Source organism: Daucus carota, chromosome 6 (genome assembly GCF_001625215.2).
Source record: "Daucus carota subsp. sativus chromosome 6, DH1 v3.0, whole genome shotgun sequence".
In the NCBI taxonomy this organism is placed as follows: Eukaryota; Viridiplantae; Streptophyta; class Magnoliopsida; order Apiales; family Apiaceae; genus Daucus; species Daucus carota.
The window spans coordinates 599,640-669,710 of NC_030386.2; the positions used below are offsets into that span (position 1 = coordinate 599,640).

Sequence of the window (70,071 nt, forward strand, 5' to 3'; positions counted from 1 at the left end):
TGGAGTTGGCAGCTAGGGCTAAGCCGGTGTGGAATGGTGGTCACAAATATCATGTCACCATGACAGATGGAGGACACCAAATAGTGGTTGATTTGAAGAATTCGACGTGTGCCTGCAGAAAATGGCAGTTAACAGGCATACCGTGTTTTCATGCAGTGGCCTGCATATTTTTTCAAAAAGAAGATCCAATGAATTATGTTCATGAATGCCATCAGAAAGCATGGTATTTGAAGGTCTATAGTCACTACTTGGAACCAATCAGCGGAGAGGAGTTTTGGGAGGAACCAAATAACACTCCAATTTTGCCTCCCAAGGTGAGAGCGCCTCCAGGCAGACCAAAAAAGAACAGAGATAAAAGGAGTGATGTCATAGAAACAAGAGAATCCGATCCAACTATGTTGAAGAGATATCAGACATCATTGAATTGCACTTACTGTAAAGAAAAGGGACATAATACAAGGACTTGCAAAGCAAAGGTGAGTACTTTGTCTTGTTTTATTTCACATTTATCTGCATTTTTTCTAATTTGCTTACATTTTTACATATTGACAGATGGTGGATGATGCAAACAAGGGAGAGCAAGGAGGTGCAAGTTCGAAAGAACCCAAAAAATGTGGTATATGTAAAGGCACTGGACACAATGCCAGAAGTTGCAAACAAAAGGTATCTCATGTCAACAAACGCTTAAATGTGTAGTCTAAGTAGATGGTGATTTGTGCTTTAATGATTTAATTTGTTACAGAATGTTGAAGTGAAAAAGGGCCAAGATGATACCTCTACCAGGCCAAATCCTGAAAATGCTACAGCTCCAAATGATGCTCCACAGCAGCAGGCAGAGGGGGGTATCACAGCTCCAACAGAATTGCCAGATACTACACATGGAGGCATCCGCAAGCCCTACAAGCCCCCCTCTAGAAATGTTTTAGGTGTTCATTCAGTCCCTGGACAGCCATTTACTACTTCAAGAAATTTAGAGGCTGCAAGGAGGAGGATGGAGAAGAACGTCGGTAAGAAGGCTTCTTGATGCTGCAAAGGGGTGAAATCTTTTGTTTGGAGATAGGAGGTAGATGGTGATTTATTTTGTGGTAGTTGCAGACATTAATATTGGTGGTTGTATGGTTGTATTTGCAAAAGCCGTGGGTTTCTATTTTGCACAGACAATTTAGACATGTGCTGCTTTTGTGGCTTTGATTATGCTGGTTATGTGGCTTTGAATATTAAACTGCCATGATGCCCTTCATGCTGGTTATGTAATCTGTTTATGTGTTGCTTTTGTTATCTCATTTGCATTTGTGCTTGAAATTATATGAATAGTACATACATATTCTCATCTGCAGCTGGGATAAATAGTGGACATAACTATCCCTGCATTCACGTTTGTTAACGGTGCTGTTTGACGGAAGTGAGATTTTGAGTGCAAATCGAGGCGGCAAAAAAGATAGGGGATGTCAACTGCAAGAAATAATAGAAGGGGACTGGTCTGCAAAAAACCCCAAACATAGTGGTGGCAAACTGCCATTTACTCAAAAATTATTTTCCAAGGCAAACAAACAAAAAGCTACCCGGTTTCAATCATGACATATCTCTTACTTAGTAAAATTTTCCAAGGCAAAAAGCAAAAGCTACCCCGGTTCAATTTTGAGAACCCGAGTACCCCGGTTCAATCATGAGCTATCTTACTTGGAAAAATTTTTCTAAGGCAAACAAACAAAAAGCTACCCCGGTCCAGTTATGACATATCTCTTACTTGGAAAAATTATTTTCCAAGGCAAACAAACAAAAAGCTACCCGGGTTCAATCATGATCTATCTCTTACTTGGAAAAATTTTCCAAGGCAAAAAGCAAAAGCTACCCCGGTTCAATTTTGAGAACCCGAGTACCCCGGTTCAATCATGAGCTATCTTACTTGGAAAATTTTTTCCAAGGCAAACAAACAAAAAGCTACCCCGGTCCAGTTATGACCTATCTCTTACTTAGAAAAATTTTTCGAAAAATTTTTGAAGGCAAAAAAGCAAAAGCTACCCCGGTCCAGTTATGACCTATCTCTTACTTCGAAAAATTTTTCGAAAAATTTTTGAAGGCAAAAAAAAAAGCTACCCCGGTCCAGTTATGACCTATCTCTTACTTAGAAAAATTTTCTAAGGTAAAAAAGCAAAAGCTACCCCGGTTCAATTTTGAGAACCCTGGTTCAATCATGAGCTATCTTACTTGGAAAAATTTTTCTAAGGCAAACAAAAAAAAAAGCAATCACCCGGACTCATGTCAAGCAATCCCGTCCGGACACATGTCGAGCAATCCCGTCCGGACTCATGCCGAGCAATCTCGTCCAGACTCACCTCTTGTCCGGATCAACCCAGGCCGAGGGATAAAAAGCAAAATCTCACATCCTACCCTGATCAACCCAGACGGGGGGCAAAAAGCAGAATCCCACCACTTCGTCCAGATCGGTCCGGACAGGGGGGCAAAAGCAAAATTTCACACCATGTCTGGATCCACCTGGATAGGTGAGCAAGATTTCACACCTAGTCCGGGTCAACCCGGGCAGAGGAGCAAAAGCAGGATTCTTTGCCTAATACCGGATTAACCGGGATAGAGGCGCAAAAGCAAAAATTCCACCTTGTCCAGGTTAGCCCGGACAGGGGGGCAAATGAAAAACTCCACCTTCTCCGCAATCAGCCCGGACTGGACAATACACTCAACTCCCTCACACAGAAAATCTGTATAAGGGAGTGGGGGGCAAATGATAGGGTATAACCCGGATTGGCTTAATCTGGACCCTGGATTGGCTTAATCCGGACCCTAGCACGATATGACCCGGAGATGATCCCGGACCCAGGAGACTATCCCGGACCCAGGAGATGGTCCCGGACCCAAACACAACCTATCCACTCTTCTCCCGGACCGGGACACAAGAGTCCAAGCCGACACCTGAACAAGCCACATTCTAACATGAAAAGGATTGGCTTAACCCGGACTCTGGATTGGCTTAATCCGGACCCGAGCACGATATGACCCGGATATGGTCCCGGACCCAGGAGATGATCTCAGAACCAGGAGACGATCCCGGACCTTGGAGATGATCTCGGACCCCGGAGATGATCCCGGACCCAGACGCAACCTATCCATCTTTCCCCCGGACCGGGACACAAGAGTCCAAGCCGACACCTGAACAAGTTGCAGTCTGACATGACAAGGACAATACCCAATGCCAGCTACTGACACTATGAAGACAAACCTCATAACACTCCAAAATACTATTCCTTAGCTGACACCTGGACAGGTGTTAAGCATCCAAGCCCTACAGATGGACAGCAGGATCCAAGGTACACATCCTTAAACCCTAATCCTTGGCCTATAAATAGACCAAGGATGAGAGGCTTAAGGATCTTCTTCTCCACACTCTCATATTTCTCACACACTCTCATATTTCTCACACACTCTAAGCCATCATACACAGCAGCCATACACCTTCACCCATCACACATAGATAGCTCATTTCCCGTCTATATATTTTCCGACGCCTGTACTCATTCTTACGCCGGAGGCGCCGCGGGGCTTAAACCCCCCTCCGGTGTTGTTTTGCAGACACCCGTCCAGCAGCTACACCGCAAGACACCGGTACACGGCGGAGGAAGCACCAGAACGGGATTTGGCGTTATCATCTATTATGATCTGAGAATGTGTTTAATTTCGACTAGGAGCGAGTCACTTCAGTAGCTCTCAAGCTGAATAAAAGGGTTGTTATGAAGCGCGAATAAAAGGGGTTGTTTCTAGAGCTCCATATAATCGGCAAGAAGGTCCACGACTTCTATCGAAAGATATGAACAGGAAACAAAAAACTTCTTGCATGGCAGATACCTAGATACCTATTAGAACACAAAATAGCATCCTAATTTTTAGAAACATGATCTCTAGCGCTGATTTAAGAATAATAACGAGGAATTGATGATAAACTTGAAAAATAAATGCTAATGCATTAGGGATTCCGAGGTTCTCAGTCCCACCTTTACAAAGGACTCTACACTACAAGAAAAATGGGTAAAAGCTACCGCTGAAATTTGATAGCTTTTACGTAAAAGCGTTCGTATATGGTCTTTTTTATTTAAAAGCGACCGCACATAGTTGGTAGTTTTGAAGAGTGTCGTTTATACTGATTTCGGTGGCTTCTATATAAAAACCATCGCTTTGGTGGTCGCTTTTGTTAAAATTTAAATTTCTCTCTCTGTCACTTAAATTTTTTTGTCAGATTTTGAATTTCCCGCCCTTACAAATGAAAAGCGACCCTTTATTTTGCAATTATACAAGAAATAAAGAATAATTTAGAAAAATTAATTATGAGAAATGATTTACTTGCTTTGAAATTAGTAGATAACATCAAATATTTAGCATGTCATTTTAACATAATCATGTAATTTACAATTATACAAGAAATATATAATAAATTAGATAGCAAATAATATTTAGCATGTCATTTTAACATAATAAGGTAATTTGTAATTGTACAAGAAATAAATAACAAATTATGAGAAATGATGCTTGCTTTGAAATTAGTATATGGGTGAGCTTGAAGGAAGGAGAGAAAATGGTGGAATATGTGGGAGAGTTGATGGGAACAGAAGTGGACACAAACTCACGTGAGTGAGTAAGAAATATTTTGAACAAAAGCAATCGCACTAAAGGTGGTCCGGTCACTTTTATATTTCACCGAACCCGGTCGTTTTCGTTCAAAATTTTCCACCTCCCTCGTTGGGAATTTTTCCGCCCTGTAAATTAAAAATAGAAAAGCGACCGTAACATATTGTTGATCGCTTTTGTATTTAAAAGCAACCAAATAAAAGCCACCACATGTCAAAACTATCAATTAAAAGCGATCGCTATTAAAAACCACCGTTAACAGTCGCTTTTATTAGTCAGAAAATCAAAATTTGAACTTATATTAAAAGCTACCTGTTAAGGTGGCTTTTAATCGTGGTCGCTCTTAGTAAATTTTCTTGTAGTGTCAGAAGCACCCAAACACTATGAAATTAGTGTTTCGATTGGAGTTATGTCCTGGAGATCTTCTTTTGAGGATACAAAATTATAAGGAAACATGATTTAGAGGATAAGTCATAAAAGTTTCATAAGATAGAACTACATTGAGCTTGATCCCCTCTATAAAAGAGTATGCATGCATTTTATGGAAGAAGGGATCATTCTTGTGAAGTCGAGAACATCTTACACTTGAGGGATACGTATTTGAATTAGAGTGGTTGTGTAGAGAATTGCATTGCTCTATTGACCGGAATCCATCAAATAGAACTCTTACCGTTTGTTAAATACAACTCGTATTTTATTTTAGAGTGGGATAGTAGTGAACCTCATTTTGGATAGCTATTTTGTTCATATGTTTTCATATATTCAGTTGAGGTGTTGTACCATTTCGCAATCTTTCAATAATATTTAATTATAAATTTGATCTCAACATATAATATAACTAAACTAGTATATTTAACTTTGGTTAACAAATTAACAAAACCCAACAAATTGATATATCATCATTATTATTGTATCGAGAGTAAATTTATTACTATTTTTCTAGTATTGATACCAAATTTTTTATTAATTTATAAAAATTATTAATTTAACAAATGCAGTATTTTAAAATTCCTGATTTAACCGATCAATACCATACAATATGCCCGGATAATTCGATTTTTGAAATACGATTAATCCTTATAATCTATTCTGAATCGAAGTATAAATAATAATTTATAAGAATTAAAATAATACAGCATATTAAAAATGAGCAGTGGTAAAATTTATGATATAATAAATATATATTTGTTAATAAATAACTAATATAATATACCTAAATATCAATTTTTTGATATTTAAATATATCTGATTTTCAGTTCGATTAATTCTTCTAATTAATTATTGAGTTCTGATTAATCTGATTCGTGACTTCTATAACCATGAAAAAATGTCTTAAAAAATTTCGATTCATTAAAAAGATTTCGGTTAATTTTCAAAAAAAAAGTTAAACTAAATATTTTCAGTTCAATGAGTATCTACTCCCGATTTAGCCACCATGTTTTTTCATCCTTAACTGAGTTTCACTCGTCCTCGAGCATCTCAGTTTTAATGTCTAAAAAGACCTTTTAGGGCCAAGACAAGCTCCAAAACCAAAATTCCCAACAGGATAACATATTACTGGCCGAAAAGAGCGGGAATTAGCATGCATTTTCTCAGAATTTCTTCACACCCCTCCATCCCATCACCACACCCCAAAGCCGTTCGAGCAAGTGCCTCAGAGACAGACCCCCCACCGAAACCCAAAGAAATCAGGGTCTGTGTCAACAGAATCTGCCGTCGAAAAGGCTCCATGGAAACCCTCCAAGTGCTCACTGATCTTGCACCTCCTGATATAACAATCAAGTCATGTGGGTGTCTTGGCAAATGTGGCATTGGGCCCAATGCTGTAATGCTGCCTGGTGCTGTTTTTGTAAGTCATTTGGGTACTCCTGCCAGGGCTGCTGCCCTTTTATCGAGTACGTGTGGCGGTGAGTTGGGGTCGTGGAGGAAGAGCTTGGAAGCGCTCGCGTTGAAGAAGAGAGCTGAGGGGGAAATGGAGGTGGCGAATTTTTCGCAGGCTGAAGTTCTGTTGTCACAGGTATAACTTGTGTTGATCAAGTTATGCTTAAGTCTTACTACCTTTAATTTTTGTTGTTATTGTTTGCTTAACATGGAATCAGACCATTAAGGTTTTGATATGACTATTATAATAACATTGCATCAGACTAGCGGACTTTGTTCGATTGAATTTAACAAAATACCAGTCAAGTAACAACTTGTATCTATGTTAATTCACGATTTTTCATGTATTTGGCCCTAATAATATGGAGGTTTTTTTATGTGGAGGAAGGAACTGGAATATTCATATGTATTTTCCTTATGTTATGTACTTATTTTTTGTTAAAGGTGCTGACAAAGCCATATTTTCTGTGTTGTTTCAGGCAATAGAAATTCAACCACAAGGAGGTATACATGTTCTTTATAAGGACAGGTTTGTAGGAATTAATTGATTAAGTTCATGTGTCAACAATTAGCAAGAAAAAAAGGGAGTTCGTACAACTTCCTATAAAAAAAGTCAGACAGCCTAATATGCAGGTTCATGGAAGTGGTGTATTGTCATGTTATTAAACGTAGTAATTTATGTATTACCATGTGATCCATTTTGTTGTATCTGGGACTTCCATTAAGGGGCTTGTGCTCTGTGAATCTGACATTAATATTGTTATGTGCTATACCCTACTTGTTTATTTGGGCGATGTTCTAGCATAAACAATAGTTAACAATACCCAAATTACATTCAGGGCTATTGCAAGGATTGCAATAGGTAATGTAAGTGATGCTATTGAAGATGTTAAAGAGGCTTTGACTTTGGCTCCCAAGTACCCCGAGGTAAGCTATAGGCAAATATTTCAAAACCACCAAATCTTGTTTATACAAGGTTGCCTTCTCATCTACAAATTTTTATTTAGGTATAGAAAATCTTCTCATTGCTTATGAAGTTAGGTTGAAAATTATATAAGTTTTTTCTAGTCCACTTCTTAAATTATATTGTGTTTGTATGCCAAGATCATGTCTTGCTAACCCCTGTCATTGCTTGATAATTTGTTTTGTTCAGAATTGAATTGATCATCTGAATTTAAATTTACAATCTTTATGTATGTAACAAGTAAGATAATATCATTATTTAAATAAACAGGCATATCTCATCCAAGGTGATGCTTTCTTGGCCATTGAGCAGTTTGATGGTGCCGAGGAGTCCTATTCCAAGGCTCTAGAACTTGATCCTTCCATTCGGCGTTCCAAATCATTCAAGGTAACATTAATTACCTTTTAAGGTTCTCAGTAGTACTCTGAGAATTCACATGAATTATCTAAATCCACCACATGATGACTCGAAGTTCATTGCTTTCTGGATTTAATAATAAAATTGAGCTCCATAATTAGCACATATATCTTTGACAATAAGCCCCGACATACTTTGACCTACATGTTATGGGGGACTGGTGTCGCTATATATATGCTTTCTTTCAATTGGTGTACTTTGAGTTTTGTATAGTATATGAAGAAGACAATGATAAATCAATACTGAATATAGTGTGAGTACATTTTTTTGGTGGGGTCTCTTATATAAAAGTGTCCACCGTTCTCGCCAAAAACTATCAAGTGACTACCCGATCTCAACAGGGATTCTTTTTAACTACTAGAATCACTATATATATCACTATGTTAAATCTTGAAAAATAAATAACTGAAAACTTAATGGAATCCCAATCATCAGATAATGTGTGAGCCACATGAATTACAAAGGAAAACAAGAACCGAAGAGTACAAAGAAATATAAAAAAATTGTAGCAAATACATCATATGTTTGTCAACTTTTTCATTAGTACTTTTTCAAGATTTAACTGAGTGATATATATAGTGATTATAGTGGCTTAAATGAGTCCACCTGAAAATCGGATAGTCGTTTCATAGTTTTTATTTATGAGAGTAGTGGCCGGTGGGGGCTTTGATATAATACCCTCTTTGGCGACTAGTTGAACTACACTCCAATTTGTATATACAGATGTTGAACTCTTAAAGGTAAACATTTTTTTTTTCTTGTGAAAAGATTAAAGATGTTAACATGCCAACTAAGAGCATCTCCAGTAGAGGTTGTCAAAATAGTTGCCAACCTCTACCACATCATCTAATATATTATTATTTTATATCATCTCTCGTCCATCTCACTATTGACAACTTTTGTTTAAAAAATCTACTCCAGTAGTTGACAACTTTAAAAATTGCCAATATGATCCCATTTATAAGTGATAACAATATGTAAAATACAAAAATGGGTAGAGATGTATACACTTTTGAGAAAATATATGTGTTTTACTATATGAGGAAGTTGCCAACTTTTGGCAACTTGTTGGCAATCATACAACTCCAATAGGTTGGCAACCAAGATTGCCATGCCATGTAGGAGTTGGCAACCTCTTGACAACCCCTATTGGAGTTGCTCTAAAGAATAACTACTTTATATTCCTCTTAGTATAATGAGGATGGTCTCGGCATTTAAATGCTGTGGAGAAAGGATTATATCGGTGTACTTTATTAAACACATAAATATATGTAGCTGGAGTACAGTTTTCTGATCAAATCGAAATCCAATTGGACAAGGTTGAAGACATCCTTGTGAAACCTTTCACTTCCTCTGCTCTTACACTTCACCTCATTCCTTATGGATAAGTACAACACGCGATCATTTAAAATTTTATATTAATGCAGGATCGCATTGCAAAGCTTCAAGAGAAATTCATTATTACTCAGTGAGTAGGCCGTCTGATTGAAGTGCTTTGTGAGCGAATAGTTGCAAACAAGGTGCTTCTTTTCATCCCAGATTTAAGTGTACTGCTAATCTTTTTAAAAGCAGTAGATTAACTATATTTTCACCAATGCCACTGTTGCATGTAGATATAGGGTCCTGGTCCTGGCTGTTGATTGCCAGGGACCTGTTAAGTAACATACAGATTCCAGGATTATAGCTTCTTCTTTTTTTAACACGTCCAACGCTTTTTAACTGCTGGACGGGTACTCATCCAACGCTTTTTAAGACGGGGTCATTTTACCCGTCCAGCAGTTAAAATCGCTAGATATATTAAAAATTTGTTATAATCCTGGCTGAGTGTTGGATATTCCAACAGCTCAAACTCTGTATGTTATTTAACAGGTGGCAATCAACTGCCAGGGACCAGGACCTGTCGATATATGCATATCTAGTTTCTGCATCAAATTGAATAACACATTATACATGTCTTTGCATTTTTAATAGAAAGGAGAGCTCGTATCTCTTTCACTTTACAAAGTATTAGTTGCCTGTTCATGAACATGCATATACACTAGTAGACAATATGTGCATATCGACATTGATCCATTTCTAGAAAAAATGTGCATCATGATTCCCACATTTTTGCTATGTGTGCCTAGGAACTAAGATCTGTTTTTCTACATCATCTTTTTCTTTCTGCAGGATACTTAAGGTGTGTATCCAGGATGGTTGTTTTTCCTCCAAACCAAATTGATGATTTGTCATGAGAATATCCAGTTGTACAAGTTGACTAAGTTAAGGCGGAGGCAAGGTAATATCTACAAAATAATTTTCACTGCCCCCCACCCCCCCACCCCACCCCACCCCCACACACACACACACTCTCATTATAAGCTAGTGGTGCATTGAGTTGTGTGAATATAGTTCTGCCAGTGCATGACAATTGTGTATCCATTTGTAAATTTGTGTCAAATATAGTGTAGTTCAATAAGGATCATCTGTTTTAGGAGACAAAGAAACAAGATTAATACTGACATAATGTATTCGATGTCAAAGTTTGTTGTAATTTTATCAAATGTGATGGTTTTAGCCACTCTTTCTGTCATGTTGAAGTCCATAGATTAGCCTTGCCCCTAAGAGCATCAACAATGCTGTGAACCCATTTTGAATATTTTAAACTTACTTTATGTCTAGGAAGCATAGGTGCGGGTGCGGGTGCGGGGATACGCGGTGCGGGGATACGTAAATTCGTGAATTTTGAATATATGGGGATACGGGTGCGGCGGGAGACGGTAAATAAAATAATATTTTAATTTATATATGTATTATATGTAATATTTTGTTAATTAATAAGAACTTTCATTTAAAATACTGTATTTTTAATTTGAACATATATTATTTAAATTTGCTCGGGTAACATTATTTTTACAAGGTCCTTAGGGTGGTTGTTTATTAGTAGTACTTCTTCTTTAGTGGCAATCATTCAGCTTTTAATAATAATATTTTAACTGGGGCTGCCCATGTGACTGAATCGCCTACAGTACTACTCATTCAGCTTTTAATAATAATATTTTAACTGGGGCTGCCCATGTGACTGAATCGCCTACAGTACTACTCTATTACTTTTGCTTCTTCCTAGACATTGAGATACGTAAAGTCTAACACTCATTTAATTCACATTCACATATATTACTTTACATTATTCATCTCCCCCGTCCTCCTCGTCAATCTCTCCCTCCCTCCCTCTCTTTCTTTCTCTTTTTCTCCTTTCTTTCTTCTTTTCTCTTTCTCTCCCTGCGATCTCTCTCCTTCTCTATCTCGGGCGACGCTTCGGCTCCGGAGAGTGTCGTCGGCGCCGTCGTGTCCATGTATCCAGCACAACATAGACTACGATCTGCAAATCTGTATATAAGAATGGAGATGACAGAAGAAGAAAGCTGGCTGATGGTGGTGAGTCGGCGACGGAGACCAGAAAATTTACCAAAAGTACCCCTCCCGCACCCCCTATTCCGCACCTCCACGAATCCCGTTAAAAGAAATACGGCGACACGCCAGGTGGCGCACTCCGTGTGTATGCTGCCGCACCGCCGGGCCCCGCTGCACCGGGTGCGCAGTGCACCATCCTGAACTGGGCAGTCCCACTACGATGGTCAAGCCCATTTGCTTGCTCTTTGATTTTTTATCAATATCTTTATGGGGTTTTATATCAAATTGGCCACCAGTTACATCAAAATATCTCACTTGACCCATTCATCTCATCGGCGACTCATTTAAGCCACTACAAACCAAATATATATCATTTTACCCACATTACTATTCATACCTCCTTACTTAATCATTTATCAAAAATTAACCGTTTAACTTTTTACTGCAAAACCACTTCGAGTGCTTTCATAATTGTCTCTAGTATTTATCAAGATAATTTGGGATTTTCTAAAATAACATAACTACGTAGTTAAAAATATATATAGTTATAAATATGTATTTAAGTGATCACTCTAGTTATGTTGCTTTATAAATTTTCAAATTATTTTGATAAATACTAGATGCAATTATGAAGGTACTTGAAGTGGTTTTGCAGTAAAAAGTTAAAAGGTTAATTTTTGATAAATAATTAAGTAAAGAGGTATAAATAGTGATGTGGGTAAAATGATATATATTTGGTTTATAGTGACTCAAATGAGCTACCGATGAGATGGGTGAGTCAACTGAGATATTTTAACGTAACCGGTGGCTAGTTTGATATAAAACTCTATCTTTATGTAACTACAGAGACAACATATGAGTTGCGTCTTCAAATTCAAATGTTATAATACTAATAAGGTGGGTCTATTGCATGTGGAAAGTGGCTCAGTATTGTGCACATTTTATCTACAACCCAGTTTTTGATTAGTTGGCATAAAGTAAGTTTAAAATATTCAAAATGGGTTCACAGCATTGTTGATGCTCTATGGAAATGAGCTTTATGTGAACATTATGTGTCTATCATCACAACAAAAACTGATATTAAGTTTACGAGACTTCACAATAAAGATTCATATCCAGTTTATGTAATTTCATTTTGCCAGCTTCATTCTGCTGCACTGTAGCATTAGGGAGATCCAAGTTACCATATATCCGTAAAATAAATAAACTTGCTAATTATTTGTCAATATATCTGCAAACATGGTTTACATAATACGGCTATGAAACTTGAGTAACACAGTTCTTGTCATATCTCAGAATCATGCCATTAGCAAGTATGAAAAAGCATAGCATTATAGTAAATATATATATATTAGCAGCATATTTATATTTAACAATATACCAGTTAGCACTATTGCACTGCAGCAAAACATAATAGAACATTCTTCGCCTTGATATGTCAGAACTGCCCCCGTATTTTGCAGTCTAATAGGTGTCGTTTTGCTTAGCAATTAAGGATTGTTGTAGTGTGAACAACACTTGAGCATATCAAAGTTTTTCACCTTCTTCCACAGCTTAGAAACCTTCTTGGGGCTCTGTGAATAACGCTTCATTAGCACAATGGTATTGCGCTTCGCCTTCATAATCTTGTTTTTACTCTGATTTTGCTTTACCAGCTGGTCATAATACTCTTTGTTCCGCTTCTCCAAGACATAAATTTGCGCCTGAAGATCCTCAACCTTGCTGCTAAACATGTTTGCCTTGTAATCGTCCCTCAACTTTAACACGCACCGTGCAAGCTCACTAGCCTTCGTCTTCATGAAATATGACTCTTCCCCCAGTGCTTTGTTCTCATCCACCAATGTCTCTACTCTATGCTCCAACCTTGCATTCTCATTCAACAATACTAACCTCTCTGTCTCCAAAACCTCCAACAAGCTCTTCTGCAACTCTATCTTCCTCGAAGACTCATTCCATTGCTTCTCCTCTTCATTCATCTCATCAATCACAATCTCATACTCAACATTCTTAATCACGACTTCAGCAACAATGCTATCAGCATCATTCATTACCACATGTGGCTTAACAGGAGCTTGGAATGAAATCGAGCTCTCAGCATCCGACACCTCATTGCTGCACACTTCGTCATCTGAACTCTGATGAACTGAGACCGGGGTCATACTAGGAGAGTGATGTTGCTTAGCCAATGCTCGGCAATAACGGTCAGCCAGTGTGAGATACCCATTGTAGAGGTCTTGAAGCAGGGACAGTAGCTGAGGGCGTTTCTGATAGTATGTTTCAGCTTGTTCTGCAAAACTGTCAGCCTTCTGTTCTTTGATGCTATTCGAACACACCATCTTCATTCTCTTGTCCATATCTTCAATCCCAAATTGTAAAAATTAAACCACATTTTAAACTTAAAATTAATCTATCAATATTAAATCCCAATATTTTGTCTTTATGATCAAGGAAATACTCCTACACTGCAGTCTGCAAATGTTAAAGCACTAGGTAATACGGAAACAGGGGCACGGGGCAATAATTTTTTCTTGCTTTTTAAATTCATTCAAATAAAAAATATGAAAATATTATTAAAAGCAATAAAATGTTACTCCCTCCGTCCCCCTGAGTTGTATATTTTGGGGGACGGGGACGCGGCATGGATTTTAATGCTCCTGTAAAATATAGTTCTACAATTTATTTTTAAGATTTTTTTTTTCTGAATAGAAGTTTGAATGTTATATTTTTATTCAGAAAAAAGAAAATTTTAAAAGTAAGTTATAGAACTATATTTTACAAGAGCACTGAAGTGTGTGTCGAGCAGTAAAAAAGAAACGTATAGAATTAAATGAGACAGAGGGAGTAACAGTTATTTCAATGTTGTAGATCACATTGATAAAATTGGATTCGGGTCATGTCCAAATCCTTTATGAAGCCCTTGGAGCGAAACTCTTTAGAGCATCTCCAATAGGCTCTTTATTTGAGCTCTTAAATTAAAAAATAAAGAGCCATGCCAAATTTTGAGCTCCAAGAGACTCTTACAAGCTCTTTAAAAGCTTAAGAGTCTCTTCTCTCTCCTCAATTGTAGGAGCCACTAGATAGCTCTTAACTAATATTTTATTATAAGTTTGTTCCACTTATTCTCTTTCTTTCCACTTTCTTTTGTCTTTTTATGAGTTCAATGTACTTTTAATAATATAAAAATAAATAAAGAAGGGATATGAAGAACATTGTTGGAGTACATGTACACTAAATTGCTAAGAGCTAATAATTTATATTATATTTAAGAGTGATTCTAAGAGTCTATTGGAGATGCTCTTAGAGTATTATGTCACCGTTGATTTATTTTTCAAATAAGGATGATTAGACCCAAGACCTGTCTGAATTCTGAAATTAAATCTGAAATGACTCTCCTACCATTAAAGTTTCACCTAGAAATCTTGTGCAGTTGTAAAATTTGTACTATTTGGCAAAGAATCAGAATCATAAAACTATAGTCACAAGATCAGAAAAGTCAAGCCCTGAAGAATCTGATATGAGGGTTGGCAGAGATTTCAAGAAAAGGGAATATATTATATCCTCTGCAACACGTTTTGGGATTTTGAATCTACTTCTCTGCATAAATTCAAATTTTAAACAGTGGAATTTTATCTTCTTTTCTGACACCAAAAACTCAAAAAGAGACTAATGAAAAGGATTTTCAAACAGGCTTTTCTGTTGAATTGGCTTTTCCTTCTGCAAACTTAAATCTTGCTCACAAAAATAGGATATCATTCCCTCTCATATCTCAGATTCATGATCATGCAAAATCATTTCATGTATTCAGAGAACAAAAAAATTATGCACCCATTTACAACATACATATGTGCGGAATCAAGATTATGAAATAATCGAGCTAAGATATATACGGAATCATCAAGATTCTGAAAAAGTCGGAGCAAAATAAATTTGTTATGATCATATGATATTAGTAATTAATTTAAAACTAATAGTGTAAAATTTGATTTAATAGAATACCCGGATAAAACAAACATCATGGTCCGGTAAACGTTTGTGCGGTGAGTATTTAAATTTTTCGCAAAAATTAATTTTAAAAAAATATATAATCCGAGTGTAAGCAGAGAGTAGGTGAGGTGGGGTCCAATACCTGCAATAGAAACAAGAAGCCAAGAAGGTCTAGAGGTTGGGAAGAAGCTGCGACTTGATTGATTTGATAAGTCGTGTAAAGAAGATGAAGAAAATACAGCTGCTGCAGAGCCTTTCTTGAGTACCATCTTTATGTTCTCTTGAATTCTTTAATGTCTTCAACAACTACAACCCTTTGCTCTGCTCAAGTAAAAATGGAACAAGATGAAGTTTTTGTACAAGTGTTTAGTGCCGGCAAGCTGTGGACAAACTGATTTATATATTTGCATGTAGAGACAAGTAGTAAAAACGGTATCTTGAAGAGAAGAAGAGAGACAGAGAGTAAAACACATTTAAGTTGAATAAAACTGAAGGTTTGATGAATGAGTGCATGTATGGTTGTGGATTTGGAGATTGCATTTTTAAAATGGCTTGCGAAAATCTTCTTGAGCCACCTGCTTAAATCTCTCTCCCTCTCCCCGTCTCTTCTTGAATCTCTCTCCCTCTCTCTGTCTCTTCTTAAATCTCTCTCTCCCTCACTCTCTCTCTGTCTCTTCTTAAATCTCTCTCTCATTCCTCTCTCTGTCTCTTCTTAAACCTCTCTCATCTCTCTCCCTCTCTCTGTCTCTTCTTAAATCTCTCTCTCATCCCTCTCTCTGTCTCTTCTCAAATCTCTCTCCTTCCCACTCTCTCCGGTAAAGGAGAGTTATTTGGTGTTACAACTTACAACATTCATGCATGATGCAAAAGACATACCTTAGTTTGTGTAGAGAAGCAGAGGGCAGGAAGCATCCGATCCACAAGAGGGCAGTCAAGTGTTGTGAAGCAGAGCTCGAGAAAAGATGAGAGAGTAATAAATACAGAGTATCTGTGTATGCATTGTCTGCCACGTAGTCGTACAGTCTCTACATAACTGGGCTTTAAGAAAAGAGAGGGGCTTAAAAAGGATGTAAAATTTTAAAAAAATTAACTAATTTCATAATCAATTGTAATAATAAAATCAAGAACTAGAGTACTGGACAAAGATAAAATGTCAAATATAATTCAAAAATGATGAAATGGTACATAAAATTTTAGCGCAAGAATTATAAAAACCTCTTGTTGTCTCAATTATTATATCACAACCTGATAATGTCACGATTGTAATCGGAATATAATTTTAGCGCGAGAATTTATAATGATCTCATTCCCATTAATCGAGTTTGAAATATCATGATCTAAAGTTTTAAATCATAACGGGTGTTTGGGAACCCCGACTTCTCACTTCTAGAAGTTAACCTCATCTTATTTGACAATGTTTGGTTACAGTAGTCAGAAGTACTTTTTCAGGGTTTTTGGAGTCAGAAGTTGGAACTTGGAAGTTAGAAATGCTAGTTTTTTGAACTTGTTTTAGTGATTTGTATTTTTTTATGTAGTTTTTAAATTTTTAACACGTAATAAATTTAATTTATTAATAAAGTTTCTTGTATTTTTATAATCTGATTTTTTTTTAAAATTTTTTAATTTAAATTACCAAACACTCAATTGATTTATAAATTAATACAAACACTTTTAATAACTTATAAGTTAAGTTCACTTCACACTTATAATTCTCTTCTTTATTTTAAACTAGAGGCCGTTTGGGTGAGCTTAAAATAAGTGCTTATTGCTTAAAGTAAAAAAGTGAAGTAGAAGTTAGAAGCAAGTTAAGACTTATAAGTGATAAAAGTGTTTGGGAAATAAGTAGAAGGCTAGAAGCCGTGAGATAAAAGCTAGTAATCGTAGCTTTTTTTAAGTACTTCTTGACTTCTTACACAAACGGTACAAATAAATGCTTCTAACTTATAATTCAGAAGCCGGGCTTATAAGCCCGTGCCAAACACCCACTATATAAGTAGCTTCTTTTAAGCTAAGCCAAACGGTCCCATAATCTAAATAAAACTCCATTCGTCCTACGGAGATCTTTAGGGTGGGGACGGAGAGCTCGACGCCGTAAAGTATAGTTGTATAATTTATTTTTAAAATTTTCTCTTTTTAAAAAAAATTGAATATTTAAATTTTAATTTTAAAAAAAGATTTTAAAAATAAATTATATATAAATATTTAATGAGAGTCTAAAAATATATGTCGAGATTATATTTTAGGAGGTCGTCAAGAATTTTGTGGAGGTGGGGAGGGGAGTATGAGTATGTTGAGTTCTTGGTTAGTATCTGAGTTCCAAATGTATTTAAGAGTGCTGCAGAAGTGCAGAGCTGCAGTAAGTATCATTGAAAATGGGACAAGCCGGTCATTGGAGAATAGACATGTCTGCTGCTGGAAAAAGAAATATTTACTTATATTGCTCAAGAAGAAGGTACCAAATCTGTAAAAAAAATAAATGGCCAGGTCCCAAACATATTACTGTTGTCACGTTAAGCATGCGTAAATTCTTAGAATATTTCAAATTACGTTTTTTTAGATTTTAATAAATATTACTCCCTCCGTCTCACGATACATGTCTCTTTTAAGGAATAAATTTGTCTCATAATACTTGTTCACTTTTAGTTTTCAATGCCAATATATTGACATTATTCCAAATTTACCCTTCTTGAAAGTTGTATAATTAATAAAAGTTTAATAAGAGTCTACATGCATTTATTAAAGGTACAAGGGGAAAAATATTATCTAATTACATGCGTAATTTTTTTAAAAGAAACATGTATTGTGGGGTGGAGGGAATAGTTTCTCCGTCTCGTAATTTTCATGATCAAACGGTAAAAGAATATATAAGTCAAGAATGATGGAACGGAAGGAATAATTTTAGAGTATCTTTTTTCCTTGTGACAATCAATAATTTTTCTTTTAACTTTCTTCCTGTTTTGATCTCTTTTCCGGAGCAAAACATCTGTTTCATAAATTATCAGTAGAAGAGCAATTTGAACCAAATTTATTTGAAATTTGAATATATAAAACAGTGTCAACAAAAGGCTTGGGCTATGGTCCTATGGGTAAACTTTTGGTAGCTTGGTGAGCAGAGAAGCTCTATACTTGACAATATTTAAGCTTTCAGGAAAGGCAAAAAAGAAAAACACAAAACTTATGCCAGATTTTAAAATATTTGCTATCACTTTTGGCTTTTGCTATGTTTCTTTAAGATGTGTGCTTTTGTTTTAAATTCAAATGTATCACTGTAGTTTGAATTGCTTACACATTCTTTAAAGCGGATGATAAATAAAATACGAAGTATGTCGCACTCGAAAGCAGGGAAATAACCTCGAAACGAATAACTATAGTACTTAAAAATTTTGCATCAGAAAATAACAGAGGCAGTTTCTGCCTCTTCTTCAAGTTGAACTTTTGCATTTTTGTCTAGCATGATGTTAAATGGCCTTAAAATTAGATCACAAAACCACTAATTGTAATTTTATCAAAAAATTGAAACTATTTGGGAAAAAACACTAATCTTGATGAGAACCATATCTGCATTTAACTTGCTGCCCTTCTATAAGTTTCTGCACTGTGTCTGATGGAAGGCCAATCATTTCCATTGTCTTCTCCCACACATTGTAAGAGGTTTCAAGATTATGCGCTTCTTCAGAAGGATTTGTAGGACGACATTCGTGAGAAATGAAAGCACAAACTGGCCAGTCATCTGATTCCAGCTTCTTGCAGAATTCTGAAATTTGAGTGTCTGTGGCCGCGAACAAGGCACTTCTAGCACCTGCAGCCCAAAATAATAGTAATAACTTTCAGTAACGGTTTCTGAGTCGTTTTTTTGACACCAGTGACTTCTAATTAAGCAGAACGTATTAGGCAAATGCCGATGAACATATTAGGCAAGGGGAACATGTACAATTTAAAGTCACGTTTCAGAAGTCTTGCCTTCTTCAGGACTGAACTTATAATATGGAAACAGACGAGTCACGATTTGAACAATCTTGGAAAGATCCCTTGCCTGCCATGTAGTAAAATTTTTGACTACTCAGGCACTGAGGCATCACAAATTAAAATCCCAATTAGAAAATACATATGAAAAGAACAGATCTTCAAGAAACTTACGAAGTTGGTCTGAACTACTCCAGGAGATACGCATACTACGCTTATACCAGCCTTGGAAGGCAATTTCTTGTTGAGTATGCTACTGAACATCACCTGTAATCTCGTATGCAGACTAACATGCTTTACATAAAATCTTTAAATAGAAAATTTAGAACAACTTTGTTATAAAAAAGAAGGAGCAGGCAGTCAGAAGAACTAAACAGCTCGTAAATTAGTAAGAATTAACAACAAAACCTTATTGCCCTAGAGTTTTATTTAACCTGTGCTAGTTTGCTGCCTGAGTAACCCGCTAAATTTGTGTACTTTCTCTTTCCAGTCGAGACATTCATGTCTTCAGGATCAACAAAGCCAACATGGTGAATCTTCAGCAGAGGGAAAAGAACAATTAGAAATGTTACATAAGCGAAAGAACACAGACACATGATCATAACATTGAACTTACAGTTGAACTAACGTTGACAATCCGACTGGGAGAGCCTCTGATGAGAGATGGCAAAAGCAATATTGAAAGCAAGGCTGGCGCTAGATGATTCACTTGCATATGCTCTTCAAAACCGTCCTTTGAAATTTTTTGAGGTTCTAAACACGATTTGTAGAAAAAATTCATACAGACGTCCTTGAAAAAAATTAGAACAAGCTAACACAGTATCTAATATCTAATGATTTTTGACATTTCAGTAAAATTATTACAAAAAATGCAAGTCCTTTGAATATAATTAGCTTAACGCCAACCTCCAATAGAAAATATCCCGGCATTGTTGATGAGCACATGCAAAGGGACTGAGCGTGCATTCCATGCTTCAGCAAATCTCGCAACAGAATCCAATGAGAGGAGATTAAGCTCCATCACCTTGAATGTCAAATTTTGGTTGAGTTTGCTACTAAATGTTTTAAGAGTCTGTGCTCATAAGTAACTATCACATTACACATTAGTTCTATAATTTCATCGGCTAAGGGGAGAATCTCGGATTCTAAACGGTCCTGCTAAAAGAATTATTTTCCCAGAAATATCTATGCCAGTAAGTGTGTACCTCAATATTGAGAGGAAGGCTCATTTTAGACCAGTCGCACTGCCATTTCTCGATGAGAACATTAGCTCTTGTAGTATTCCGAACTGCCATTACAACGTGCGCCCCTGCTTCTGCTAACTGCCTGTCAGATGCAGCAAAACCACATATCAGCTAAGTACACCTGCAAAATTTGCGAGTTCAAAAAAATACTCCCATTGGTGTTCTTTATACCACGTTTTGACTTATGATACACACTTTTGGGTCTATTGACCGCACATGAAATTATTGTTTTAAACAAATTGATATTTTTAATAAAAATATGTGACCAACATATTAATTTACAAAATATACTCCCTCCGTTCCCCTTAATTGTTTACATTGGAGGACCGGGCTCGACATGTATTTTAATGTTCCTAAAAAACATAGTTTTATAAATTATTTTGAATGCTTTATTCTTCTGAATAAAAATTTGACGTTTAAACTTTTATACAGAAAAAGAAAATTTCAAATGCGTGCCAAATAGTGAAAGAAAATCGTAAAAAAAATCAGAGGGACGGAGGGAGTAGTATTATGGATCGTTTGGATGAGTTTAAAAGAAGTGACTTCTTAATTAAAATAAACAAATGGAGTGGAAGTGAGAAGTAATTTAAGACTTATAAGTTATTAAAATGTTTGGAAAATAAGTAGAAGACGTAAAACAAAAGTTAGCATTCTCAGCTTCTTATAAGTGCTTCTAGCTTTTTTACATTAACGGTACAAATAAATTGCTTCGGACTTATAGTCGAGAACCTGGGCTTTTAAGCCCCAGCCAAACACTCCCTTAATCTACTGAACAATTAACGCGCCTTAAGATCCATGTTAAAAGTAAAAGCATCTTATTATTAAAAAAAAAAACCCAGAGGGAGTAGAAAAAGCATTAAAATGGACAAAGAACCTCGCGATTTCGCGGCCAATTCCATTGGTGCAACCAGTGACAAGACAAGTGAAATCTGGATGGAGAGGAGGAAGAGGCATTGGATTGTGCAGATGTCTAGTCATGATCCTCTGGAACAACATGTCGTGCATCAAATGAAAGCATCCTCTTAACCATGCAATCCATCCCAACCCCTTCTTATTCCACATCTTGCTATAAGCTTCTTCATCTCTCATGCTCATTCTTTCTCAATCACTTGGGAAAAAAAATTGCTGTGTTTTTTACTTTGGTTGGTCGATGAGAAGTCTGGATTTTGAAAATCTCTTGCTGCATTTATTTGTCATATGGTGGCAGTTTCGGAAAGATTTTGGAGCTATTATTATATTTCAATATTATAAGATATCTGAATTTGGCCGCATTGGAATATTAAATTTTATCAGATGTAATCATGGAGCGGCTTGGTTTAACTTAAAAACAAGTGTCTAGAATAAAAAAATGATTTTTAATTTATATGTTTGGATCATTATTATATTTACTACTTATCCGGTTTCAAAATTATTAGTACAATAATAAAATATTATAAATTATCTTTTAAAGTGATTTTCTTTATTTTTGTAAAATCATATTGAAAATAAAAATAAATCACTAAAAATAACATTTTTAATTTCTTAGATTCGGATTTATAAATCGGAAGTTTAACGTTTTAGTAAAAAGTACACGTAAGTGACTTATAAATTCGAAAACTGGATTTTTAAGCTCAGTCAAATAACACATATATAAAACTTGATTCTAAGCTTTTCCGAGGATTTTAGGAACGTTGATTTTCTTTCGTAATGTATTTTGATAACGAGAAATTATAATTTTTCTCAAAAAATACACTCAATTTGTCTCCGGGCAATTTATCTTGAGAGACGAGGATGTGACAAGTATTTTAAGACTCCTGTAAGTTTTATAAATTATTTTAATATACTTCATCTAAACAAAAATTTAATTTAATATTTATAGAAAAAATTAAAAATAAGTAATGAAACTATGTTTTATATCCACTTTACATGTATGCCAAACAATATATAATAACGGTAAAATAATGAGAGTGACAAAGAAAATATATTATTTAGTATAAATTGAAGATTCGTACAAATTTGAATCTAGTATAAATATAAGTATATCTAATTTTTATTTATTTTGAACAAAGTATATCTCATTTTAAAATCATGCGACTGAATATATTTATACAAGTCATTACAAGGAAATCCGGACTACCAAAGGAATATTTTGTTGGTAAAAATGATATTCGGTTGGTAATTCAAAATTGCGACGGAATTATCAACAGAAAAAACTATTACAAATATCCTCGTTGGTAAAGTTTTCCCAACGGAATATGTATTTCTGATGGTAATTTTACGACCGATTAAGAAAGTGTTGACTTTGAGAGAAATTCAATATCTCCGGATTTTCCGTTGTTAAAGTGTCAACAGAGATAAAACCATTGGTATTTACCAACAGATTAACCTTCTGTTAATTTTACCAACAGATTTTTCGTTGTTAACAGAAAAATTGTAGGAATTATTACAACAGAAAAAAATTGTAATAAAATTGTTGGAATTATTACAACAGAATAAAATTGTTGGAATTATTACAACAGAAAAAATTGTTGGTAATAAAATTGTTGAAATTATTACGACAGAAAAAAATTCTGTTGGTAACTTTACCAACAGAATAATGAAATTCCGTTGCCAATTTTACCAAAGAATACCTATTAAAATTTAATAATTTATATTTCAGTTATGTTGGTAAAAATCGTTGGCAAAATTATAAACATTTTTTTTGGTACATTCAAATCTTTTCAACATTCCTTTATTATACAATTAATAAGATAAATTGCTTAATTAATTAAAGGAAAAATGACATAAATTAACAACCGAAAGCAGCATCCAAATTATGATTCAGAAGCCATGCAAACTTAATACATAAATAAAAGTCAGCCAGTCTTTTACACTAATGATTAATTTCCATTCCGATTGTTAAACACCATAGCAAGTTGGCTCTTCATCTCTTCTATCAGATTTCTCATCTTTTATAGTTCCTGGTTTCTCATCTCCTGTAATTCCTTCACTTGGTTCTTCATGTCCCTGCAACTCCATCTGTATTTGTTTATATTCTTCGTTGTTGAAGTTGGAGCCCCTATAATGACTACACCTAGTTTCTGGTCCATATATAACTCTGTTTTTTTGTCTAGTCCGCCAGCAGTTTCAAGGTACAATTGGTCTTCATCAACAACTAGAGGTTCATCAGAACCTTCAATGGGTGCCGAACGATCCTCATATAGTGTCTCAAAACTGGGACCAGCTGCATCAATCATCATATGGTACATTAGGTTGTTCCCATATGTGCCTCGTGAAAAATTTGCTGAAGGTGTCATTCTCTTGACATGCATCGCCCATTATTCTGTGCATATTGATACATATATGTGTATATGCAGAAAAAATAAAAAACAAATAACGTATACATATTACTATTAGCTGAAGCAAGTAGATCTATATATATGTAAAAACACAGAATGATAATAGAGAATGATAATAGAGAAGAAAAGGAACCTTTTTCACAAGAGGATGAATTGGGGAGACTTTTGGCAGAGGATGAACTCTAGGTTGGAGCGACTGGTTAATTTGAGGGAAGATAAAATCATGTCAAATCTTTTCAATAATGGCGTGACAATTTTCTAGAAAAATATATGCAATTATCCATTAAAAGTCATTAAAAGTCTATTAATTATATTTTTCCACCAAAGTCATTGATATGTTGAATAACAATTGATTTTTGATAACTCTTTAAAAGTTGTAATTCAATACATTTGAAAGACTTTTTTAAAATCCTAATACAATATCTCCTTACTTTTAAAGAGTATTTATAAATCTTAATTGAATACATTTAAATTTTTAAAAATCAATAAAAATCATGATACTGTACAATGCTACCCTGTAAAAATGATTTGCATTTAACACACCCATGATTTATTTATAGCCGGCCCAGCAGAACCGACGCGCATGCTTGGCCCAAACCCTACATACGGTTAAAATACAACATGGATCCAAAAGCCCATAAAGCCACTGCAACCCAGCTTTCTGTAATTGAAGCTTGAATCAATGGCAGAAGAAGAAACAAACACAGCACAATCAATGGCCACCTCTCACACAAACAATCAACAAGGTACACTATTTTTTTCTATTTTATCATTTTCTTTTATATATTTTTGCATCATTTTTTTTTCATTTAATCACATAATTATTGCATCACTATCAAACCCTAATTCAGATATATCTGATTCGTGGGTAGTTTATGTTTTTAGATACTCTCCTGTTATGTATATGTTCAGTAGAATCTCGATAAATGAATGTTCGATAAATTAATAATCTCGATAAATTAGTTTTTATTTTTCGGTCCGGGAAGTGTATTTTTAATCTCTATAAATAAATGGGATTCTGGGGTCTAGGCGGTGTTTATCTTAGAGGGTTTAGTGTGTGTTAACAGTTGAGCCCTGTTATAATTTAGCTTGCTGTTTTGTGTTTTCGTGTTTGTTGTTATGTATGTTCGTGATATTTGTATGTGAATTTGATGGTTTAGCTGATTGCCATCAATTAGTAAGTGTTATATATATGTTCTGTAGAATCTCGATAAATGAATAAGTTGGGCTGGGTATTTTTAATCTCAATAATGGATGGAATTCTCGGGTCTAGGTGGCATTTGTGTTTTGAGGGTTAAATGCGTGTTAGAATTAAGCCCTGGTTTGATTTAGCTTTATGCTATATAGAATTGCGAACTGGTTTTGTTTACTAAGATTTGGTGTATTCTGGTTTGTTGTACTCCCTCCGTCCCATAATGAACGTCCTATTCTTTTTCAAGTTTTTTCACACATTTCCAAACTTGTAAAAAACATACTTGTAGACATTATTTTCTCGTATTTTTTATTTTGTATTAAAATTTGAACTTCCTATTTTTATACAAAACAAAAAACACGAAAAAATAATATCTACAAGTATGTTTTTTATAAGTTTGGAAATGCGTGAAAAACACTTGAAAAAAATTAGGACGTTTATTATGGGACAGAGGAAGTATATTTCTGTGTGTGTTTCTCAGTTTTATAGTGAATACATGTAAAGTGATTTTTGTTACGATATCTGTAGGTATGGAGGCTGGTGATGACAAGAGTACGGGAAATGTGAGTGAAGTGGGATGGTTTATTCTGAGTGAAGAACAACAACACATTGGGCCTTATGCTGTTTCCGAGTTGCGAGGTTAGTGTTTTGTATTGGTTTTTATTTTTTGATTGGAAATGGTTGGAGTGTATTTGATTATAATGCGAAAAATTGGTGGTTTGAATGGTTGTTCAGATGCCCTTTTTTGTTTTTTTATACTGTTTTATTTTGTTATTTCAGTTCCACAAGTAACAAGTAGAGCATGGTTTAGGGACAATTGTGTTCCATCTGTAATCTTGCTGAAATGGTATTACGGGATATTGAACAATGTACTTAAGCTTGTTTGTTGGCCTCGACAGAGCATTTTTTAAGCGGCTATCTCACTGAGAGTACACTTGTTTGGTCTGAGGGAAGGACTGAGTGGCAGCCGTTGTCAGCAATACCAGGGGTGGTTACTGGGATTGCTCAACAAGGTACTGAGTCCAGTTTTGTGATGATACTATGTCTGCTTTTCTGGGAGTCTGCTGTTTGGTTCTGTGTCTGATTAGAGACTTGTTTATTTATATTTTGCAGTGGCTTTTCCCTCCAACAATGGTGACGAGTATGAACAATGGCAGAAGGAGGTGATGGAAGCAGAAGCACAGGCACAAGCAGAGATGTTAAAAGCTGACTCCAGCAAGCTGGATGATGATGCTGAAAGACCTTCGACACCCCCAGACGGCGAGGAAGAATTCACTGATGATGATGGGACTACCTACAAGTGGGACAGGGGGCTTAGAGCTTGGGTTCCTCAGGTAGGCATTAAGATTTGTATACACTTATGTGATTTATTGTACTCGTAGATCCTAAAATTGCATTCCTCATGTAAGATAGGCAGGCTTCTTAGTATACAAATATTAGCCTCCAGTGACAATAACTGACAATATAAATTGAACTGTTCGAGTGTTATCCAAAATTATGCATGGGTATGATTATTGTTCTCTAATTCCTGGATTACAAGAATGTACAACTCTTGGTCTAGAAATACCTTTGCAGCTTATGTTGATAATAATTCTATGCTATCAAGAAAAGAGACATTGCCAGGTTGTGAATTTTCCTTATTAATATGTGAACTACGAACTGATAGCTTCTCTTTGTCACTTCTCCCTACTAAGACGCTTACTAAGATGTGCAAGTAGGTGCAAGTTATGAAGTTAATCTGACAGAGTTGGAATTGTGAAAACTGATTTATATGAAACAGTTGTACAATAAGTAGATGATAATAATTAATAGGTAATGAGAAAAACTTATTTTATTTTATTTTTTAAATTTATGTAATTCTGTGATAGCAATTCAGTTCAATTTGTGCTTTAGCTGAGTAAGTTATAGGTGTCCATCTAAAGATATAGGAACCATTCATTTGATGATTTACAAATCATATTCACAATTAGCAAATTTTTATAGTAAATATTTGATATGTTGTGTGGTTGGCATCATCCAATTTTTATATTACTGTACCATTTATAATTTTTTCGTATACCAAGATGGAAAGAAGAAATGTCTGAAATAGAGTATAACATTGACTGATTTAATTTATGGCAGGAGAGTGAAAGCAATATAAAAAGTAGTGAGTATGATGTAGAAAACATGACTTTTGAGAAAGAAGAGGAAGTATTTCCGACAGTCGACGATGCCATCGGAAAGGAAGATGTTACTGTTAGTAGTGAAGTTGCAGAACCAGTGCCTGAAGCTAAGAGGAAGTCACCTGAAAAGCCAGCTGATAAGAAGGTAGGTTTTGTTGTGTATTGTTGTCCTTAGACATTCAGTTATCCGGCTATTTAATTTATTATCGTGGATGCAAATATACTAATATGTTTTGGCACATACCTTTTACTTGTTAGTTAAGCATGAATGTTAACAGTAGCATCTAGATTCACTTCCTTTTTATGATTGTGTACTCCATTTTAAATATTTCTGTATTATATCCTTTCTTATATTAAATAATATATTTTTCTTCTAATAAAGCCTTTTTTATTGTTCATTCCAGGAGCCTAATAAACCTCCTGACAGTTGGTTTGAATTAAAAGTTAATACGCATGTTTACGTGACTGGATTGCCAGAAGATGTTACTTTTGATGAGGTATTGCTGTCAATCTTTCTTTATCTTGTATCTTTAAAATACTCATGCTTAGCACACTGATATACAGTTTACAGTATAACAAAGTATTATCTTTATGGATGGATGCCTTGTTTTTTTCCTTATGTTGTGTTTGGTTGGGGAGAATGGAATGGAATGAGTAAAAATACTTGAAACTGATAGTGATAGGAAGAAAATTTTGAAAAAAATTGAGGAAGTGCAAAATTGCTATGATGAGATTTGAGAAGAAATTGAGGATGGGAGAGAATGGAGCATTCCATCTCAAAGTGAAGGTGTGAACTCTAGCACATGATGTAAGGAATGAAATGGAGGAATGAATGAAATTTCTTAAAAATTGTTTATAAAATAGTTTATTTTTCATTCTATTCCTTCCGGAATCATTCACCCCAACCAAACACAACATTAGAGTACCCTTCTTTTTAATGTTTCTAATGCTAACATTGGAATACCATTCAGGTAGTCGAAGTATTTTCCAAGTGTGGAATAATAAAAGAGGTGAGTGCCTTTATTATTTCAACTTACTTTCCTTTTATTTTATGTAGTTGATGTCTCTTAGTTTTGAAGTAATTGTTCCAGTCCGTAGTATCAGTCTGTGAGACCAAGTTAAGTGAAAAATAGGTGAGAGAGAAAAAAATTGTAGGAGAAACTGAATGACCATGCCAATCAAAATTGTATATGCGTCCTTCTGCCTTGATAAATTGCTTATTGGGGAAAACATCGAATATCATCCATTTCCGCTAATGCTAGAGCCTCTGAGTTATTTTTGATGTCATTATCTCTTTCTATAGATAAATAAGTCCTCTTGAATAGCCTTTGACCATGTACTGTGCGGGGTAGATCGTGGAGTTGTCATAAATATTTTGAAAACTGTGTTAGGGTTTAAATCTTTTTCACAATTGTTGTTCATACATTGTATTTTTTTATGGAATTTTTTGCGCGTAGACTATGTCGAGTGGAGATTGCACTTCATTATTTGAATAATTTAACAAGGATTAACCACCATATATACCATGGTGAAGTCTAAATGTTGCCAGCCATTACCTAGGGGCAATGGGGTAATCTAAGTGAAAGATGTGTATACTATTATAATATGGCATAGCTTATGTTGAAGGGTGCCTAGGGTAGCAGCTTATCGCTCAAGTGGGAGCCTAGAAGTGTCCAGGATCCTTGCAAGTGCATTGTCTCACCTGGATACCATCACAACTGTGTTAAAACTTGTTTCACTTTGCAAACTTGTTGCATTGCAGTGCTATATGCTTTTGATTGCTCCAAGAAAACTTTACTTTATTGTACCAAACTAGTTATCCTCTTTTTTTTTTTTTTTTAAAGTAGTTCTGGACTGACCTTCAACTGATACCTCTATTCCATTAAATGAACCTTTTTGTGATGTATTATTGATTAGGACCCTGAAACAAAAAAGCCTCGTGTCAAGATCTATGTCGACAAGCAAACAGGAAAAAAGAAGGGGGATGCTCTTGTTTCATATATGAAGGTAGCTTTTATGATGTTTGATCGTATGACTATGTTCTCTTTGAATGCTTGTTATATTTTGGTTGTGCTTCTTAAGTCATTCTTGTGCTCTTTTTTAATTATTAGGAGCCATCGGTTCATCTGGCGTTGCAACTTTTGGATGGGTCACCCCTAAGGCTCGGTGACAAGAATCCAATGTCAGTTACTGTAGCCAAGTTTGAGCAGAAAGGTATTATGCTCGGGCCATAGGAGTTTATTCTATTTTAGTTAGTTCTTTTACATGTTTCATTATTTTGATCTGCCATAGGATTTAAAACATTTAAATTTTGCATTGGATCAAACTTGTGTGTGATATATAGCTTTGAAGTGCCAGTGATGTTTTTTAGACAATTTTTCTCTATGATTTGCAGGGGAGAAATTTATTTCGAAACAAGTGGACAAGAAGAAGAAGAGGAAACTTGAGAAGGTTGAACACAAGATGCTTGGCTGGGGTTAGTATTTATGTCACGTGTGATAAAATTTTCTTTTAGTTACTATTTTTTTTGGGTCAAATTTTCCTTTGTTATGAATGTTGATATTTGGTTTTGTAATGGATTAATGTCCTTGAACCAGATATATATCCAGGTCTAAATAAGAAAGATGTTCTTGGTATATTTTCAGGGTGCTTGATTAATTTCCCCTACAAGTATTAGTTGCTTATATATTGTGGGGGTATGGCGAGTACCTTAGGCTGAAAGATGTTAATATAACTGGATAACTTAAAATTTAGTGGACGTCAATGCGTAGGAAATTATCTCTGCCTGCTTGCAAGGATGAAAAACACTACAGTCAGATGCTCAGGTGCAATTACTATATATTCATTTTATAAAATAAAATGAATATTTTATAACGAAGATGGAGTAGAGTGCCAGATAAACCGACGTATTAATATATATATATCTCTATTAACCATTTTTTGTATTTCTCACCGTGACTTTTCATTAAGGTAGTTTACTTATGACGTCTTTACTTATTATAAAGTCCAGGTTTTCTCTGATTACCTGGCACAAAGATCTGTTTTTTTTTTAATTCTGTTGTGTTTTTAATGTCCATAATTTATTATTACATACAGATCATTAGAACCTTTTCTTATCGATATATCAAACACAATACATTATGTTGCTCTTTATGTCTTCCATATATTTCTTGCTGTGTAGTTCACCCAGAAGCTGTAAGAGACAGGGGATGATAACAAATACTCCGTATTATCTAATTCAAATGAACATTTTTGTGACATGCTATTTTAAATTCTGTTTATTTCACATGAAGGGTTTTGAAATTCCTCATATCAGTTGTACATGATAATAGCTGTAGTATATTTAATACGTGTTTAATGCGATAGCAAGTTCAATACTAATGTAGTGGTAGGAATTTTACAGATCTTGGTGTGTTAAGCTTCACTTCTAATGGTGCATCTCTTGCGGCATCCTGATTTTAGCCATCTACTGTAAACTACTATGCAAATTTTTATAATTGGTTGTCTTACTGATTTTTGTTTTGGTCCTACGGAGGCTGAAACCTTCTTGCTGCAAATAATCAGTTATATGTTTTGATTTCTGTTACTTGTCTGAAGTGGCTTTAGATTCTGAAATATTTGATTCAATTTTTATATTATATCTGTTCTCCTTGTTTGTTTGGTGGGGGGTTGAAACTGTTTAATGCGATAGCAAGTTCAATACTAATGTAGTGGTAGGAATTTTACAGATCTTGGTGTGTTAAGCTTCACTGCTAATGGTGCATCTCTTGCGGCGTCCTGATTTTAGCCATCTACTGTAAACTACTATGCAAATTTTTATAATTGGTTGTCTTACTGATTTTTGTTTTGGTCCTTCGGAGGCTGAAACCTTCTTGCTGCAAATAATCAGTTATATGTTTTGATTTCTGTTACTTGTCTGAAGTGGCTTTAGATTCTGAAATATTTGATTCAATTTTTATATTATATGTGTTCTCCTTGTTTGTTTGGTGGGGGGTTGAAACTATTCAACAAGTTTCTTTGGAGAAATTTGGGTATGAAATTGATAGCATTTGAACTTTTATTGATGCATCCATGAGAATTGAAAATCATTTAGCTACCTGAGATAGTTGCTTTACTGTACTGCAACAGACTTTAGAGGCATTTAAAAGAATGTTTTATCATAAGAAGTGTAAATATCTAGGCATACTCATATAGGGGTCATACAGAAGCATTTTATTTAAATCTGTGCTATACTGTATCTCCAAAAGCAATTTTCTGTAAAAATGTTGCAATTTTATACCTTTGGCATGATTCATAGACCCTGCCATAACATGCTCGTATTATGGTTCAGGTGGCCGTGACGACTCAAAGTTGTTGATTCCAACAACTGTTGTTCTCCGCTATATGTTCTCTCCTGCCGAAATGAGGGTAAACTATTGCGCTCCTTACAACCTACTCATGTACACTTATGCACACTCACACCAGTATGTGTGTTTCCACACACGCACCTACAACATTAAAAATCTGGATGAAAGAGAAGATATGTAGCTCTTTTGTTATCATGGCAAGCGTTAACTTGGACATACAGATTTCTAGTAGTTCCATCACAATTGCAATTGAACTGGTCTGTGAAACTTCTTAATATTTTAATTTATAAAAAAATTTACACCTACTGCATCGTTCTACATTGCAGACATTCTTATATAGAGGCTTGTGCTCCAATTTGAACTGTAAGAATTGGGAATTATATAATGGAAACTACTGATCAGGATGCATATCAGTGATTTTTATTGGAAACAAAATCACCACTTACAGTCACACAAATTAATTCAACAATGTTACTTATGCAAATTTTCAGATCTCATTACAGTGGTACTGTCTCACTGTTTATATACATATCTTTAGTTTGATATTCTGACGTAAAATTGTAATGCTCTCAGGCAGATGAGGATCTACGTGCTGAATTAGCAGCAGATGTTGAAGACGAGTGTGCAAAGCAAGGTCCTGTGGAGTCAGTGAAGGTATTGTAATATATCTGCCATTCAGTTTGGGTGTTGCTATCCTGTTTTGCATCTTGGTAAAAGTGATGTAGTATTTAGTAATTACCTTCTGTGCGCCCCAATTTATTTGTTTGCTTGACCATTACCATAACCACTAATTCAACGAATTAATGGTCTATAATTATGTAATGGTATCATGAGATGATATCTATATTCTATGATCAATTATAGGTGTATATGTTATAGAGTACAATAGATATGCAAAAGCCTGGAAAATGGTTGTGTAAAATGTATAGGACATTAAAGGCCAAGTTTTTTTCTTGACTTTGTGAAGGGGACCCTCTGACTTGTCTTCTTTCATTATTCTGTTTCCCTTCATTCTTTGTAAATCTGGATATAGACTAAAGTAGTACTACTATATAAGGATCAAAGGGCAAGCATTTTTATAACATTGTCAGTTGGCATTTGGAGATTGATCCAAGTTTGACTAAGTTAGAATTTAGAGATTGATCTAAGTTGGAGTAAGTTGGCATTTAAAGGTCGATCCAAGTTTGAGTTCGCGCATGCACATATGTGGCTCTTAATTGAATTTGTAATATCTGCAGGTTTGTGAGAATCATCCGCAGGGTGTTGTGCTGGTGAGGTTCAAGGATAGGAAAGATGCAAGGAAGTGCATAGAAGTGATGAATGGAAGATGGTAACTTATGCCTCTATTTTGCTTTTACTAAATTTTAAAACAATGTAATGTTCTACATGACTAACAAAGAATTGCATTTATCATCGTGCCTCGATATCATGCATCATAGTAGCTGATTATAATATGATAGTTGGTGCAGGACTTCATTTCTTTATAGAATTTCTGTAAGCATGCTTAGGTTAATTATGTGCTAGTATAATACGCATGTTTTTCCCATGTAGCATAGTGTTCACATTGTCAACGCAACTCTTGACCATTCTATAAGAGGAAAACAAAGTTATCATACATAGATATATCTGGCCATGGAGACGCATGGAATGATAAACATGATCAGAGATGTCCAAAAAATCTGAAATCTGATCTGGAAAAAAATTTGAAAAACCTGATCCGGAAAAAAACCCGGTCTGGCCCGGCCGGTCCGAGGGCCTAAAACAGGCCTAGTATTTTCAAAAAATCTGGATTTTATCCGGATTTCTGAAAAATCTGGATTTTTTATAAGTAGACCAGGCTTAGTATTTTTCGAAAAAGCCTGGCCTGGCCCGATTTAAAAAAAAAACCGGGCCAATCTGTTTTAAAAAAAAACCGGTTTTGTTTGGCCCGATCTGGATCTGGCCCGAATAGATCTTTTGGACATCTCTAAACATGATCACATTTTTAAGTTTATTGATTTTTTATCAACTTGAGATATTTGGTTGTGCGTATATTATCATACATCAGTGATGCACATGGTTAATCAGTATGAAGCTATAATTCGAATTGCTTTGTACCTTTGAGTATACAGCTGACTGAAGCCTCTACTGACACGATAATTTTCTTATTTGCTTAATTAATTGTAAATATTGCTCTAATAACCCTGTTTGCGACTCTAGGTTTGGTGGTAGACAAATACAGGCTAGTGAAGATGATGGATCAGTCAACCATGCCGCTATAAGGGACCTGGAGTATGATGCCAAAAGATTGGAGGAGTTTGGAGCTGAACTTGAAGCTGATTAAATGCACTTGCTACTTGTAGAGTCAATCAGAAACATGAGAGCTGTATATGACCACTTGTGACAGAGTTCGAACTCGAATTTAATTATCAAATACTTTGGTCCCAGTAAATGGTTAAAATTTTTGGCATCTATTATTGGTCCATAGATGGGATTAGGAGCCATTTGAATCTTTTCAATGACATGCATCTAAGAAGATTGCTTTCTCATCATCTTGTTTGTTAACTTATTACTCTTTTAAGTTGATGTGAAAGCAACTTTTTGCCTCTTAAGTGAAGCTTAAAGTTTGACTCAGGTCACTTGTACCTCAGATTACAAATGAAAAGTTAGTTTTAAGCTGACTTCCAATTTTCGTTGTTTATATTTGAGATCTAGGAACTCAATCTCGCATCGTTTCTGAGTTGTGAAATTTTATTTTATTTTTATTGCGGCTTCTATACTGGCCGCATGCCCCTTTAATTGACCGCCTCTGGAACATAATAAGCGTACTAAAAACAATATTTTTTAACATAAATAATAGATATCTTTAGACATAAATATATTTTTTCATCAGGACAACATAGACATCTTCATACATACCTTGAAATGTAATAAGGACATGGTTGATATTTCTTATTATGCGTAATTTGTTTAAAAGTGTTTAAAAGTTGACATGTAATATGAAACGGAGGGAACATTTTTTTTATATCGGGCAAGGAAGGCGTTTAAACTTCAACTATCAGATAGTTTAGTTGCCATCCCATCACAATGTTCTGGACAAATTTTTGATAAATCGCAGTGAAGGGCAGGACAGAATGTAAAAGAAAAAAGGGAGGCAAGCAATTTTGTAGTGATACCGGGTAATAAGGAAGCTTCCAAGTATTTATTTTTAGTCCATATTTATTATTTGCATGGTATCCACCACTAAATATTTAGATTGTTTTAATCATCTGCATCAATTTGAACCCTCCTTCTTCCACCCAATCTGCCATTCTTCAATAAGATTACTAAAACAATACTTAAAAGGATAAAAGAAAAGGAAAGAAAATGGAGAGATGAAAGGGCTTGGGAAGTAAATAACAAAACTGAAAAATCTCCCATCTCCTTCTCTCTTTCTGTTTCTTTGCTTTTTAGTGTTTTTTGTTGAAGCCAATTAATTTTTATTTGGCAAAGATGAATGGTAAAGCTTCAGTCTCTAAGGAACTTAATCAGAAACACACCAAGGTATAAATTTTTGATATATTCTTTTTTTGGGGTGTTGATCATGCAAAACCTTACATCTTCTTGAATTAAGCTTAACTTTAAATATATGGTTTTTTTTTTTTTAATTTAACAATCTGTGATTAGCATGCATATGTGCTTATACCCATATGGATTTTAATTGTAATTTAGGTTTATTGCAATTATAATGGTATGAACCCTGCGGGATATACCAGGTAGGTTTGGTTATGCTGATGTTTAAGCATGGCTATACAGTTGTACTAAATATAGGGCATTTTGGTGGGACTTTAACCAGTGTTGATCCTGTGTCCACAGACCATGGATGGCAACATTCTTTTATTGATATATATACTATCCAACCCTACAAATGCTAGTTCCTGAAATTTTACAATCATAAATGGTATGGATTTGTTTTTCAATTTGATCGAAAACCTGAACTTAAATGATTGGATGAGGATTTTGGATGTGAAGGCCTAGAAATATCAATTGCAGGAACCGGAAATAGAATAATATAGATAGAGTGATACCACACTTATAGCTGGTTCCTTTGTATTTTTAAGCTATTGGAGATTGGATGTATATAGTGTCGAATTGTACTTCTCTTTACAGTTCTGCATTTATTTTTTTATTTTTTTTGCAGATATTGGAGGGTCTTCTCAAGCTACCAGAAAATAGGGAGTGTGCAGATTGTCACAGCAAGTATGATATTCTAGATTGATATACTTGATTGCGTAAAGTGGATACCATCTGAGTACTTAGAAAATGGTGAATTTTTAACAGTTCTGTTAGGAATAAATAAAGGATTGCAGAAAGGATGTCATAATATTTGTAAAGCATGAAAACTCTCCAGGGTTGTATCAGGATGTAGTAACCATGTTCGGTGGAAGTACAGTCCCTAATTTCTTGTGAATAAATAATTTGAAGTGAAAAATTAAAAGATTGTTGTTTAATTTTATACCAAGTATATGAGTGCTTAAGCATCTTATGCAGCTTTTGTTATAGCCTTTTCCTACCACATTTTCTATATTCATGTAATACCAGTCTATCTTCTGATTCAGTACGTAAAGCAAGTGTCAAATTCCTTATTAAGCATTACAATGAAAACAAATTTGAACATATTTAACCTCATTATAATATTATTTGTTTGTGATATATTTTTATTCAGGGCGCCAAGATGGGCAAGTGTGAATCTTGGAATATTTATATGCTTGCAATGTTCGGGAGTACATCGAAGTCTTGGAGTACACATATCAAAGGTTTCATTTTAAAATTTTTATTTGTAGTAAATTTATAGTTACAAAGTAATGCTATTAATATATAACCTAGTCACATTACATTCTCGAAGCATTTCCTTTCTAATTTATCTTTTTTTTTTATAATACAGGTAAGATCTACAGCACTCGACACTTGGCTACCTGATCAGGTTGCCTTTATGCAAGGTAAGAATATATACATAGTCCTCTCCCCCTCCCTCTCTCACACACAGGGAATAACTTACTCTTAGTATCATTGTCTTGAGGTCCTGACGCAACGTGAGGAGGTTGTGGTCACATTAGCAAGGTTTATAAACCTGAGATGTATTAATCTCCTTAAGAAAAGTATTTTGGTCCCAGAATCGTTTTGTGGAACATACAATGTTTGGTTGAATTCTTATTATGAGTTGCACATCTACAGAATAGCAGGTTTTCGGGTTGAAAAAAAAGGCTCTATTTTATATATAAGAGGTTGCTCTTTCGAATTTTGTGGTGCAGCTATGGGTAATGAAAAGGCAAACAATTATTGGGAAGCTGAATTGCCACAAGACGATGACAGGCGTGATATTCAAAGTTTCATACGTGCCAAGTAATCTCTCAGCTGATCTTTAATGTGTGTGCATTCAGAGTTGAGATTCACAAGTACACTTCTCTCTTTCTTCTCTAATATGTGATTTGGAGTTGTCAGGTATGAGAGAAGAAGGTGGGCTTCTAAATCTAAAAAACAACCAGATCCTTCAGATTTTCAAAGTAGCGATACATGTCATAATATAATGGAAGGTCCAGTCAAGATTCCCATTCCGAGGAAAGCAAGAAAATATTCTATGGAAGAAGAGGCTATAATCGAGTACACGTCACAATCTGCTCATACGAAGCATCACGGGGTATGTTGCTACTAAATATCTATTAATACTGCATGGTGCCTGGACTACAGCTAGGTGCATCATATAGTTAGCAGTTACATGTTCATACAGGTATAAGGCATCTGTTCGTGATTGCATGCCAGCCATGTAAAATGAGATATTGGTGTTGAACTATGTATTTTCCTTCTTAATGCTGCTTCTTACTCTCTTTTCTTCAATGTTTTTTTCTTTTTAATTTAATTATACACTGCACATTAATGCATGCGTATCACTTATACAGAGTGCTATTTATTTATCTACTTCTAACAGGCTTCACTCTCAATGGATCTAAAAGAGAATTTTTTTATACCTCCACCTGCTGAAAATGTGCCTAAAAATGATACAACACCAAAGAAGATTGATGCTAATACAGATCTCTTCAGTTTGCTCTATGTCTCGGATCATGATCGTACAGTTGTGCCTCCGTCCAGATGGGCAACTTTTGACTGTAAGAACACTCTTTGGTTCTCTACTTCAAATATCTTACAAATGATAAAATTAATAGTTTTAATTGCCGGAACATGCAAATAAGGAATCTGCAAAGTTTCACTAGAACCATAAGTTTGGATATAATATGTTTATGTAAGTACATGATGCAGACAACTGCATATTTTAGCAATTGTTTGAAGCCAAAAGTAGAGAATCAGTTTATGATATGAATTTTATCACGCAGGAGCTGAATAGAGCTATAAGCAGATGACTATGACACCAGTATGTTGCCTGAAGCATTAGTTAACAGATGGAGGTGGGAAGTGGTTCTGGTTATAAAGGTATGTCCCTTCATATGAATTGCACATTGCAATAGTGTAAGTTTGTTTCGACTTTCTACTTTTTTATCTTTCTTTTCCCTCCTTAGTTATTAAGAATGTAGGACATATATTTCAGCAAAAAGAGGTTACTGTTTTATCAGATGTCTGAAGCTCTAAGATTACCAGAAAACAAGTATTTACAGAATGTGCCTGGTTTTTATCTTTAACTACAGGATCTTGTTACCATGACGTAGCCGGCAAAAAATATTGGTCTTTAAATATCTTCAAGCATCTAGAATCTTGTTAACAGGAAATAGCATTAATATTTAAATGTTTTTAATTATAAATGAAAAGTGCGGGAATGTGGATAAATTATGTGACCCTAATTCTGATGCTCTATCAGCTGGTAATCCATGAATCAACATTGAATTATGCTCTAGTACATTTTAATGAAGAGCGTTCTTAGGACCTGGGCCAAGGAATGATTCCCAAACGGACGCTCCTCAGTTACATAATCAAAAATGTCCATATATGATGTTTCAGGAAATTGACAACTGTCATAAACCACTTTCTTTTCCGAGGATAAGAAATTGTTTAGATCTACAGACTGTAATGCTGTATTGCTGTGGAGTCAAAGAAACAGACAGAATTAACATATTACGTGTGTGCATTTTAATTCTTCAAGTTAGTCATTATTGCTTCAGTTTTCATTTTTTAAACACTTATTTTAGCAAAGTAGGAACCGATAGTTGTTGCCTGTTGGAAGTGTATTTTCCTGATAATATTTGCTTATAATGAACAGTGAGCAAGAACAGCTTATGATCACTAGAATGACAAGGCCACTCACAACTAGTTTAAGATTTCTTACATCATACAATGGTTTTCAAAATATTTTAGTGAGAAGATAGGCATCCGCAAATTCCAGAGGGGCGCAATGAACGTGGCAAAAAATTTCTATAATTAACATGCGTTTGCCGGGAGTCGAACCCGGGTCTATTGCTTGGAAGGCAATTATCCTAACCGTTGGACTACAAACGCTTGCATGTTTATTAATAGCATAAAAATACCAGCAGGACTGTAGTACTACCGCTGAAAATACCTATAAAAATAAAATAAAAAAGCTCTCAGAAGCAAGACACTTGAGGAAATTTTTAAGTACTTTGATGCCTCTCATATGATTAGAAATTATGATCAAGAGTTGCGAACTTAAGATGTGTACTTATACCAGCCCTCCAAGTTGGTGCTTTAGTTGCATTGACTTGGATGGAGTGTGTATAAGTACTTTAGAGAAGGAGAGAGTCCGTGTGAGTAGGTTGGTTGATAAATGTTGCTACTATCTACAATGTAAAATTACTAACTTCTCATAAGTTCACATTTAAAAACAATGTTCCACTGAAGGTGTCTGGTTTCTATTAAGCAGCTGTTTGAATAAATGTATGCCTGATGTAATATGAAAATTTTACTTTCTAACTACTACTCACATATTAACTCTGTTAACTTCTATGATCTATGCATATACATGTAGATGAAAGAAAAATGTAGGTAATATATGCTATATTTGCAAATGACTATCTGTGAGTTTGAAATCCGTATATTTTTACCACGTCTCTGATCAGTGCCTTATCAGTCTCTAGCATCTAAATCTACTATATCAGAAATAACAGATTTCAAATAACCCCATGCTTGCATCTAACTACAGTTCTCATAAAATTCTTCTGCAGGAACTCTAGCTTCTAGAAGAATTTCAACTCTACTTCATCACAGGTGTGCATGAAATCCTTCCGCCCTTGATTCACAGTTAAGGGAAAAGTCTCTTATCCGTTTCAAAAATTTTGATTTTTGGTACATCTGGCAATGGATAAATATCTTAGGTGTACCTTTCCTTAGTTAATGATTTTCCTTATGTTAAAAAGACTTTGCTACAGTCGATTGATTTGTCAGGCCTAATCTATTAATTTCAGTTTTTCTGTGACCTTTCCGTCTAGAATATGCTTTAATATAGCCTCCCCTTTGTGTCTATTTGCTGATATATTAATAAACTTGATTAGTGCAGCCAATGTACCAGTTTATAACTTATGTAGTTGGGCCGACTTGTTTGAATAATATATGATCCTGGTAAGCCCTCCTCCTAACAACTTGTGGTCACTTAACACGACTGACTCAACCAACCTAGCTAGCTACTTGTTCCATTGTAAATAAGTGTTGTATCTCTCATTTCTGGCATGTTTTTGGGCCAATGTTTAAGTGGATGACACCGAGAGGTGAGCGTTGGCCTTTTGCTCTCACATTAGTTGTCGCAAGTTATTGTCATTTGGTTGTGAAGCACTTGACTGCTTAATTTCAGTATGTCATAGTGCTGTTTAAACCGAATGCTTTTGCATAAAATTATGCACCTCCCTTTTTCATCCGAAAGTAAAGGGGCCTGTTAAAAACCGAACTCCTACAGATACAGTAGTTCCACCGCCCTTAGTTCCGGTTTTTTGCAATCTTTCCAGTTTGTTGCAGAGGGAATTGTTAAGTAACACTTGCAGAAGCATTCAGTTGCAGTATGGTGCATTATCAAACAACTCAATTTTATTTAATTTTCGCAAGTTTTTGTAATAAGATGATTTGACCCATTTGCCTCTAAAACAGGGGGCATTTTTTGTTGCTTTGCATCTTGTCATTATTAGTATCTTGTACTTGAGTATGACAGCCCAACAATCATCTTCTCAGGCCCCTTATCAACCCCACAACTGTGTTAATATATCTTGATACCATAATGTCTTAATTATTGAGCAATTAAATAGTCTGGTAGAAATTTCTGAGTTCAAGCATGGAAAAGGAAGGGTGATAAATGGCAAATAATGTTTAACGTGGTATTGTGGTGGTACATACCCATGAACCTGAAGAGGTGCATTCATATCGACAAAACTTGCGCCCACGGCCCTCAAAATGTTTAGAGTCCTATGAATTTCAAGATTAATATAGATTTTGATAATATATGATATATTTATGAATCAAGTCTTCAAAAGTCGATTTCAATTGTGAATCACAAGACTAGTACGATCATTTTGATTTTAACCAAGACTCTAGTCTTGTTTATTTCAACTGAGATTATAAATCTCGATCTCGGGAGAGAGACCATCTTGTCCCGAAGATAACATGAATTCGGGACTGAGACCATCTTGTCCAAAAGATTACATGAAATATTTGAGTTATCTTAATTTTTACTAAGACACGGTGAATTTTTGGATCAATTCTATTGATTTTAACTGAGATTTTGTGAATTTTGAGATCAAGAGTCAAGACCATCTTGTCCAGAAAATAATATGTAATATTTGAAGTGTGGTGTGATAAATAATTTCTGAGATAGACTAATTGTGAATCTAAATTATTTCTGAACACGACTCAAATACGACGAAAAAACCCAAAAGTATCACGACCTTAACATGACCAAATAATTTGAGTACAATGAGAAGTAAATTGATTTAATATGAGTTGAAGCAACCGTTTTTTCATCCTACATTCTCATGTGCATGCATGAAGGCTTCATTATGAATTAAAAAACATGGAGTAGACAATTAAAATCCATTGTTTGCTCTGCTCATTGAGATGAGATGAAGATGCTTTAACTTTGTATATCTTAGTGAAAATGTCCAATCAACTTATGTTCCATGCACCCACTCTTCTCCCTTTTAATTTGTTTCTTTTTCTTTTTATATAACATGGCTCTGGGCTCATTGCTCCTACTCATTTCTTTATTTTTCGAGAGTGACCACTTAGCAAGATGATCAATTTATTATTACAAGGACAAACTACAAGACAACAATAACATCAAAATTAAAACACAACAACGAAGCTAATTAGGGGGAAGAAATTTCACCGTATCTCACGGGAAAGTGGATTTTATATTTTTGTGAAATTCGTGACTCAGCCAATAGTAAAGTTATCCTTGCTTGTGGATTATCGTCGCTCGTTAATTTATTATTATAAAAAAATATCAAATTTATTACTATATTATGGTTGTAAAAAATAAACTACTCGGTCGACCTGTCGATTCGGGAATTATCGGGAATTTTTGGAGATTTTATATCAAATCAGATTGTAGTCAGTTAAATATTTTTTAAGAATTAATCGAAAATCAATCAAAAATTTTAAGATACTGTGCTAAGTTTATAAATCAATCAAATAATTAATTCGTCTAATAACAATTAAATTTCAAAATTTTACATATATATTGTGGCCTTGTCGGTCTATAATCAAATTGATCGGTATCAATTTATCACTGGATTTATCAATTTTTGTTAAAGTGGCTGATAGGATAAAAAAAATTGTTTCATTACTAATTTTTGTTAATTCGTTGGTTCATAATTAAAGTCCTGTTTATTAAAGGAGAACAGGGCCTCAAAATTTTTTCCAATTTACATAAAATATGTTTAGCCGATGCCCTTAAAGGAGACAATGAGCCAAAGATTAGGTTAATTAACTATTTTTATGTTTGTTTTTTCATTTCCCTACATTAACAATTTTAAGGTTCTGAAAACAGGGAATCAAGTTGTCGTAGCAATTTCATTATTACTCCCTCTGTCCCATTTTATACAACTCTTATTCTTTTTTGGGACGTTCCAAAAACAATGAACCTATCATACTTACTATTTTTTAACACTACTTTACAATGTTACACTCACTACCTTCTTCCACTATCTCCATTATATAATAATATAAACACTATTACACCCACTACTTTACTCCATTATCTCAAATCTATTATTAAATATTAATAAGTCCCATCACTTTACACATTTTTCAACTAAACTTATTAACCTTTTCTTAATCTCCCTAAAAGTTAAATTAGCTCATTCATTTTGGGACGGAGGGAGTATATGACAATCATCGAGGCACCAGTAGAATCAAGGTTACTTGTTAGTCCATTAAAGTCAACACATCTTTTTCTTAGTGAGATTTTAAAATAAATAAATTGGTTCGTGTTGGCTTGTAAACCTAGACTAAAAATTAAAAATTTACAAATTAATTTATTCGAGTAACGAGTGTAGTATTAATCTATAGAAATATATCATCGATTTATTAATTATATATTTGTTTTTGACAAATATGGCTTATAGCCTTATCTGTTTAAATAAATTCTCGAGTGAGTCGGGGTCGAATCCAGAATCTGGTACGACAGAGTATAAGCTCTTAACCATTTGAGTTATTTAATCGTGATTTAATTAAAATTTTAAATCTAAAAATTCTGATAAATCTTGAATCAAAAGACTCTACTAATTAGTTTCGCTTCTCGATTTGAAGGAGGGTTGTCGAAAGTAAATGATCGTTAACAATAGTTATTATTAACATATTGACAATTTGACATCAACCTCAAATGCATTTAGCTTGGAAATTGGCATGCAAGTGTGAGTGTGGTGCGCACCACTGTACTTTTAGAACCCTAGGGTCTGTTTGGGAGTGCTGTTAAAAATTGCTATGCTGTCAGAAAAAGTGCTGGTAAAATAAGTGCTGTTGTAGAAATCAGATAGCTGTTTGGTAATTTTTTTGATATTTACTTATTTTGAGTTGTAATATAAAAAAAATAATGATTTTGGTGAGATTTTATAATGAAATCTATAATAGCATTCTGCAAAAGCTGAAAAGTAGCTTTTTCCAAAAGCATGGGAGGACTTGCTTTCTCTAACAGCAGCTTTTCAGCTAAAAGCTGCTGTTCGGAAAAGCTGCTTTTAGATTTACCAAACAGTTTTTCGCCTGCTTTTCAGCAAAAAGCTGCTGTTGCTGTCTACAACAGCAACCCCAAACAGTACCCTAATCTTAAAAGCAAAGCAAACATAAAAGAGCATGCTAGCTATCATTGCTCTACTAATGGTCTCATTTTTACTCATTTTGGAGGACCCCTCGCCAATGGAAATTGTTCACTCCCTGCCCATTTCAAGTTTGGGACATGACATCCACCGTTGCGCAAACAATATTATTACGAGAAATAGAGAATTATATCAATCACTGATACAAATTCCAAAATCATCAAATATATGTGTTGTTTGACGGGTAGAGTGATTATCGATTAGTATATTAAATTACTTGTTTTGATAGCTGATTTGATTAGTGATTAAGAACATATAAAAGACTCTTAAATAGACTTGAAGAGAAAGATCAAAACTTGAGTTTCAAGAGACTCTCGGTGACTCTTAAAAAACTTAAGAGTCTTTTCTTTTTCCTCTATTTTAGAAGTTTTGTAGTGAATCTTAATTTGTTCTTAATTTGTTTTTAATAATAAAAAATGCATTCCCTCCCCTACATGAATTGAAATTTTTGACATAGTGGGTTTAAATAGGAATAAAATATATAACAGTAGGACGAAATTGAGAGGATTATTGGAGTTAAAACTCTTAAAAATATGACATTATATTACTAAGAGTCATATTTTTTATATTATATTTGGGATCCAATAGGAAACTCTTGGAGATGTTCTATGAAGAACAATTAGCTAAATTAAAAAAAATATTTTTGTTAAACCAAAGTTTAGGCAAGCTTACGTGCCCCTCAAGTATTCGGGTTAAATATACTAGCACACTCATATCCTGAACATGATAGCCTGAAGAATACTATTTTAAATTATAACTAATCCAATATGAGATGCACAATATCTCACGGGTTCAACAAATTTATATAATATTCTCTACAAGTTCAGTTTACCAAACCAATTTTAGATAAAAAATATTGGAGATGCTCTAGTAGATTGAATTAGTGGACGTTTGATTGTTTAAAAATATAACGTATAACTTAACATAACTTGATATGAAAAACTTGCGTATAAATTGTCTGTTTGGATAATTTTGACTTATTAATAATTTACGAGTATTATAAAAATAAAAATAAAAATAAAAATGAATTATGGATAACTTATGACGTATTAGTAAATTTTATCAAAATAAAATGTTTAAAATAATTAAGTCACTTAAAAACGTTTATGACTTGTGATTTAAATCAATTTCAAGCTTATTTCATAAACATACATTTTCTAATTTAAAGTCAAAAATAACTTTAAATTCCTGATTTAAAGCCACATAGACAGGCTCTTAGTTTTTTTTACTAACCAATCAAATTAATTGTTTGATTATCTATATAAAATTATTTTTTAAATAATAATTGGATTAATCATTCTATATATTTTGTATGGCAATACTCTCGAGGAAAAACTCCACCAAATTTCATATACAATTGTAATTCAATGATTATCACACAAATTCATGTGTTCGAACTTCAATAATTCAGTTTTGTCCCAAACCATTTTAACCGTGGACTAAAGTGAATGAAATTTGGATCAAGGAATAAATATAACAATTATAAATTTGAATTTGAATTTGAATTTATAATTGGATCATATGATTGAAACATGATTTTTATCATGCTCTAAATTTGAATGATTTGGTAAATCAAATTTAAAACTATGGTGGTGTTTGCCAAAACACGCGTATATAGTGCCGGTTTGTGTAACCTCTTCTGGCTTTTTTCCGTAAGAAGTCGGCTTATACTTTTCTTAACCCGGACGTGTAAAAAGTCAGAAGCACTTATAAGAAACTGAGAATGCTAACTTTTGTTTGAGGATTTCTACATCTTTTCCAAACAGTGTATTCACAACGTATACAGAAAACATAGGAATGGAGTATGACATGGGTGATAAACTCGTGCATGAAAAAAACAATTCTACGAGTTACATGAATTCTTGCGTGTGGCCATGCGGTTGTCATCAATGAATATGTTTCAAATACTTGAACGTACGTGTATCAATGTGGATTCTTGCGTATCACGTGGCTACGCGGTTGTCATCGATGATCATGTTTCAGATACTTGGACGTACGTGTATCAATGTATCAATAAAACAACCACTTATAATGTATCAATAAAACAGCCATGTATAGTGTATCAATAAAAAGCGAAACCAGATCGGGGCAAACCCGAGTTCTGGAAAGTGCCTCCATATGGTTGTAACATTAAATAAGTGTTTATTCGCAATAGTTGATTCCCTGTTTCAAACAAGTACAAGAACACGACAATTTAGAACATTAGTGAAATTTTAGGTCTAAAATCGTAAAGCCTATGTGGAGTGTAGCTTTCTTATCCAAGAGAATTACTTTTATGATTATATGTGTATCGATGAGATTAGTCGCGACTCTGTCATCTCTTGGGAGACTTGTATGATTATTTTTTTCTAGGGTCAAACCGAGTCGAAGGGTTGCATCTTTATTTGGTTCGGATTCGAATTAAAATTAGAAAAATTTATTTTGTTTGACTTGAGTTCATATATGATTCAGCTCAGCTTGAATGAATAACAAATTACTCTTTTTGTATATTATTTTTGAATTCGTTAAGGATAATTAAAAAAGTTCCTTAGAAAAAAGATAATTAAAAAAGTAAGAGTACTCGAATGATTGTGTTTTTGTTCGGTTAATTGCTTATTATAATTAACATAAAATAATTATTAAAGTATTTCATTAATATTAAACATTATTACATAATATATACACAATGATATATATAATTTACGAATTACATTCGAGTATCTCTAATTAGACAAACTACTCCAAAAAAATATGATCGAATATGAGAGTGGTAGAATCTGACTAGAGCTGTAATTCGAGTTGGGCGGCTCGCGAGCTTACCCGGCTTGAACTCGTTTAAGTGGGCTCGGGTCGGCTCGACTCGTTAAACGAGCCGAGTTTGGGCAAAGGTTTCAGCTCATTTAATTAAACAAGTGGCTCGACTCGACTCGTGAAATTAAACGAGTCGAGTTCGGGTAGAGGTTTGGGCTCGATTAAGTGTAAAATTATACGAGCTGGCTCGCTCGACTCGTTAGAACCGGCTCGTTTAGCTAAATGAGCCGGCTCGACTCGACTCGTGAAATTAACCGAGTCGAGTTCGGACAAAAATTTATGCTCGATTAGTTAATCGAGCCGGCTCGAGTCGACTCGATTAAACATGACTCGAATTAAGCTCGACTCGAAATTCGCCCAGCTCGACTCGAATTACAACCCTAAATCGGACTCAATATTCATCCAAATTATAAAAATCATTCAAACTCGCTCATTTTATTATACAAATACAAATTATATTTACTTTTAACGAGACGAATCTAGATTCGTATTCGAATTACTCGAATTCGTTTTCAAACCCTATTTTTTCATATTATCTTGCGTGGATTTTTCCATCTGACCTATTGAACTTGTGTTAAAAGTGGATAAGTATTGCTTATATGCATAAACGTGGATATAAAATTTGGGGTTTTCTCATAAATATTTAAATTCAAAATTATTTTTTGAAAAATTACTACATTTTTAAAAATATTTTGAAAAAATACCAAATTTTTGAATATATTTGCAAAAATACTGTATGCAACCCGTTGCAACCACATGCAACCCGTTGCAACCATATTAGCAAACTTGCGGGGCAATTAACTGAAATTACATCTCGTTGCATCTAGTTGCGGAGCGTATTTTTGCAAATATTTTCTAAAAAGTTAGTATTAACCCTAATTTTCTCTAACCTTTCTCTTGTCGTAACCGCCTGAGGCTTCCCTCGTTTTCTAAATCAGTTAATTACATAATTTTTTTTTTTAGTTTTTGAATAATACTTCTTCTCGGGAAACTTAGATCTAAAACTGTCGGAGATTTCGTTGTCTCTCTTCCAAGTGGATGGGTTTTCAGTCCGATTTCTCTTATTTTTGTGATTCCGTTCAAGATGTATTCTCGGATAATTTTTAGATCTAAAACCATCAGAGATTTCACTGTCTTTCTTCTCTATTTCAATCGGGTGGATTTTATAAAATTTTCTCTATTTCAATCGGGTGGATTTTATAAAATTTTTGTTACCAATTTTGTCATGTAAGCATTTTTCAAAATGATTGTATTATAAACTTGAGGCCATTAATTATAGCACTAACAATGAATTAACAATAACGATTGATCTAACGGTGTGGGCGCAAATAGTGCGAATCAACGGCCAGGAAGAGAGTGTAAAGTGGAAACATGTAATGGTTTGCTGAAGGCATTGTTTCTCTACATAAACAAGTGAAGTAGGTGCTTCTGCATTATATAGTACAAACATCAGCTCTCTCCCTCTCTTTCTCCTCTGTAGAATGATGCAGCAAGCTCAGGTATGTAGTATAACGTAAATCACTTCATCTTTCCTCCAATTCTTTGCTTACAGATTCTATTTCCACACAGAAACCTCTCCCTCTCTCCCTCCCTCTCTCCCCTTCTCTCTCTCCCTCAAGTGTTGCATGTCTACAACTATTTATATGCACAAATTTGAGCAGATGAAACTGGCCCTTTTTTAGCTTCTATCCAATCTTTATATTCCCCTGCTTTCATTCATCTACCTCTTCCAACTCTGTTTTTTTTTTCATTTCTATCCCCTGTTTTCTTAAAGGGTTTCTTCATCTCTATTTTTTTAATCATTCTGTTCTGCAATTTGATCGTCCAATCGAACAATTTTATCAAGTTCTTGGACTAAAACATTAACACTACCCAAAAACCATTCAGAAGCTCATTTCGAATTTTCGTCTTAGGAGCACAAGTTAATGGATATTTTCTTCATGGCAAAAGATTTGTTTGGAAACAGAGGGAAGAGCAGATTGGAAACCACATTCTGGGCCATTCAACTACTACTTTTATTTGTAGGGTTCATCTCAATAATTCTCTTATTCAAAACAGCTGTCATACCATACTCTTTTTCCAAAGTTTCTACCCTACCACAGCTTTGGCTCTCCCTCAAGTTCTGGCTATCTCCACCTTATATCTATGTCCTCATTAATATCATCATTGTTTTCGTAGTTTTTACCTCCAGTTTTTATCATCCTAAGATAAACGAGGACCAACATGAATATGTTAGTCCTCGTTTACAAGATGAAGGTTACGGTGACACTTTGTCAGAAGTAGTGCCACCAGAACCTTCATCAGTAGATGAAATCAACGAGAATGAGGACGTTGATTTCATTTTTTTTCATGAAACTCCAAAGACATTACTACCACTCACTGGACTAGACACAAGTAAGATTGTTTCTTCGGAGAAAACAACGAAAGAAGAAGGGAAGCAGAGTCCATCTTCAGAACACTTCAAACATGTCTTAGTTACTGAAGAGCCGGTTACTGAAAACATTGACAAAGAATTTGATACAATGGAGGCAACATGGGAAGCAATTATTGAGGCTGGGAAATTACCCGAAAAAAAGCAGCTGAAGAAGACGGAAACATGGAATGCACCTCCAGTAGTTATGCCTGTGGCAGGGCGGAAGGAGATGAGAAAATATGAGACGTTTAATGAGTCCGTGTTGGGGAGGCAGAGAGGTGGGCTGCAGAGGGACATGTCAATAGGTCAGGCTGAGTTGAACCACCGAATCGAAGCGTTTATCAGCAAGTTCAACAAGGATATGAGATTACAACGGCAAGAATCTGAGCAGAGATTTTTAGAAATGATTAATAGATGAGCATAGTTTGATCATTTTCAAGCTATTGTCCCTTGAGGCGAGAATTTTCACGCTATACTTTTAGTAAGGTCTGCGTACATTTTGCCATCCTGAAACGTTTTCTTAAAATAGAGGTGTTCAATGTTGGTTTATTTTCAATTTGTAGAATCAGGTCATTCGGATGATCAGATTCATGGCAGATTTTACATACATGTCGAATGTGAATTTCGGATTTCTACTGATTCTTATGCGCGCATTTAGAATGCGCATTTGAATTCTGGTTTCATTTGTATTGTCAAGTTCTGCATTATGCAGTAGAGTATGTATTTGAAATTTTAACTCAGTTAATTTGTCGATTTTTAGTTTTCGACTACCAGCAAAATAATTAGATTTGCGACAAATCTTTGTATCAGCAAAGACGACAATTTCAAATTTCGATAGACTAGATCTTGAGTATAGATTTGCTACAGAGATCAGAACTACAATCGCAAAATCTGATGTTAGCTGCAAAAGAATTTCCATTCATGATTCCAGATACTTAAACCTTACAGCAGATACTTAAGCAGATATTTGAAATTTTTTGCTTATATGAGTTTTTTCAGTACTTCTATGTTAGGATTAGTTACTAGTTCGAATTTGATACAAATTTATATTTTTTGGAAATTTTATTAATATGGTGTTCGTTTGACATATACTGTTAAGTTTGACGAATAATTTCACTTTAATATTCCTGATATATAATACCTTTAAGTATCACAAAATTATGTCTAACATAAAATTTCCGGCCTATTTTGTAATTGAAAATTAAGATATTATTAAATTTATTTCTGAAATAATAATTGAACAAACAATAAATAATTGTCTGCCGTGCGCGGAGCGCGGGCAAAAAATACTAGTAAGTAAAGCTGTAATCCTTCTGAGTTCCTTCAAAAGATAACAATTATTAGAATAATTAATAGTTATTCCTGACATTTATTTTTAGGATGGTATTAGAAATTTAAAATTTTGTACATTATGTATAACGTCTTCTTCCCCTTTGCTACCTCCGTCCCTATTTACTTGTCACTTTGACTTTTTGCACGTAACTTAATGTGATTAAAAAACATAGTTCCGCTTATTGTTTTTAAATTTTTTTTTCTGAATTAAAATTTATAGTTTATATTTTAATTCAGAAAAAGAAAATTGTAAAAATAATGAGCGGAACTATGTTTTTTAATCACCTTAAGTTACGTGCAAAAAGTCAAAGTGACAAGTAAATAGGGACGGAGGGAGTATCTCTTAAAGTCTTTTCCTTTGTAACTCTTATTGCATAGTTTATATTACAATCAAACTGTTCCTTTTAATCAGTATGGTTCACTGATTATTTAGAAGATAAACCTACAACAAATTTATTTTTATACAGCCTGCAGAAACAACATTATTGGCCTCATAAGATCTAAACAATAGCATCTTTTTCAAATTAAATCATTGCCTTTCACCTATAAGGGTGAAAATCCCTTTGGGGATCGGTAAATTTTCCTTCCAGGAGGATAGACAAGGACGTTTTTTATGGCAACGTGTCCAAGTTTTCCTCGGATGCCTGTGAAGGCACTTGATTCAATAAAGAACCAGCAATTCCAATGTCTTTCCCTGATATGGGCGACATAGTTATTGCAACCGTCAATTACTTGAATATTTACGAATAATGATAAATTTTTAAAACATAATCAATACTTATAAACATTATAGATACCAATAATAGATATTTTAGAAGCATGCAACTAAAAATAGAAATAAACATAAAAACTATTACAAGAGCTCAAGTCATGTTTAACATTCCAAGTCAACAAACCAATCTTGAGAAAGTGGATTCATTAAGTGGTTTAGTAAAGATGTCAACAATCTGACCGGCTGATGGTACAAAGTGTAACAGTACCCCAGTTCCATTCATGACATGTTCTCTAACAAAATGATACCTAATATCTATGTGCTTGGTTCTAAAATGTTGTACAAGATTGTTGAAAATGGCTATCACACTTGTATTATCACAAAATACAAGTCCATAGTCATTGAGTTGATTCCTAATCCCTAAGATTTGAGCACAACAGCTACCTGCCGCAATACATTCAGCTTCTACCGTCGAGGTAGATACTGAGTGTTGTTTCTTGCTATACTAGGAAACCAACCATAATCCTAGAAACTGACAGCTTTTAGAAGTGTTTTTCTGTCTATCTTGCATCCTGCATAATCAAGATATGTATAGTCTGTTAGGTCAAATCCAGCGTTCTTAAGGTACTAGATACCTAAATTAGGTGTACCCTTAAGACATCTTAAAATTCTTTTAATAGCTATAAGGTGTCTAATAAACATGTTGCAAACATTATATCAGGTCTACTAGCAGTGAGATATAGTAATGAGCCAATCATACCTCTATAACTTAAAATATAAACTTTCGTGTTAGATTTGTCCAGACCAAGCTTAGTGGAAGTGGTCATTGGTGTCTTTGCCGGACCGGAGAAAAGTCTTCTAGATTGTACTTTCTCATAAGATCTCTAATATATTTTGATTGTCAAATGAAGATACCATCATCTTTCTGACTTACTTGAAGTCCAAGAAAGAATGATCTGTTAAAAATGCATACTATTTGTCGCAGGATCTCAAGATCAACCAAAGCTTAGACTCAAGCTCAGGATTCTGGAGAAAATTTTGGAACCTAAAGATGCCCCCAAAGATCAAGAACTTTCTATGGCGCGCTTCAACGAATTATCTTCCAACCAAGGAACTTCTACGTCAAAGAAGAGTACATATGAGTGAGTCTTGCCCCACTTGTAATGATTTCCTTGAGACCATTCTTTACTTTAGTTTTGTGCTCTTATGCCGTCACTTGCTGGACAAGAGTGCACACTCAGCCTGTTAGCGGGGTGTTCAACTCTTTCAACGAGCGGCTCCAACTAGTTTTTAAGCAACAAGATAATAAGAGAATTCATATTAGTGTCATGATCTGTTGGATGATTTGGAAACATCGCAATGAACTTGTCTTGAATCAGCGTAGTTTGGAGATCACAGAGGTAGTGGAATCTGCATATTCTATTTATAACCGGTGGAAGAGTGTTCTGGATAAAACTTTGATCGATTTATGGCCTACATGAATCAAGATGATGGTGAGCATTGCCATACACCTTTGTTTAACGAAATTAAGATAAACACAGATGCAACTATCTTTGAGAATACAAACTGCTACAGCCATGCATTTGTAGTCCGTGATCATGAAGGAAAGTTATCGAAGCTCGCTCAAGATGCCTGATAGGATAGCCTAACCTAGATCTAGCAGAAACTCTTGGTATTCAAGAGGCTTTAAATTGGGTTAGGGATAACAACTGTACTGAAGCAATTGTGGAATCTGATTGTTTGTAGGCCATTCACAGCTTTATCTCATGCTTTTCATACCTGGGAAGAGTTGTGCAGGAAAGCCGTGAGGCCCGTGACATACTTGCAAGCTTAAATAACAAAAATATTCATTTTAGATTTGTCAAACAGTATGCGAATGAGATATAACTATTCATTTATGTAATGTTGGATGACTTACGGTTTTAATAAAATCAAATCGCTTTTTGGCAAAAAAATAAATTTTAATTTTACCAAACTCTAAATTAATTATGTAATTTTATAATGAAATATATAGTTATTTAATATATTAGATTTATTTTTTATTTGACAACCAATTGCATTATTATTTCACAATAAAATATTTTTCATTATTATTTTTGAATTTAATGAATACACAAACAAATATTATAAAATATGCACACATGGGCCAGAAAAATATAAATACCAATTTGTTTGGTTATTGTAAAAACAAACATCCTAAAGCCGCAGCTTCCAGCTGCACATCTGTCTTAAACCCTGAAAACTCATCGCTGCAACTCTCAGCCCCTCTGTGTTCTAAGTAAGCTGCACCTTCTTCATATCTATCTTTTCGACAGATACACACATGTGTTAAGTTCTATATAAATATCTGTATTTAATTTGCTTATAAATTTTATATATTCTGTAATTATAAAGTAAGTGTTTTTGGTTCGTTAATTGATTGATTGAGCTATGCAGAGTTGCCAAGATATGATTTTGATGTAATGGGGTCTCAAGATTTGTTGATTAATTCATATAAGCATTTATATTGTATTTGTTTATAAATTTAATGTCTTGTGTAGTTGTATAGTAAGGGTTTTTAGTTTGTTAATTGATGATTGAGCTATGTAGAGTTGTCAAGACCTGATTTTGGTGTAATTGGGTCTCAAGATTTGTTGATTAAGGTTGTTGTGTGTGTTGTTTGATGGGGTTGTGTTTGTATGTTTGTTGGGTTTGGCAGGGGAGGAGTAGTGGCATTGAAGAATGATTGCAGCTGTTTCTTGGATCCCTAAGGGGGTTTCAAAACCTGTGCCGGAAGCAGCCGAGCCTCCTTCAAAGGAGGAAATCGAGAAGCTTATAAAGAGCGGAGTATTGGAAGAAAGGTAGGTTCTTTATTTTTCGTTTAGTGGATTTTAGGTTTAAGTAGTATGTATAGGATAGTTTTTGCTGTTGTGGCAATTTCGGTTTTTGGGTTGTGTTAGTGTAACTTTGTTTATGTCGTGTAGTTTCAGAACTTACTTGCATTTGATAAATGCTAGTTTGAAGTTTTAGAAGTAATAATATTTATGGTAAATGTCGTTTCGGATTATTCCAAATGCGTGTCAGTCTCATTTTTGGGTTTTGTGGGTGAAAAATCGAGACAGGTCTTGGGTGGTGTCAGACATTGCTTGCAACCCCTTTTCAGTAATCCATGTTCACTCTCTCCATCTCACTCCCTTTATGGATACTAAGTGCCAAGATGATGATAAATATGTTAACATTTTAATGGGTGTATGTCTGTAATTTGTTAAGTATTTGTGGTCATTTTAACATGACACTTTCAAGGTTCACCAGGAGAATTCCATTACTCAGTGTAGTGGTTGGGATAAGCAGTTTATTTGTAAGTACCCTTCCGTTTCACATATAGATTATAAGAAAGGGTTATTTAATATGAGCTTTTACATGCTCTGTCTATATCAGATTCAGGGCTTGATGTGAAGTGTATTTTTTTTTTTTTTCAAAAATGAAGGATAATTTAGCACTCGATATCTTGAATTACATATCAAAGATGTAGCCATGTAGGTAGTTTTTTTTTTATATATATAACAACACTTCTTATCTGTGCAGTGGAGATGGTGAAAGTGAACAAGATGACGAAGGTATGGATGTGGAGGCTGTCGAGGAGCCTGATGAGGTTGCTCGAGCATTAGCAGCAGCTGATGCCATGGGGAAGTCATCTAAGAGTATCGGTTTTGAGGACATTGCAGATGGTTTACGAGAATTAGATATGGATAACTATGATGAAGAGGATGATGGTATCTTTATCTGTCTATCTCATTGAATTTTCTCAATTTCCTATATTTTTGACAATTACTTTCCTTGTATAGCCTTTATATTATAGTTGCGGGTAGACAGCAGATAGTAGAAACTAATATAATTTCAGCACCAAAATTCTATCTTTCTGTGAATTATTTCTTGGGCAATAAATAAGAAGGATAGTAAAGCAGTATATCCCTGATTTGACCCTAGGCATCGAGCTTTTTAGTAAGGGACTGGGGGACACTTACTACAAGGATAACGAAGAGGATCCATATCTGAAGGATGATGTAAGTTATTCCTTTGCGTGGTACCTTTAATATGGGTCTTCAGTTTCTGTTAGATGTCATAATTTTTCATGGTTTTCTTCTTTGACACTGCAGGGTAATGACTCTGAAGAGCTTGAAGATATGGTAATAAAAGCCGAGGACTCTGTGATAATATGTGCACGTAATGAGGATGATCTTAGCCATCTTGAGGCATGTACTATATTGTTGGCATAATACCACATGGTCTTATTTTACTTTTTTAACATGGAGCACCCCACTAATTGGTGAGGTTCATTTATATTACAGATCTGGATATTGGAAGATATAGTTGATGACGATCAAAACATGTTTATCCATCATGATATTATACTCCCGGCATTTCCCCTCTGCACAGCATGGCTTGATTGCCCAATAAAAGGTGGAGAAAAAGGTACATCACTTTTTTACATATTATTAGCATTTGTAGTTGTACATTAAATTTATGTAGTCATTTATTAATACAGTACTTTTAATTACTTCTTGAGAGGATTTACAACAAATTAGTTTGATGCATATATGAAGATTTGAACTGCTTTTAAAATGTATATATATCCCTCCTAAAAATTATTGTATTTTTCTATCAAACTTGGGATCTTTAATAACAGTGTATTATATTAACGTTACTATTGTTTGAGTATATAAACTTTACTATTATTTTGTCATTTATGAGTTCAAATAATTGCTCAACTCTAAAATCCAGAAATAGTCCACCAAGCATTACAGTGTCAAAAGCTTTTTATTTATCTCACTCCAGTAGTCCCCACGAGACTTATGACTGATCCTAAAGAAGCATAGGCTCATAGCCAAGTCACAATAATTAAGTGAATAAGTGATACCATCTCCACACATTCATAGATCGACGCCTTTCACTGTATTTCAGGGACAGGACAGGGCCTTTGTTTCCTTTGAGTACTGATAATTGATTTTTTAGTTGGTTCAACTCACATTGTGAACTGAGAAGCGTATATTCGAGCATTTACAAAGAACTCAATAAAGTCGTTAAGTTCTTAACTAGTTATCTCTTTTTTTCTCTGGAAAATCATGGGAGACAATATGTCTTTTGTTTAAATAAATATGTGTTTGTTCATCCCGTGCTCTATTTTTTCCATCCTTATTTACCAGTTATGGTGTTATTCTTAACAGGGAACTTTGTTGCTGTTGGATCAATGGACCCAGCAATTGAGATATGGGATCTTGACATTGTATGTGACTCATGGAGCTCAAACCTCATAAGATGTCAAATGACTTTTTATCATTGCAGTAACGGAAAAAATTTCCTTTTACGTTTATTAGATGGATGAAGTACAACCATCCCTGATACTAGGAGGTATTGCCGAGGAGGAGAAGAAGAAAAAAAAGGGAACAAAGGTCAGTTACTTTCTTTCCACAGTGAATAAAGTCTGAGCTTTAAATACAAAGTTTCAGAGCCTGTCAAAAGATGGATAACGTTTGAGTTTACTTGTATCTCACTTTTATTGTTCTTATTGTAATAATTTCTTTAAAAAATTAAGTTGTGAAGAACACTGTTATTTTACCTCTATATTCTTGTTTTTCATTTAGAAATCTATTAAATACAAAAAAGGCAGTCACACAGATTCAGTGCTTGGACTTGCTTGGAACAAAGAGTACAGGTAATGGCGGGTTCTTTATTCTTTCTTCTGGTCTGCGCGGTTTAAGTTACATTAACATGTTTACTTTTATTTGTTTGCAGAAATATTCTTGCTAGTGCTAGTGCTGACAAAACAGTAAAGATTTGGGACGTGGCCACTGGAGAATGCAATATCACAATGGAACACCATACAGATAAAGTGAGTATTATGCTTAGTACTGTGTGTATTTCTCTAGTATGATCTGAATGCAGCAATAGATACATACCTACTGGAAAGAGCCGCTTCTGAATATAAAAATTGCTTGGCTCCGACATAAATCTAATTCACCACATCTCCCTACAAAAATATAAGTAGTTCAAGTATTTAGAATAAGAAATATTAAACCTTGGTAGTTGGTAGGTTCCAATCCTCTCTGTTGAAACAATTAACAATGTAAGCGGCGAGTTAGCTTCCTCTCAGATGAAGAATTATTTATATACTAAATTATTTAGATATGTCTGACATGCAGTACTATTGTGCATATACAATGTACCAAGTATCTCTGTGTCAGCTATGCAGTACATGTTAACAAATTTTATAGGAGTAAAAGAAAGAGCGAGTACTTGATTAAGCATTGTAGTTATCTTCACAGATTTACTTCATTTAATAGATTTTTCTGATTATATGTACTGGTTCTACTACACTATCAATCTGTAATAGTCGGTAAATTAGAGGTTCTTGGACACGTGAAAGATATCTGTGGCATCCTGTATATGAGTGAGTGCTCATAACTCAATTTTCAGCATCGGTACAGGGGCTTGTACATCTATAGCTGTTGAGAAATGATGAAATAACCTCTAAATGGGTTCTTTTTGATTTTGTCCCATCAGGTCCAAGCTGTTGCATGGAACAATCATGCTCCCCAAGTTCTTCTCAGTGGATCTTTCGATCATTCAGTAGTTATGGTAAATAGTTATGTACTGTAATTATTAGAGTCTCCAGTTATATACACCAGCAGTTGTTGTATTATCAAATACAGTTTCCTTTGTTATTGAGAATATGTCTGTGCTCAACTTTTCCATCCCCCTCCCCAAATCCTATTACAGAAAGACGGAAGAATTCCGGAGCATACTGGATTCAAGTGGTCAGTAAATGCTGATGTCGAGAGCCTGACATGGGATCCTCACACCGAGCACTCATTTGTGGTCTGTCCTCTTGTTCAAAATCAGTAGCATAGCTCTTAAAAATCAAAGTTGATAAATGTTTTGTCATGATCTTCTTTTCATTTCTTTCTTTTTTTTTTTTGAGAAAAAGAAGTTGAAGGTTTTTTCTTTTTTTCCTATATAACTATATAGTTTCCTGTGAGACCTTATACATTAGTGTTCCATTCATGCATTTTTAGGTCAGTCTGGAAAATGGCACTGTTAGTGGTTTTGACATACGGGCTGCCAAGGCTGACGCATCAGGGCCAAAGCCAAGTTTCACTCTCCATGCTCATGACAAAGCTGTTTCCTCTATTTCTTATAACCCTCGGATACCAAATGTACATGCCTCTTTGCACCTGGCCCTTAATGTTTTATCTTTTTAACGGTCCTACTGACTTGTTTTTTTTCGTGTTTCCGTAGCTTCTTGCAACAGGTTCTACGGATAAGATGGTAAAGCCTTTTTGGCAGTCTGCATTTTCCCATTTTTTCCCACATCCGCAGCGTGTATGACTTTGTGTCCTGCTTCCCAAAATAGCTTCTCTATATTTACAGCTTTGTTTATTGTTGCTGCAGGTAAAACTATGGGATATCTCCAATAATCAACCTTCATGTCTTGCATCTAAGAATCCTAAAGCTGTATGTGATTCATTGTTCATGAAACTTTTAATTCATTATGAATATTTTGTATTAGTCTTCAGTAGTCGGTAGCTTACTTCTCACTTTCTTACATGTAATGATACCAGGGAGCAGTATTTTCCATAGCCTTCTCAGAAGATTCCCCCTTTTTGCTGGCTATAGGGGGTTCTAAAGGAAAATTGGAAGTAAGTAGACAATAGCGGTGAACTATACATCTTGTGGAACCATTCAGCCTTTTCTGTTTTACAGGTTTTCTTTATCAAGGAAATTAATTTTCTTTCACTATACTTGCAGCTCTGGGATACAATAACCGATGCAGGGATCTCTCGGAAATACGGAAATTACAGTAGTCAGAAAAAGAACTCGACGTCAAATGACTAATTTTGGAAATGGAATGCGATCATCACAAAGCCTCTAATGTTGTGCCAAACCCCACAAGATTTTGCATGGTATTTGTTTACAGTTTATTCATAGTAACTTGCGTAGTAGTTCCTTTTTTCGTTCCGCCTTTATATAGGAAGTTTTGGTACTTGTTTGTAAGCATACACCGCAACTTGTGTTTTTGAGAATTATATGAATACATGTACTATTTATGTTATGCCAACAAAGAGGGCTACCAAAGAACTTTTAGTCTAGTATTATCTCTCTCGCTCCGGCTCCCCTGTTTAGACCTTTCTGGGGAGACCTTTCTGACTTATTGAGTGCTGAGTGTTTCGCCGGAAAAGGTATTGCAGGAGGGGGTCAATACAAATACATATTTTTCAACTTCTTCTGGATTTATAGTTTTTAGAATTCTCGAAAAATTGATAATGGCGTTGAGTTCTTCCCGTGCACCACTGTTATGGTGGCTGATGGTTTAGATTTTAAGTCGGGGGGTTTAAAGGTGTTTCCGATTTTAAGCTGGAAAAATGTTTGTGTTTAAACGAATTTAAAGTCTGAAACTGAATTAAAGTTATAAGTTAATTTGAGATATTTTTTATAGTGACCTAAATTTTTAAAAATCTTTTTTGATTATAATTACCCAAAAGTTATAAGTTATCCATTATGTTTATTTTTATTATATTTTTAGCAACCTATAAATTATTACTAATTCAACATAATCTGATCTCAACTTATCACATCAATTTATATTAAATTGTAAGTTATAATTTGAAACTCATGCATCAATTTCTAGCTGAAAATTCTTGGTGATGCTATAAACTACTAGCTCGGTCTCTTTTTAGTTGTAACATTTCTATTTATATTAGTCAAATTGACTAATTTATGACAAAAATTATAAGTCACTCTTTTATTATATTAAAAAACTGAAAATTATATCTTAAAGTAGATTAAAAGTTATTTCCGGTGATATATATTTTTTATTTTATCAATTGATAAAATATCAATAAATTTCAGTTTGACCGGCACAAAATTAATTATATTAATGTCTTATTATAGACGATGTTCACAAATAGAAGAATCGACTGCATGCATTATATAAATTCATATTTTCAACGATTTTTAACAACCTTGGTATTTTGCCAACGGAGAATAGTATATCTGGCATGTTAGATAGTTTTTCTACCGGGGGCTCCTAAAATTCATATTTGTTTTTGCAAATTCAACCGTATGAAAGTGATATTATGTCAACATTAGTTAGTAAGCTAAGTTACAGAAATTGTTAGTATTATAATATGCAACTTTAAATCATAATAATATATGAAAGGCTTTAAATACCTTTCCAGCCGGTGAGGTCTGTGGTGCTGTATATAATAATTATACAATGCAAGTTAAGGGAAAAAAAAACGGTTCAATCATGTAATTTTAGACAAACGAATTTCTCGACCATAATCCACTGAAAGAATCCAACCGGGGCTCATGTGAAACACGAATGCTTGGAAAAAGAGTGAGTGGCAGGTAGGTGGTGAGCAGTGTACTAGTGTGTATTGCAGATAAATCCTTTAAGGTGCCGTTTGAAAAAATGAATTTCATTTTAAATGTAGGATTTCAAAGAATATTAGTATTTCAATTCCTGTATTTGAAATCCAAATCCATTGTTTGGGATATCTTATTATTTTAAAAGTTGAATTTCGAATATAAACAAATTTCTACCTAAAAACTCAATCACAAAAACTTTCATGATATCTCTAAACTTTCAGTTGATGAGATAAGAGATAAAGCGCATGCCTTAAGTTATAGTGGCTTCAAGAATTTATAATTTAGGAACCTCACAAAAACTTAGGAGACTGGCTTGATTCTCTTGAACAATGTTGGAGATTTTAATTTGATGTTAAGCTATGCCTAAGAAAACAATCATAGGATTGACATATTTGTCAAACATTTGAACGACAATGAAGACGATGATCGTGACCTGCAAGACAAGGATTATGAGAATATATATCTTGATGATTATGAGAGAAGGGACATCAATGAAGTTGTTAATTTGGATGAAGAAGATGAGGAGAGGTCTGGTTGGTCAAACAGTGATTGATGATGATGCAATTTTGATCAGAATTTGATGAAGGTGCTGAGTGGATTGGCAAGATAAGGCACAATCTAGGTCTCAGTGATGGAGATGACAGTGGGCAGGAAGAATATGTGGAAGGTGTTGATGCATCAGACTATGATTCCTTGGATTCATTGTTTGAAGACATTTATGGTGAGAACATCTCAGGAATGAGTAAAATCAAGTGGCCAACTTACGAAGATGTAGTTCCATAAAAACTAGAAGTTGGCATGACATTTGAAAATCACCTCAAATTCAGGGATGCTATCATTGAACACAACTATGAGGAGGGAATGATGGTGAGCTTTGTGTTGTCTGACAGGTCCAGGGTGTAAGTTGTGGGCAAATAGCCATACAAATGGTATATTTATGCTTCTCTGACTTTTGAAATAACATTTCATATCAAGCAAGTGGGACAAGGTAACATTTACAGTGGACCCCATCTTATATTAGTAATCCACTTAATTGTTTGTTTAAATACGCCATATTTACACAACCATAACCCTAGATCTAAATAATAACATGCGGACCGTGATAGATAGCAAAGAGGTCTTCCTCTAATTAATTATGGGTTTCCTCTAGGGAAATAACTTAATGAATTCAAGATGAACCCAAATTGGCCTATTGATGCATTCCACAAGAAGGTTATTCAAGATCCACAAGTTGATTTGAAGGCCTATGTGCTAAGGAGAGCCAAAAGGAAATGCCTTAAAGCAATCAATATATCTTATACGGAATAGTATGCTAAGCTATGGGGCTACAAACAACAGTTGTTGTCTAGGGATCCTGATTCCACAATAGAATTGGAATTTGAAGAAGGTACAAAATTTGTGTTATTTGTAAGGTTCATGTTAGCTAGGTCCGGGTACGATTGTAGGGGGGGTAGAATACCAGTAATTAAAAATACGGGTGGATTATTTGATCTACCCGTGAGATATTATATCAAGAAGAAATCTTTGGATTGATTACAATTCTCACAGCTGCTGATTCAACACTAGTTCTCTCAAATCACTCAAGCGTTTTCTAACTTGGTTATATATCCCAAGTTTACAAAGATAGCTAGAATACAAAATTTGCACTCTAATCTAAACCTTGCTACTTCCCCTTTTAGAATTCGTCAAAAACTCGAACTTCTTTATATCTGCTCCGATTCAGTCCCGATTGCCCCAAATATGGTCGTGACAAAATACATATATCCATAGGAACTCATTTATGTGAAAATATCAAAAATATCTGCCCGGTGATACTTTCAAGAAAATCCCGTGTACTAACCCCTTTGAGAATTCGTTAAAAACTCGAACTTCATAATATCTGCTCCGATTCAGTCCCGACTGCCCCAAATATGGTCGTGACAAAATTCATATATCCATAGGGACCCATTTATGTGAAAATATCAAAAGAAACTTCCCGGTGAAATTTTCATGAAATTCCCGTGTACTAACCCCTTTGAGAATTCGTCAAAAACTCGAACTTCATTATATCTGCTACGATTCAGTCCCGATTGCCCCAAATATGGTCGTGACAAAATTCATATATCCATAGTAATCCATTTATGTGAAAATATCAATAGAATCTGCCCGGGGATATTTTCAAGATATTCCCGTGTACTAACCCATTTGAGAATTCGTTAAAAATTCGAACTTCATTATATCAGCTACGATTCAGTCCCGACTGCCTCAAATATGACCGTGACCAAATTCATATATCCACAGGGACCCATTTATGTGAAAATATCAAAAGAAACTTCCCAATGAAATTTTCATTAAATTACCGTGTACTAACCCCTTTGAGAATTCGTCAAAAACTCGAACTTCATTATATCACCTACGATTCAGTCCCGACTGCCCCAAATATGGTCGTGACCAAATTCATATATCCATAGGGACCCATTTATGTGAAAATATCAAAAAAACTTCCTAGTGAAATTTACATGAAATTCCGGTGTACTAACCCCTTTGAAAATTCGTCAAAAACTCGAACTTCATTATATCTGCTCCGATTCAGTCCCGATTGCCCCAAATATGGTCGTGACAAAATTCATATATCCATAGTAATCCATTTATGTGAAAATATCAATAGAATCTGCCCGGGGATATTTTCAAGATATTCCCGTGTACTAACCCATTGGAGAATTCGTTAAAAATTCGAACTTCATTATATCAGCTACGATTCAGTCCCGACTGCCTCAAATATGACCGTGACCAAATTCATATATCCATAGGGACCCATTTATGTGAAAATATCAAAAGAAACTGCCCGGTGAAATTTACATGAAATTCCCGTGTACTAACCCCTTTGAGAATTCGTCAAAAACTCGAACTTCATTATATCTGCTCCGATTCAGTCCCGATTGCCCCAAATATGACCGTGACCAAATTCATATATCCATAGGAACTCATTTATGTGAAAATATCAAAAATATCTGCCCGCTGATATTTTTAAGAAATTCCCGTGTACTAACCCCCTTTGAGAATTCGTTAAAAACTCGAACTTCATTATATCTGCTAGATTCAGTCCCGACTGCCCCAAATATGGTCGTGACCAAATTCATATATCCACAGGGACCCATTTATGTGAAAATATCAAAAGAAACTTCCCAATGAAATTTTCATTAAATTACCGTGTACTAACCCCTTTGAGAATTCGTCAAAAACTCGAACTTCATTATATCACCTACGATTCAGTCCCGACTGCCCCAAATATGGTCGTGACCATATTCATATATCCACAGGGACCCATTTATGTGAAAATATCGAAACAATCTGCCAGGGGATATTTTCAAGAAATTCCCGTGTACTAACCGCTTTGAGAATTCGTCAAAAAATCGAACTTCATTATATCTGCTCCGATTCAGTCCCGACTGCCTCAAATATGGTCGTGACCAAATTCATATATCCATATGGACCTATTTATGTGGAAATATCAAAAGAAACTGCCCAAGGATATTTTCAAGAAATTGAGAATTCGTAAAAAACTCGAACTTCATTATATCTGCTCCGATTCAGTCCCGATTGCCCCAAATATGGTCGTGACAAAATTCATATATCCATAGGAACCCATTTATGTGAAAATATCAATAGAATCTGCCCGGGGATATTTTCAAGATATTCCCGTGTATTGAAAATTCGTCAAAAAATGGAACTTCATTATATCTGCTCCGATTCAGTCCCGACTACCCCAAATATGGTCTTGGCCAAATTTATATATCCATAGGGACCCATTTATGTGGAAATATCAAAAGAAACTGCCCTGGGATATTTTCAAGAAATTCCTTTGTGCTAAACCCTTTGAGAATTCGTCAAAAACTTGAACTTCAATATATCAGCTACGATTCAGCCCTGACTGCCCCAAATATGGTCGTGACCAATTTTATATATTTATAGGGACCCATTTATGTGAAAATATAAAAACAATCTGCCAGGGGATATTTTCAAGAAATTCCCGTGTACTAACCGCTTTGAGAATTCGTCAAAAAATCGAACTTCATTATATCTGCTCTGATTCAGTCCCGACTCCCCCAAATATGGTCGTGACCAAATTCATATATCCATAGGGACTTATTTATGTGGAAATATCAAAGGAAACTACCCAGGGATATTTTCAAGAAATTCCCGTGTACTAACCCCTTTGAGAATTCGTTAAAAGCTCAAACTTCATTATATCAGCTACGATTCAGTCCCGACTGTCCCAAATATGGTCGTGACCAAATACATATATCCATAGGGACCCATTTATGTGAACATATCAAAATAAAGTACGCGGTGAAATTTTCATGAAATTCCCGTGTACTAACCCCTTTGAGAATTCGTCAAGAACTCGAACTTCATTATATCTGCTCCGATTCAGTCCCGATTGCCCCAAATATGGTCGTGACAAAATTCATATATCCATAGGGACCCATTTATGTGAAAATATCAAAAGAAACTGCCCAGGGATATTTTCAAGAAATTCCCGTGTACTAACCCATTTGAGAATTCGTTAAAAACTCGAACTTCATTATATCAGCTACGATTCAGTCCCGACTGCCTCATATATGACCGTGACAAAATTCATATATCCATAGGGACCCATTTATCTGAAAATATCAAAAGAAATTGCCCGGTGAAATTTTCATGAAATTCCCGTGTACAAACCCCTTTGAGAATTCGTTAAAAACTCGAACTTCATTATATCTGCTACGATTCAGTCCCGACTGCCCCAAATATGGTCGTGACCAAATTCATATATCCATCGGGACCCATTTATGTGAAAATATCAAAAGAAACTGCCCGGTGAAATTTTCATGAAATTCCCGTGTACTAACCCCTTTGAGAATTTGTCAAAAACTCGAACTTCATTATATCTGCTCCGATTCAGTCCCGATTGCCCCAAATATGGTCGTGAAAAAATTCATATATCCATAGGAACTCATTTATGTGAAAATATCAAAAATATCTGCACGGTGATATTTTCAAGAAATTCCAGTGTACTAACCCCTTTGAGAATTCGTTAAAAACTCAAACTTCATAATATCTGTTACGATTCAGTCCCGACTGCCCCAAATATGGTCGTGACCAAATTCATATATGCATTGGGACCCATTTATGTGAAAATATCAAAAGAAACTTCCCGGTGAAATTTTCATGAAATTCCCGTGTACTAACCCCTTTGAGAATTCGTAAAAAACTTGAACTTTATTATATCTGCTCCGATTCAGTCCCGATTGCCCCAAATATGGTCGTGAAAAAATTCATATATCCATAGGAACTCATTTATGTGAAAATATCAAAAATATCTGCACGGTGATATTTTCAAGAAATTCCAGTGTACTAACCCCTTTGAGAATTCGTTAAAAACTCAAACTTCATAATATCTGTTACGATTCAGTCCCGACAGCCCCAAATATGGTCGTGACCAAATTCATATATGCATAGGGACCCATTTATGTGATAATATCAAAAGAAACTTCCTGGTGAAATTTTCATGAAATTCCCGTGTACTAACCCCTTTGAGAATTCGTCAAAAACTCGAACTTCATTATATCTGCTCCGATTCAGTCCCGATTGCCCCAAATATGGTCGTGAAAAAATTCATATATCCATAGGAACCCATTCATGTGAAAATATCAAAAGAATCTGCCCGGGGATATTTTCAAGAAATTCCCGTGTACTAACCTCTTTGAGAATTCGTTAAAAACTCGAACTTCATTATATCTGCTACGATCCAGTCCCGACTGCCCAAATATGGTCGTGACCAAATTCATATATCCATAGGGACCCATTTATGTGAAAATATAAAAAGAAACTTCCTAGTGAAATTTACATGAAATTCCCGTGTACTAACCCCTTCGAGAATTCGTAAAAAACTCGAACTTCATTATATCTGCTCCGATTCAGTCCCGATTGCCCCAAATATGGTCGTGACAAAATTCATATATCCATAGGAACCCATTTATGTGAAAATATCAATAGAATTTGCCCGGGGATATTTTGAAGATATTCCCGTGTACTAACCCCTTTGAGAATTCGTCAAAAAATGGAACTTCATTATATCTGCTCCGATTCAGTCCCAACTGCCCCAAATATGGTCTTGGCCAAATTTATATATCCATAGGGATCCATTTATGTGGAAATATCAAAAGAAACTGCCCTGGGATATTTTCAAGAAATTCCTGTGTGCTAAACCTTTTGAGAATTCGTCAAAAACTCGAACTTTAATATATCAGCTACGATTCAGCCCTGACTGCCCCAAATATGGCCGTGACCAATTTTATATATCCAGAGGGACCCATTTATGTGAAAATATAAAAAAAATCTGCTAGGGGATATTTTCAAGAAATTCCCGTGTACTAACCGCTTTGAGAATTCGTCAAAAAATTGAACTTCATTATATCTGCTCCGATTCAGTCCCGACTGCCCTCAAATATGGTCGTGACCAAATTCATATATTCATAGGGACCTATTTATGTGGAAATATCAAAAGAAACTACCCAGTGAAATTTTCATGAAATTCCCGTGTACTAACCCCTTTGAGAATTCGTCAAGAACTCGAACTTCATTATATCTGCTCCGATTCAGTCCCGATTGCCCCAAATATGGTCGTCACAAAATTCATATATCTATAGGAACCCATTTATGTGAAAATATCAATAGAATCTGCCTGGGGATATTTTCAAGATATTCCCGTGTACTAACCTCTTTGAGAATTCGTCAAAAAATGGATCTTCATTATATTTGCTCCGATTCAGTCCCGACTGCCCTAAATATGGTCTTGGCCAAATTTATATATCCATAGGGACCCATTTATGTGGAAATATCAAAAGAAACTGCCCTGGGATATTTTCGAGAAATTCCTGTGTGCTAAACCCTTTGAGAATTCGTCAAAAACTCGAACTTCAATATATAAGCTACAATTCAGCCCTGACTGCCCCAAATATGATCGTGACCAATTTTATATATCCATAGGGACCCATTTATGTGAAAATATAAAAACAATCTGCCAGGGGATATTTTCAAGAAATTCCCGTGTACTAACCGCTTTGAGAATCCGTCAAAAAATCGAACTTCATTATATCTGCTCCGATTTAGTCCCGACTGCCCCAAATATGGTCGTGGCCAAATTCATATATCCATAGGGACCTATTTATGTGGAAATATCAAAAGAAACTACCCAGGGATATTTTCAAGAAATTCCCGTGTACTAACCCCTTTGAGAATTCGTTAAAAACTCGAACTTCATTATATCAGCTACGATTCAGTCCCGACTGTCCCAAATATGGTCGTGACCAAATTCATATATCCACAGGGACCCATTTATGTGAACATATCAAAAGAAACTTCTCGGTGAAATTTTCATGAAATTCCCGTGTACTAAGTCCTTTGAGAATTCGTCAAGAACTCGAACTTCATTATATCTGCTCCGATTCAGTCCCGATTGCCCCAAATATGGTCGTCACAAAATTCATATATCTATAGGAACCCATTTATGTGAAAATATCAATAGAATCTGCCTGGGGATATTTTCAAGATATTCCCGTGTACTAACCTCTTTGAGAATTCGTCAAAAAATGGATCTTCATTATATTTGCTCCGATTCAGTCCCGACTGCCCTAAATATGGTCTTGGCCAAATTTATATATCCATAGGGACCCATTTATGTGGAAATATCAAAAGAAACTGCCCTGGGATATTTTTGAGAAATTCCTGTGTGCTAAACCCTTTGAGAATTCGTCAAAAACTCGAACTTCAATATATAAGCTACAATTCAGCCCTGACTGCCCCAAATATGATCGTGACCAATTTTATATATCCATAGGGACCCATTTATGTGAAAATATAAAAACAATCTGCCAGGGGATATTTTCAAGAAATTCCCGTGTACTAACCGCTTTGAGAATCCGTCAAAAAATCGAACTTCATTATATCTGCTCCGATTTAGTCCCGACTGCCCCAAATATGGTCGTGACCAAATTCATATATCCATAGTAATCCATTTATGTGAAAATATCAATAGAATCTGCCCGGGGATATTTTCAAGAAATTCCCGTGTACTAACCCCTTTGAGAATTCGTTAAAAGCTCGAACTTCATTATATCAGCTACGATTCAGTCCCGACTGTCCCAAATATGGTCGTGACCAAATACATATATCCATAGGGACCCATTTATGTGAACATATCAAAAGCAACTACCCGGTGAAATTTTCATGAAATTCCCGTGTACTAACCCCTTTGAGAATTCGTCAAGAACTCGAACTTCATTATATCTGCTCCAATTCAGTCCCGATTGCCCCAAATATGGTCGTGACAAAATTCATATATCCATAGGGACCCATTTATATGAAAATATCAAAAGAAACTGCCCAGGGATATTTTCAAGAAATTCCCGTGTACTTAGCCCATTTGAGAATTCGTCAAAAACTCGAACTTCATTATATCAGCTACGATTCAGTCCCGACTGCCTCGTATATGACCGTGACCAAATTTATATATCCATAGGGACCCATTTATCTGAAATATCAAAAGAAACTGCCCGGTGAAATTTTCATGAAATTCCTGTGTACAAACCCCTTGGAGAATTCGTTAAAAACTCGAACTTCATTTTATCTGCTACGATTCAGTCCCGACTGCCCCAAATATGGTCGTGACCAAATTCATATATCCATCGGGACCCATTTATGTGAAAATATCAAAAGAAACTGCCCGGTGAAATTTTCATGAAATTCCCGTGTACTAACCCCTTTGAGAATTCGTCAAAAACTTGAACTTCATTATATCTGCTCCGATTCAGTCTCGATTGCCCCAAATATGGTCGTGACAAAATTCATATATCCATAGGAACGCATTTATTTGAAAATATCAAAAATATCTGCCCGGTGATATTTTCAAAAAATTCCAGTGTACTAACCCCTTTGAGAATTCGTTAAAAACTCGAACTTCATAATATCTGCTACGATTCAGTCCCGACTGCCCCAAATATGGTCGTGACCAAATTCATATATCCATAGGGACCCATTTATTTGAAAATATCATAAGAAACTTCCCGGTGAAATTTTCATGAAATTCCTGTGTACTAACCCCTTTGAGAATTCGTCAAAAACTCGAACTTCATTATATCTGCTACGATTCAGTCCCGATTGCCCCAAATATTGTCGTGACAAAATTCATATATCCATAGGAACCCATTTATGTGAAAATATCAATAGAATCTGCCCGGGGATATTTTCAAGATATTCCCGTGTACTAACCCCTTTGAGAATTCGTCAAAAAATGGAACTTCATTATATCTGCTCCGATTCAGTCCCGACTGCCCCAAATATGGTCTTGGCAAAATTTATATATCCATAGGGACCCCTTTATGTGGAAATATCAAAAGAAACTGCCCTGGGATATTTTCAAGAAATTCCTGTGTGCTAAACCTTTTGTGAATTCGTCAAAAACTCGAACTTCAATATATCAGCTACGATTCAGCCCTGACTGCCCCAAATATGGTCGTGACCAATTTTATATATCCAGAGGGACCCATTTATGTGAAAATATAAAAACAATCTGCCAGGGGATATTTTCAAGAAATTCCCGTGTACTAACCGCTAGGGCTGA

General features: G+C 34.9%; 8 protein-coding genes and 1 non-coding gene across 10 annotated transcripts; 6 read left to right on the plus strand and 3 right to left on the minus strand.

Annotated features, from left to right (window-relative positions):
• Positions 1–356: 356 nt before the first annotated feature.
• On the plus strand, positions 357–1,262 carry LOC135147015 (uncharacterized). The gene is made up of 3 exons (XM_064079170.1): positions 357–476; positions 553–663; positions 743–1,262. The coding sequence occupies exons 1-3, from the start codon at positions 396–398 to the stop codon at positions 1,022–1,024; spliced, it is 474 nt and encodes a 157-aa protein (XP_063935240.1). The 5' UTR covers positions 357–395; the 3' UTR covers positions 1,025–1,262.
• A 4,776-nt stretch (positions 1,263–6,038) lies between these two features.
• LOC108225355 (uncharacterized) lies at positions 6,039–10,457 on the plus strand. 2 transcript variants are annotated; one of them, XM_064080536.1, is made up of 6 exons: positions 6,042–6,652; positions 6,996–7,045; positions 7,356–7,443; positions 7,751–7,867; positions 9,325–9,417; positions 10,067–10,457. In XM_064080536.1, the coding sequence occupies exons 1-5, from the start codon at positions 6,218–6,220 to the stop codon at positions 9,367–9,369; spliced, it is 735 nt and encodes a 244-aa protein (XP_063936606.1). In that variant the 5' UTR covers positions 6,042–6,217; the 3' UTR covers positions 9,370–9,417; positions 10,067–10,457. The 2 variants fall into 2 exon arrangements, with proteins under 2 accessions (XP_063936607.1, XP_063936606.1); XM_064080537.1 differs by lacking the exon at positions 9,325–9,417 and having other exon boundaries at positions 6,039–6,652.
• A 2,041-nt stretch (positions 10,458–12,498) lies between these two features.
• Positions 12,499–16,305, minus strand: LOC135147359 (kinase-interacting family protein-like). The gene is made up of 3 exons (XM_064080535.1): positions 16,151–16,305; positions 15,417–15,595; positions 12,499–13,646 (listed from the first exon to the last, which is right to left on the minus strand). The coding sequence occupies exons 2-3, from the start codon at positions 15,541–15,543 to the stop codon at positions 12,781–12,783; spliced, it is 993 nt and encodes a 330-aa protein (XP_063936605.1). The 5' UTR covers positions 15,544–15,595; positions 16,151–16,305; the 3' UTR covers positions 12,499–12,780.
• Positions 16,306–18,636: 2,331 nt separating this feature from the next.
• On the minus strand, positions 18,637–21,697 carry LOC108226691 (dehydrogenase/reductase SDR family member FEY). Its single transcript, XM_017401686.2, has 8 exons — positions 21,356–21,697; positions 20,443–20,563; positions 20,144–20,261; positions 19,854–19,990; positions 19,672–19,773; positions 19,412–19,504; positions 19,235–19,307; positions 18,637–19,073 (listed from the first exon to the last, which is right to left on the minus strand). The coding sequence occupies exons 1-8, from the start codon at positions 21,574–21,576 to the stop codon at positions 18,811–18,813; spliced, it is 1,128 nt and encodes a 375-aa protein (XP_017257175.1). The 5' UTR covers positions 21,577–21,697; the 3' UTR covers positions 18,637–18,810.
• A 2,689-nt stretch (positions 21,698–24,386) lies between these two features.
• On the plus strand, positions 24,387–34,160 carry LOC108192948 (splicing factor U2AF-associated protein 2). Its single transcript, XM_017359495.2, has 14 exons — positions 24,387–24,544; positions 25,519–25,629; positions 25,890–26,003; positions 26,104–26,324; positions 27,112–27,297; positions 27,557–27,649; positions 28,124–28,162; positions 29,070–29,159; positions 29,264–29,366; positions 29,548–29,628; positions 31,483–31,559; positions 32,072–32,152; positions 32,737–32,828; positions 33,698–34,160. Exons 1-14 carry the CDS (start codon positions 24,481–24,483, stop codon positions 33,819–33,821), a joined length of 1,476 nt encoding a protein of 491 aa, XP_017214984.1. The 5' UTR covers positions 24,387–24,480; the 3' UTR covers positions 33,822–34,160.
• A 547-nt stretch (positions 34,161–34,707) lies between these two features.
• Positions 34,708–39,976, plus strand: LOC108227032 (probable ADP-ribosylation factor GTPase-activating protein AGD15). Its single transcript, XM_017402028.2, has 9 exons — positions 34,708–35,020; positions 35,658–35,716; positions 36,183–36,273; positions 36,402–36,456; positions 36,769–36,859; positions 36,959–37,154; positions 37,443–37,620; positions 37,846–37,942; positions 39,643–39,976. Coding segments are annotated over exons 1-8 (723 nt in total). The 5' UTR covers positions 34,708–34,969; the 3' UTR covers positions 37,848–37,942; positions 39,643–39,976.
• On the plus strand, positions 37,912–49,394 carry LOC108225621 (uncharacterized). Its single transcript, XM_017400549.1, has 2 exons — positions 37,912–37,942; positions 48,742–49,394. The coding sequence occupies exons 1-2, from the start codon at positions 37,912–37,914 to the stop codon at positions 49,392–49,394; spliced, it is 684 nt and encodes a 227-aa protein (XP_017256038.1).
• TRNAG-UCC (transfer RNA glycine (anticodon UCC)) lies at positions 38,888–38,959 on the minus strand. The gene has a single exon. It is a non-coding gene; the product is annotated as a tRNA-Gly (tRNA).
• A 3,807-nt stretch (positions 49,395–53,201) lies between the features above and the next one.
• LOC108224456 (uncharacterized WD repeat-containing protein C17D11.16) lies at positions 53,202–59,146 on the plus strand. Its single transcript, XM_017399089.2, has 17 exons — positions 53,202–53,298; positions 53,719–53,860; positions 54,585–54,772; positions 54,987–55,063; positions 55,157–55,252; positions 55,349–55,472; positions 56,225–56,283; positions 56,375–56,449; positions 56,642–56,712; positions 56,793–56,889; positions 57,561–57,635; positions 57,777–57,875; positions 58,073–58,213; positions 58,296–58,325; positions 58,449–58,511; positions 58,619–58,696; positions 58,806–59,146. The coding sequence occupies exons 2-17, from the start codon at positions 53,742–53,744 to the stop codon at positions 58,890–58,892; spliced, it is 1,479 nt and encodes a 492-aa protein (XP_017254578.1). The 5' UTR covers positions 53,202–53,298; positions 53,719–53,741; the 3' UTR covers positions 58,893–59,146.
• Positions 59,147–70,071: the final 10,925 nt, after the last annotated feature.

What these genes read in the sequence shown, in the direction of transcription:
- LOC108192948 (XM_017359495.2), top strand. Translation starts at nt 24,481, where the DNA reads ATGGCAGAAGAAGAAACAAACACAGCACAATCAATGGCCACCTCTCAC. An exon ending in AGTGTGGAATAATAAAAGAG is followed by an intron (nt 28,163 to 29,069) that starts GTGAGTGCCTTT and finishes ATTATTGATTAG; the next exon opens with GACCCTGAAACAAAAAAGCC. An exon ending in ACACAAGATGCTTGGCTGGG is followed by an intron (nt 29,629 to 31,482) that starts GTTAGTATTTAT and finishes ATTATGGTTCAG; the next exon opens with GTGGCCGTGACGACTCAAAG.
- LOC135147359 (XM_064080535.1), bottom strand. Translation starts at nt 15,543, where the DNA reads ATGGTACTCAAGAAAGGCTCTGCAGCAGCTGTATTTTCTTCATCTTCT. An exon ending in GCTTCTTGTTTCTATTGCAG is followed by an intron (nt 13,647 to 15,416) that starts GTATTGGACCCC and finishes TTGGGATTGAAG; the next exon opens with ATATGGACAAGAGAATGAAG.
- LOC135147015 (XM_064079170.1), top strand. Translation starts at nt 396, where the DNA reads ATGTTGAAGAGATATCAGACATCATTGAATTGCACTTACTGTAAAGAA. An exon ending in CAAGGACTTGCAAAGCAAAG is followed by an intron (nt 477 to 552) that starts GTGAGTACTTTG and finishes ACATATTGACAG; the next exon opens with ATGGTGGATGATGCAAACAA. An exon ending in CCAGAAGTTGCAAACAAAAG is followed by an intron (nt 664 to 742) that starts GTATCTCATGTC and finishes AATTTGTTACAG; the next exon opens with AATGTTGAAGTGAAAAAGGG.
- LOC108224456 (XM_017399089.2), top strand. Translation starts at nt 53,742, where the DNA reads ATGATTGCAGCTGTTTCTTGGATCCCTAAGGGGGTTTCAAAACCTGTG. An exon ending in ACACCGAGCACTCATTTGTG is followed by an intron (nt 57,876 to 58,072) that starts GTCTGTCCTCTT and finishes ATGCATTTTTAG; the next exon opens with GTCAGTCTGGAAAATGGCAC. An exon ending in CAGGTTCTACGGATAAGATG is followed by an intron (nt 58,326 to 58,448) that starts GTAAAGCCTTTT and finishes TTGTTGCTGCAG; the next exon opens with GTAAAACTATGGGATATCTC.
- LOC108226691 (XM_017401686.2), bottom strand. Translation starts at nt 21,576, where the DNA reads ATGAGCATGAGAGATGAAGAAGCTTATAGCAAGATGTGGAATAAGAAG. An exon ending in CGGGATATTTTCTATTGGAG is followed by an intron (nt 19,991 to 20,143) that starts GTTGGCGTTAAG and finishes AATCGTGTTTAG; the next exon opens with AACCTCAAAAAATTTCAAAG. An exon ending in TAAGTTCAGTCCTGAAGAAG is followed by an intron (nt 19,074 to 19,234) that starts GCAAGACTTCTG and finishes TTTGGGCTGCAG; the next exon opens with GTGCTAGAAGTGCCTTGTTC.
- LOC108227032 (XM_017402028.2), top strand. Translation starts at nt 34,970, where the DNA reads ATGAATGGTAAAGCTTCAGTCTCTAAGGAACTTAATCAGAAACACACC. An exon ending in TGTGCAGATTGTCACAGCAA is followed by an intron (nt 35,717 to 36,182) that starts GTATGATATTCT and finishes ATTTTTATTCAG; the next exon opens with GGCGCCAAGATGGGCAAGTG. An exon ending in CAAAGTTTCATACGTGCCAA is followed by an intron (nt 36,860 to 36,958) that starts GTAATCTCTCAG and finishes TGGAGTTGTCAG; the next exon opens with GTATGAGAGAAGAAGGTGGG.
- LOC108225355 (XM_064080536.1), top strand. Translation starts at nt 6,218, where the DNA reads ATGCATTTTCTCAGAATTTCTTCACACCCCTCCATCCCATCACCACAC. An exon ending in CATGTTCTTTATAAGGACAG is followed by an intron (nt 7,046 to 7,355) that starts GTTTGTAGGAAT and finishes AATTACATTCAG; the next exon opens with GGCTATTGCAAGGATTGCAA. An exon ending in TGGCTCCCAAGTACCCCGAG is followed by an intron (nt 7,444 to 7,750) that starts GTAAGCTATAGG and finishes TTAAATAAACAG; the next exon opens with GCATATCTCATCCAAGGTGA.
- LOC108225621 (XM_017400549.1), top strand. Translation starts at nt 37,912, where the DNA reads ATGGAGGTGGGAAGTGGTTCTGGTTATAAAG. An exon ending in AAGTGGTTCTGGTTATAAAG is followed by an intron (nt 37,943 to 48,741) that starts GTATGTCCCTTC and finishes TTGTTTTCGTAG; the next exon opens with TTTTTACCTCCAGTTTTTAT.